The sequence below is a fragment of the Nicotiana tomentosiformis genome, chromosome 4 (genome assembly GCF_000390325.3).
Source record: "Nicotiana tomentosiformis chromosome 4, ASM39032v3, whole genome shotgun sequence".
NCBI lineage: Eukaryota > Viridiplantae > Streptophyta > Magnoliopsida > Solanales > Solanaceae > Nicotiana > Nicotiana tomentosiformis.
In genome coordinates this window covers 109,751,510-109,823,598 of record NC_090815.1, presented here as the reverse complement: position 1 = coordinate 109,823,598, position 72,089 = coordinate 109,751,510, and the positions used below count along the sequence as shown (strand labels likewise).

The 72,089-nt window shown below is 36.5% G+C and overlaps 4 protein-coding genes and 1 pseudogene across 8 annotated transcripts; 3 read left to right on the top strand and 2 right to left on the bottom strand.

The window, feature by feature from the left end:
* The first annotated feature begins 24,934 nt into the window (after positions 1-24,934).
* On the top strand, positions 24,935-26,314 carry LOC104120022 (senescence-specific cysteine protease SAG39-like). The gene is made up of 2 exons (XM_009631670.4): positions 24,935-25,445; positions 25,525-26,314. Exons 1-2 carry the CDS (start codon positions 25,007-25,009, stop codon positions 26,115-26,117), a joined length of 1,032 nt encoding a protein of 343 aa, XP_009629965.1. The 5' UTR covers positions 24,935-25,006; the 3' UTR covers positions 26,118-26,314.
* On the bottom strand, positions 26,298-28,499 carry LOC138909072 (phosphoglycerate mutase-like protein 1). The gene is made up of 4 exons (XM_070200155.1): positions 28,342-28,499; positions 27,732-27,851; positions 26,995-27,039; positions 26,298-26,918 (listed from the first exon to the last, which is right to left on the bottom strand). The coding sequence occupies exons 1-4, from the start codon at positions 28,356-28,358 to the stop codon at positions 26,807-26,809; spliced, it is 294 nt and encodes a 97-aa protein (XP_070056256.1). The 5' UTR covers positions 28,359-28,499; the 3' UTR covers positions 26,298-26,806.
* A 9,680-nt stretch (positions 28,500-38,179) lies between these two features.
* LOC104096392 (senescence-specific cysteine protease SAG39-like) lies at positions 38,180-39,441 on the top strand (annotated as a pseudogene).
* An 883-nt stretch (positions 39,442-40,324) lies between these two features.
* LOC104093475 (phosphoglycerate mutase-like protein 1) lies at positions 40,325-59,487 on the top strand. 5 transcript variants are annotated; one of them, XM_070200151.1, is made up of 10 exons: positions 40,325-40,401; positions 54,263-54,324; positions 54,474-54,581; positions 54,914-54,993; positions 55,590-55,752; positions 57,161-57,235; positions 57,355-57,443; positions 57,934-58,053; positions 58,746-58,790; positions 58,867-59,487. In XM_070200151.1, exons 2-10 carry the CDS (start codon positions 54,265-54,267, stop codon positions 58,976-58,978), a joined length of 852 nt encoding a protein of 283 aa, XP_070056252.1. In that variant the 5' UTR covers positions 40,325-40,401; positions 54,263-54,264; the 3' UTR covers positions 58,979-59,487. The 5 variants fall into 5 exon arrangements, with proteins under 5 accessions (XP_070056252.1, XP_070056253.1, XP_070056251.1 ...); XM_070200152.1 differs by lacking the exon at positions 40,325-40,401 and adding an exon at positions 52,732-52,871; XM_070200150.1 differs by lacking the exon at positions 40,325-40,401 and adding an exon at positions 52,823-53,012.
* LOC138909071 (senescence-specific cysteine protease SAG39-like) lies at positions 59,471-60,846 on the bottom strand. Its single transcript, XM_070200148.1, has 2 exons — positions 60,340-60,846; positions 59,471-60,260 (listed from the first exon to the last, which is right to left on the bottom strand). The coding sequence occupies exons 1-2, from the start codon at positions 60,776-60,778 to the stop codon at positions 59,668-59,670; spliced, it is 1,032 nt and encodes a 343-aa protein (XP_070056249.1). The 5' UTR covers positions 60,779-60,846; the 3' UTR covers positions 59,471-59,667.
* Positions 60,847-72,089: the final 11,243 nt, after the last annotated feature.

Here is a 72,089-nt window from a genome sequence, read left to right as displayed (position 1 = left end):
ATCCTAAGGCTGAAGCTCTCATTTAGGGACTAAGTATCCCAAAACACTCCGAAACTCAAAACCAATTATCCCGGCAAGTCACAATAGCAGAAATAGATATGGGAAAAGCAGTTATTAGGAGAACGGGGCTCAAATTCTCAAAACGACCGGCCGGGTCGTTAAATCCTCCCCCTCTTAAAACAATCGTTTGTCCTCGAACGAGTATAAAGACATACCTAAAACTGTGAAAAGATGAGGGTACTGGCTGCGCATATCCTGCTCGATAGTCACCTCCTCGACTGGCTGACCCCTCCGCTTGACCTTTATTGAAGTAATATTCTTTGACTTGAGCTTTCTGACCTGCCTGTCCAAAATGGCTATTGGATCCTCAACATAAGATAGATCTTTGTCCAACTGGAAATCCAATACATGAGTTGGATCACCGTGATACTTCTGGAGCATAGACACGTGGAATACCGGGTGAACTCCTGCTAGGCTGGGAGTCAAGGCCAGCTCATAAGCAACCTCCCCAACTCGCCGCAATATCTCAAATGGACCAATAAACCTCGGGTTTAGCTTGCCCTTATTCCCGAACCTCATGACGCCTTCATAGGCGATACCCGCAGCAAGATCCGCTCACCAACCATAAATGCCAAGTCACGAACCTTCCGGTCCGCATAACTCTTCTGCCTGGACTGGCTGTGCGAAGTCTCTCTTGAATCACCTTCACCGTATCCAGGGCATCCTGGACCAAATCTGTACCCAACAATCGGGCCTTGCCCGGCTCAAGCCATCCCACTGGGGAACGGCACCGCCTACCATACAAAGCCTCATACGGTGCCATCTGAATGCTGGATTGGTAACTGTTGTTTTAAGTGAACTCTGCAAGTGGAAAGTATTGGTACCATGACCCTCCGAACTCCATCACACAGGCACAGAGCATATCCCCAAGAATCTGAATTGTGCGCTCGGACTGCCCGTCCGTCTGAGGGTGAAAAGTTGTGCTCAACTCCACCCTAGTACCCAACTCCTACTGTACGGCTCTCCAAAACCGTGATGTGAACTGTGTACCTCTGTCTGAAATGATGGATACTGGAATACCATGAAGGCGGACATTCTCTCTGATATAAATCTCAGCCAACCTCTCAGAAGAATAAGTGGTCAACACTAGAATAAAATGAGCTGACTTGGTCAGCTGATCCACGATCACCCAAATAGCATCGAACCTTCTTAAAGTCAGTGGAAGTCCAACTACAAAGTCCATGGTGATCCGCTCCCACTTCCACTCTGGGATCTCTAACCTCTGAAGTAATCCACCTGGCCTCTGGTGCTCATATTTGACCTGCTGACAGTTGAGACACTTGTCCACAAACCCAACTATGTCATTCTTCATCCTCCTCCACCAGTAGTGTTGTCTCAAATCCTAGTACATCTTCGCGGCACCGGGATAAATGGAGTACCGCGAGCTGTGGGCCTCCTCGAGAATCAACTCCCGAAGCCCATCTACATTGGGCACACAGATCTGGCCATGCATCTTCATCACACCGTCATCACCAATAGTCACATCTCTGGCATCACCTCGCCGAAACCCTATCCTGAAGAACTAGAAGATAAGGATCATCATATTAGAGCTCCCTGATATAGTCATAAAGAGAAAACCGAGAAACCACACAAGCTAATACCCGGCCAGGCTCTGAAATATCCAATCTCACGAACTGACTGGCTAAGGCCTGAACATCCAAGGTTAAGGGCCTCTCAGTTGCCGGAAGATATGCCAAACTCCCCAAACTCTCTGGCCGGCGACTCAAGGCGTCATCCACTACATTGGCCTTCCCTGGGTGGTATAATATAGTGATATCGTAGTCTTTAAGTAGCTCCAACCACCTCCGTTAACGCAAATTAAGGTCCATCTTCCTGAACAAGTGCTGCAAACTCTGGTGATCAGTGTAAATCTCACAGGGAACACCGTACAAATAATGACGCCAGATCTTCAGGGCATGGACAATAGCCGCTAACTCGAGATCATGAACCGGATAATTCTTCTCATGTACCTTCAACTTCTAGACGCATAGGCAATCACCCTACCGTCCTGCATCAATACCGCTCCAAGGCCAATCCTCGAGGCCTCACAATAGACAGTGTAGGACCCCGAACCTGTAGGTAATACTAATACTGGGGTTGTAGTCAAAGCTGTCTTGAGCTTCTGAAAGCTCTCCTCACACTCCTCGATCCACCTAAACGGAGCACCCTTCTGGGTCAGCCTGGCCATAGGTGCTGCAATGGATGAAAATCCCCCCACAAAATGACGGTAATACCCTGCCAAACCAAGGAAACTACGGATCTCCGTGGATGATGACGGTCTGGGCCAACTCTGCACTGCCTCCACCTTCTTTGGATCTACCTTGATCCCATCACAAGACACTGTGTAGCCCAAGAATGCCACTGAATCAAGCCAGAATCCATACTTAGAAAATTTTGTATACAATTTCTTCTCCCTCAAAGTCTGAAGCACGATCCTCATGTGCTGCTCATGATCTTCCCGAGACCGGGAATATACCAGGATGTCGTCAATAAACATAATGATGAAGGAATAAAGATAAGGTCGGGATTCACTGTGCATCAAATGCATAAAGGCTGATGGGGCTTTGGTCAGCCCAAATGACATGACAAGAAACTCATAGTGACCATATCTGGTCCTGCAAGCAGTCTTCGGGATATCCGACTCCCGGATATTCAACGGATGATAACCTGAACGTAAGTCAATCTTGGAAAACACTCTGGCACCCTGTAACTGATTAAATAAGTCATCAATACGAGGCAATGGATACCTGTTCTTCACTGTGACTTTGTTCAACTGTCGGTAATCAATACACATCCACATAGAACCATCCTTCTTCTTCACAAATAAGACTGGAGTGCCCCAAGGTGACACACTTGGCCGAATGAAGCCTTTATCAAGCAATTCTTGTAACTGCTCTTTCAACTCCTTCAATTTAGGAGGAGCCATATGATATGGAGGAATAGAAATGGGCTGAGTGCCCGGCAACAAATCAATGCCAAAATCAATATCTCTATCGGGCGGCATGCCTGGAAGATCAGCTGGAAACACATATGGAAAGCCCCTCACTACTGAAACTGACTCAACTGTAGGGGTATCAATACTGACATCTCTCACATAAGCTAGATACGCGTCACACCCCTTTTCAACCATTCGTTGAGCTTTAAGAAAAGAAATAACTGTGCTGGGAGTATACTCTAAGGTACCTCTTCACTCTAATCGCGATAAACCTGGCATAGCCAGCGTCACGGTTTTAGCGTGACTATCAAGAATAGCATAATGGGGCGACAACCAGTCCATGCCCAAAATAATATCAAAGTCCACCATGCTGAGCAATAATAAATCGGCTATGGTCTCAAAACCACTCAAAGTAATCAAACACGACCGATACATGCGGTCCACAACAAGAGAATCTCCCACACGAGTAGATACATAAATAGGGGAACTCAAAGAATCCCGAGATGTCCCCAAATCTGGAGAAAAATAAGAAGACATATATGAATACATAGAGCCTGTGTCAAATAATACTGATGCATCCCTATGACAAACAAGGACGATACTTGTGATGACTAAATCTGAAGCAACGACCTCTGAACAGGCTGGAAGGGCATAGTACCTGGCGTGGCCTCCCCCTCTAGGACGACCTCGACCTCCCTGACCTCCACCTCGAGCTGGCTGAGGAGGTGGGGTGGAAGCTGGGGCTAGAAGAATGGCCGGAGGACCCGGTGGAGAACGTGGAGGCTGATAAGTCTGTGGAGGTGCACCCCTCCTGGATCTGGGGCAATCACTAACCATGTGACGATTGTCACCACACTCAAAACAACCCATCAAAGGATGCGGCGGCTGAGACTGACTCGGACCTGGCCTGCTTGACTGGCCGGTAATAGCACCTCGAGTAGGAGGATACTAGTGGTGCATAATAGGGCTCCTGAAGTCTAGGAGGAGCTGGAACATCGCTGGCTGCTGGAAGAGCTGAATGAACAGGGCGACTCATAAAACCCCTACCATAGCGTGTTGTTGGTGCATGAGCTCCTGAATAATGACCAGTCTCTCGAGACCTCTTGGCCTCTCTCTCCTCTCTGTCCCGGGAAAACATGCCCTCCACTCTCCTGGCAATGCTCACTGCCTGCTAATAAGTGATGTCCAACTCCAACTCCCTGGCCATACTGGTCCGAATACTGGGGTGGAGTCCCTCAATGAAGAGACGAACCCTCTCTCTGACTGTAGTAACCAGAGCCGGTGCATGGCGAGCTAACTCACTAAAACGGACTGCATACTCCGACACAGTCATAGCATCCTGACGCAGCTGCTCAAACTCTGCGCGCCAAGCATCCCTGAGGCTCTGAGGAACATACTCACACAAGAACATCTCTGAAAACTGAGTCCGAGTGAGTGAGGCTGCCTCGTCCGGACTACTCATCTCATAGGCACGCCGCCACTGATATGCCACTCCCCTCAGCTGGAAAGCGGTGAAAGAAACCCTACTCGTCTCCACAATGCCCATTGTGCGGAGAATACGATGACACTCCTCAAGAAAACCCAAAGCATCATCTGAAGCTAGCCCGATGAAAGTAGGTGGGTGGTACTTCTTATACCTCTCAAGTCTGAGTTGCTCTGCCTCAGAAGCAGCTACCCTGATCTCATGCTGAACTGGAGCCACTGGGGGCATAGGAATATACTCTGGGGCCTGATCAACCTGGACACTCTGCTCAGGAGTGCAGGCTGCGGGAGTCTGTACCTCTCCCCCGGCCTGAGATGTAGCGGGAGCAATCAAAAACAGTCCAGCCTAAGCCAGAGTGCTGAACATGCTCATGAACTGAGCTAAAGTCTCCTGGAGTGCTGGAGCAGCAATAGGGATCTCCGGTGCTGGCCCTCCAGCTAGAGCTGCTGGGGGCTCCTCTGACGCAACTCTCACAGGTGCTCGGGCTGTACCGCGTGGTGGTCCTCTACCCCGACCCCGGCCTCTGACGGCTCTGACAGGGGGATCAGGTTCCTGATCGTCAGTCCTCCGGGTACGGGTCCTTACCATCTGTGAGAAAGAATAGAATTTTAGAATTTTTGATGTCAATAACTCGCACGACAAGGAGATCAAAGAAATATGATTGTTCTTAACAGTTACATTGCCTCCCGAAGATAAGTACGGATGTCTCCGCACCGATCCTCAAGACTCTAATAAACCGGTTTGTGAATCACGACACCTATGAACCTAGAGCTTTGATACCAACTTGTCACGACCCAATTTCCCCCTCAGTGTGACGTCGTGACGGCACCTAGTCTCTACAACTAGGTAAGACTAACATTTTGCGGAGTAATAAAATAAAATATAGATTTAACCAACTATTCAAAAATTACACAACAAATCCCAAAACCCGGAACATCGTGAATCACAAACTGCAGAAGGAAAAATCTAGTGTCTCTATACATCAAAGTTTAACAAGGAAAAATACATAAGATAATGGACACAGGAAAGAGTAGAAGGGGACTCCGAGGTCTGCGAACGCGGCAGATATACCTTGAAATCTCCAAAACTGTCCCGGCTCACTGGTAGTGCGGCTGATAAGGTGCACCTGGATATGCACACGAAAAAAAAATATGTGCAGAGAGTAGCATGAGTACACCACAATGGTACCCAGTAAGTGTCAAGCCTAATCTCGGTCAAATAGTGATGAGGTCAGGTCAAGGCCCTACCGGAGTAAATATAATAACTTAAATAGTAAAAGATATAAATACAATTTACAGTAACACACTTAAAGAAATTCTCAAAAATTTAACAGTTAAGGGAGCCCTCGGCTCAGAACAAGGTAAACACAATGGGAAATCTCTCGGGATACCATCCCATAGTTCCGAATGAATATGCAGTACATGGGGATCTCCCAGAATACGTCCGTAGTCCCAAAGTAAATATGCAGTGCTGGGGGATCTCCCGAAATACGTCTGTAGTCCCAAAGTAAATATACAGTGCTGGGGATCTCCTGGAATACGTCTGTAGTCCCAAAATAAATATGCAACGCAAGATGAATGCCAGGTAAGGCATCGAATTATACAGTTCATACAGAACACAGATAAGGAAAGTAGGGACTTAACTAAGTATGGTGCACAGAATGTCAGATAGGCAGTTAAAACACGTAAGTATGCTTCTCTAGTCTAAGCTGAACAATTAAGCGAATTAGTGCAATTTAATAAGGGAAAGACGAATTTATGATTTAGAAAGGAAAAACGGGATTTTTGCAATAATAGCCCATGTACGTACTCGTCACCTCACGTACACGGCGCCCACACCTCAATTAATATCAAACATCCTAAGGGAAAAGTTTCCAATACAAAGTTAGGCAAGCCACTTACCTCGAACCAAGCTCAATCAATCGGTCACAATGCCTTTCCCATGAATATCCGGCTCCGAATATCCCAAATCTAGTCAAAAGCAATTACATATCATAAATACAACAATAATAGACTATTCTAATTAACGAAATCAACATTTTAACGAAAATTTCGAAATTAACTCAATAATTGCCCGTGGGACCCACGTCTCGGAATCGGGTAAAAATTACAAAATACGAACACTCATTCGCTCACGAGTCTAACCATATAAAATTTGCTCAAATCCGACCACAAATCCCTTTCAAAACTCGAAATCTTTGTTGAAGAAGTTCTTCCAAATCATTCCCAATTTCAACCCCAAAAATTCGAAATTAAAGAGAAAATTAATGATAGATTAGTGGGATATAACCATAAAGGAGTTAAAAATCGTTACCCAATCGATATATGAAAATCCCTCAAAATCTCGTCCAAATACGAGCTCCCTATCTCAAGTTTTTGGTAAAATGGCAAATACTCCCGTTTTTGGAAACTTTAACACTGCCCAGCGATTCCTTAATCGTGATCGCGAAAATAGCCTCGCGATCGCGAAGAACAACTTTGCTGCCCCAGAAATTACTCTACGCGATCGCGGATCACTCCACGCGATCGCGTATAAGGAAACCAGAACTCAGACACCAGAAAACTTCAGCAACCTCCTAAGTCCAAATATCGATCCGTTGGGCGTCTGAATCTCACCCGAGGCCCCCGGGACCTCGACCAAATATACCAACCAATCCTAAAATACCATACGAACTTAGTCGAGCTCTCAAATTACATCAAACAACGCTAAAATCACGAATCACCCTCCAATTCAAACTTAAAGAACTTAAAATTTTAAAATTCTACAACTGATGCCGAAACCTATCAAATCACGTCCGATTGATCTCATTACGGACCTACTCCAACTTCCAGAATTGAAAAACGACCTAGATATCAAAAATTCCACTACCATCCTAAAACTCCAAAAATTCGACTTTCGCCATTTCAAGCCTAAATGAGCTACGGACCTCCAAAACACAATCCAGACACGCCTCTAAACCCAAAATCACCTAACGGAGCTAACAGAACCGATAGAATTTTATTCTAGAGTTTTCTTCACACAGTTCCGACTATTGTCCAAATCCTAAGGCTTAAGCTCTCATTTAGGGACTAAGTGTCCAAAAATACTCCGAAACTCAAAACTAAACATCCCGGCAAGTCACAATAGCAGAAATAGATATGGAAAAAGCAGTTACTAGGGGATCGGGACTCAAATTCTTAAAATGACCGGTCGGGTCATTACACCTAGAGTGAAATGTAACTGTGTTAAATTATTGAAAACATACGAAGTTAAAGTTCATCTCTACAAGAAAGGGTTTATAAAAAAATATTATATATAATCATGCTAGTTTAGATGATGTTAACTTTCAGAATTCTTTTGGTGTTGAGGGTAGCCCCATAACGGAGCATAATGTTAAAAATTCTCGATACAATGAAATGATGAGGGATGCTTTTGGGATATTTTTTGGGGCTCAATCCGAACCAAATGATGGGGCTAAGTGTTTCTATGAATAGTTAGAGGACGCTAGTTGTTGCATCCTGTACTTTAATATTAGGATAAGTCATAGTATTCAATATGTGCTTGAAGGGATTAAGACTATTCATGAGATTATAGAGGATTTGTAACTATGTTATTATAAGACCCCGTAAGTTTAACAATATGGATACCGTTATATACATTGGATATGGTATTTTGAGTGGAACAGTTTTTGTAAAAAAAAAAAAAGGTTTGAAAAAATATGATTTTATATAGTTATTGAAATTACTACTTTCAAATATGCTTTAAATTATACATATAATATGACAAAGTTTATGAGATTTTCTTTATTATAAATATAGAAATTATTTTCTCACGAGAAAAGAAGGTTATCTTTCTACGATTTTAAGAATTAAGCGTACGAGAATTTTTACTCTTTATAAGAGACTAGAAAAATTATAAATTGAGAAAATATATGTATTTTTACATGGATATTTTAATGAAATAATAGTGTATGTATTTATTTTATGTGGTACCACATGACCATGATAGTAGGGTACATAAAGTGTGTTAAAAATGAGTAGTATTTTAAATAATTTGAGATAATTCTTAATTATGCAGATAATTAATTAATTAATAACTTTTGGGGAAGATTAGTTAGTTAATTATAAATTTTTAGATAAGTCTATAATAGTCATTAAATGACTCTTGCCTTAGACAAACTAATCAGTGGGCACTTGGACAACAATTCTAAGACAATTACACGTAAAGAAATGACATTATCCTAGTCATCTCTACTTATCTTCAAAAGATATCCAATTCATTTTTTGGCAAAGATTATATACAAATAGGCAAAACAAGGAATGAAGATTCATATATCTAATGATGAATGCTCAAATTGTCGTTGCTTATATTGCTGGAATTTGGACCTTGCTTCATACTCAAATTGATTAAGCACCACGGAAACTACAATATGTGCAAGACCAACTGATCACTCCTTGCCCGTGTAGATTTTGTCTCAAGAATATTATACGAATTTTTCCTACTCCAGGTATGTTAAGGCTCATCCTTCTTTCTTTTGGCATGATCCAAGAAACGATACGTAAACGTAATGTTATTCCATAAGTGGTTCTACTCTTAGTAGTTAAGAATGTCTATATTATTCATTCCTGTAAAGTGATATTTAAGCATGTCTAAGCATATTCCTATATCTCTATTGAGGTATTTGATAAAGATGTTAATGTTTATAATATAGTGATACACGTATCTTCATGCATATTCATTTACCACTGTACTACGGCCGGTCGGATAGTTACAACCGGTTGGGCAGTTATGTATCATTATTTACCACCGGTTGGGCAGACATGCATATTCATTTACCATCGAGCTACGGTCGGTCGGATAGTCATGCATTTACCACCAAGCTACGGTCGGTTGGGAAGATACATATTTACCATCGAGCTACGGTCGGTCGGCCAGTCATGCATTTACCACCGTGCTACGGCCGGTCGGACAGTTACCACTGATCAGTTAGGAAGTCATGCATCATAAGATATGAATAATAGTCTCAAAGAGAAGCATTGAATGTATATGAGTATAATAAGTATGAATATACGTTGGCACTTCAGAGATTCAGGTTGATTCTTATATGTTTTTAATTAATGTTGACTTATTATTATGTTTCAGTTCTGCCTTACATACTCAGTACATTATTTATACTGACGTCCTTTTGTTGGGGATGCTGCATTCATGCCTTCAGGTATAGATAAACAGTTTGACGAGCCCTCATAGTAGACGAAATTGGCACTTAGCGAAGGATCGGTAAGACTCCACCTCATTCGGAGTGCGTCCGAGTCTATAAGTCATCGTATCAGAATTTTGGTACAGAATTGTGGGTAGGCCGGTACCCTGTCCCATTTGATGTCAAATAATCTTAGAGGCTTTGTAGACAGAGGTTCATTTTGTATAGTATGTCAGAGACCTTGACGGCTTATATGTATTTATGTTTTAAGAAAAATGGTCCAGTGATACAGTGTTGCCACTTGTAGTTATACATTATGAGTTGTGGCCATGTTGGCCCATGATAGTTACAGAAGAAAAACAAATGAGTTACACAGTAGTTCGCTCAGGCCAGCACGACACCGGGTTCCAGCCACGCCTCCCCAGGTTTGGGGCGTGACACTAGTCATCCATTGCATGAAGGCTCGGTGCATTCCAACATTGATGTGAGCTCTTGGGGAAGATCAGCCTGTTATCCCTAGATTAACCTTTATCCGTTGAGTGACGGCCCTTCCACTCGGTACTGTCGGATCACTAAGGCTGACTTTCGTCCCTGCTCGACGGGTGGGTCTTGCAGTCAAGCTCCCTTCTGCCTTTGCACTCGAGGGCCAATCTATGTTCGGCCCGACGAAACCTTTGCACGCCTCTGTTACTTTTTGGGAGGCCTACTCCCCATATTAACTGTCTACCTGAGACTGTTCCTTGGCCCGTAGGTCCTGACACAAGGTTAGAATTCTAGCCCTTCCAGAGTGGTATCTCACTGATGGCTAGGGCCCCTCCGGAAGGAGGCATTCTTCGCCTTCTACCTAAGCTGCGTAGGAAAGTTGTCTGTTGCGGTTAGATTGCTAAGTATTAAATCCGATAGTTCCATTTCCCAAGCAGGCATGGATTCTTGCTAATGAATCATGAATTTAGGTGAAGTACAAGTGCATTTATGAAGAACCGAACTGATTTTGAGGAGCCACCGGCCTGCTTGTGTTCAGAAGAAATTTGGAACAAAGTAAGTGATCTACCTAAAGTAGTAGAGTCTCCACCATCTAAGATATTTGTTTATGGTGTCACACATAACTGGACTAAACAGAGCATATTTGGGGAGTTACCTTATTGGAAGCATAATCTTTTTCGGCATAATCTAGACGTCATGCATATCGAGAAGAATTTTTTTGACAACTTGTTTAACACTGTTATTGATGTTACTAACAAGACCAAGGATAACTTGAAGGCTAGGATGTACTTAAAGGAATATTGTAGGTAAAATGAGTTGTATCTGACATATAAGATTCAGAAGCCCAAAGCCAGTTACACGTTCACCTTGGATGAGAGAAGAGAGATTTGTAGTTGGGTTAACAATTTGAGGATGCTTGATGGGTACGCATCAAATTTATCCAGGTGTGTTGACATAAAATAAGGAAAGTCGGTGTCAATGAAAAGCCACGATTGTTATATTTTCATGGAAACCTTGATACCTAATGTATTCAATGCATTGTCTGATCGAATATGAAAATCGATTACAGAGATAAGTTACTTTTTCAAGAATTTTTGTTTTTGCACATTGAGGGTGGAGAACTTAATTTATATGGAGAGTAACGTTATCTTAACTTTAAACAAGCTGGCAAAATTTTTCCTTCTTGGTTTTTTTGACGTAATGGAATATCTTTCAATTCACCTTGCACAAGAGGCACAACTTGGAGGGCCAGTTCAATGTAGATGGATATATCCCTCCGAGAGGTAATTCCATTTAATCATTTACCTTTTGTATTTGTTTTAAATATTGTTTCGTCTAAAAATCACATTATGCAGGACTATTGGCAAATGTAAAAAGACCATAAAAAATAGATCAAGAATTGAGGGTTCGATATACGAGGCATATATGGTTAAAGAAATATCTTATTTTTGTCTATATTATTTTGAACATGATGTGCCATATTTGAGAAATGAACCGAATTGGCATGACGATGGAGGCAAAATCGATCCTTTGGCACCACCCTTTTTCATTTTTAATCAATCAGGTAAAGGAGGTCCAAAAAATAGTCCAAAGCGAAGGTGTCTGAGATGGAGCTAAAGTCAACTACAACACATGTATTGTTGAATTTCCCTAAGGTCCAACCTTATTATAGGTTAGTATATATTTGCATATATTACGGACTTTTATATTAGATCTACCACTGATTTAACTAATAAAAGTTATAATGGCAGTTACTTTGTGGGTACATATGGGCAAGATGTTATTTATCCCAAGTTTTCAGAGTAGTTTAAAGAATTTGTAAGTACTACTTATTATTTAACATGATTTTTATTATATGTAAATAAATTATATGTATTTTTAAAATTCAAAATTATATTTAATTCTATATATAGGTTCATGTTCCAGCTAATGACATTAATGACCTATTTTTACGTGATATAGCTTGGGGAGCTGACCCTAGAGTCAGAATGATGTCTAAATACTTGGTCAATGGGTACAAGTTTCATATAGAAGAATGGTCTAAGGGAAAGAAAACCAATAATAGTGGGGTGTGGGTGAAAGGTGATGGAGATGTTGATTATTATGGAGTGCTTCAAGAGATTATGGAACTGGAGTATACTGTAGGTTGGTCGAAGAAAAAGTTAGTACTCTTTCGATGTAAGTGGTATGATCCAACACCGAATAGAGGTACAAAGGTGCACGTTGATCCACGTCCAATCAGCACTCAATAGTGAGTAGAAATAGTACCCAACAAGAGTCGGGGTCGATTTTTACTGGAAGTTTAATATGTGTGTTAAGGGTATACATTTGGCGAAAGCAAATGGAACAACTAGATTGCACTTCCAAACAAGGGTTTTGATTTCTAATTCTAACTTTACTCTAACAATTATAAGCTAAGTGAGGAAACTAGAAAGCTAAATATTATTTTTGGTGTTTTTCCAAATAGTTAAAACGCTTGGGATGTGGCCTTAACCTAAGTGTTCGCATAATAGGTTAAATATGTTAATACTTATTTTATTGATCAGGATGTATTATAGCTCTCAAATCTGAGTGACCCACTCAATACCTCTCGGTCATAGGGTGGTTTTGCCCAATTTGGCTTTCTCAAGCCCAAATGGGTGTCAAGCTAAATAGTTGATATGAGCACAAGTCGGGTTCTCACTATCTCTAGCTTAAATCCTTTAATTAGGCTAATCAAACTCTTAATTAGCCTAATTTCTTGTTAGCCAAGTTGTCCTAAACTAGGTCTCTCTTTCTCAAGCAAAGACAAAGTCAAATAGGCATGAATTAATATTTGCAATAATTAATTCTAAAATTAAAGCATAAATTAGGCTAAATAATCAACACTCAATCATAAACAAGCATTAAATTAAATACCCATAAGGTTTACACAATAGGGTTGGATCACAACCCTAGTAAGAATCTAGCTACTCATAGTAAGAAATAAAGAAAACAAAGAAGAAACACTAATTAAACTCATAATCTAAGATTAAAATGATAAAATATGATGTTTAAATCCTAAAATAGTCACAAACTTCCTAAAATAGCAAAATACAATTTATCCGCACATTAGCTAAAACTCTGCTGGGATTCTTCACTTTTTTTGCGGCCGCAGAAGGAATTCTACGGTCCGCACTTTCTTTTGCGAACACAGAAATACCTCTGCGGACCGCACATCTTATGTTATGCGCCCCTTCTTGCCTTGTGAGTCAGAACACTCATTTTTTAGTCGGATTTCATCATGGGAGCCCAAACTTCCAACACTCCTTCAATTTGCACACTTTTATTAGTTTTGAGAACATAAATCAATACTTTCGGACTAAAACAAAAGTAAACAGAAGCTACTAAGTGGTCAAAATCCACACTAATCAACTCCCCCAAACTTAAGTCTTTGCTTGTTCTCAAGTAAATAAATTAGTTTTCACCTCCTCAGAGTTAAAGGTCATTTCAGCGAGTCAATGGTGGGTCATTCATACATTAGTTGGGACCAACAATTACCCACACTACTCATGCATTATCAACAAGGTGACAAGTCAAATATTCATGCACATATATTTCTAATGTGACATTTGAGCTTCAAGAATTGACTTTACTCATCAAGGACTCTTGTTCTATCATGTAGGTCACGGTGGACTCCAAACTCTTCCTCCTCTACTTTCCATTTACCAAGCTCACTTAAGAAATTAGCACTCAATCTTAAGATTCAGGAAATGTTCACTCATCTCTTATAAGAGAATGTCACAAGTACGGCTTCAAGGACCAAAGGCTTGCCCCTCATGTAGATCACCACTAATGTAAGCTTACTCGATTTGAAATCAAGTAGGATTCCTTTCGGGTTGTACTGAAGGCTTTTAGATTAGGGTAGTATACCATATGAGTAATTGGTTACACCTTTCCTTAAGAACTCCACATTTTTATTTTTCGGCTTACAATTATCAATTCTTAGAGGCATTTTTTTTCATTGATGGCTAGAGAGACTTGATATCACTCCTTCTTGTTCACTTCATTATTTTTCTACCTTTTTGATTTCATGTGTTAGGGGTCATTACCTCTTGTTGAATCCATCAACCCTTTCACTTATTCATTTTTTTGTATTTTTCTTTTTGTTCTTTTCTTTCTTGCCTTCTTTTTTCATAGAGATCATTTCTTTTCTCCTTTTTTGTGCCTTGATACATTTTTCAAATTCCTCATCTCTACCCAAAACTTATGCTTTAAGCCACTTATTTCATAAGAGCGTTAAGGAAAGTCCGGGTTCCAAGAGAGGGTCACGACAAAACGGGTAAAGGCTTATAACATGGTTATCAAATGAGAAAGGGTAGAGGCTCAAAGGGGGTTAACCAGGGATAACGACATTGGTTGGTAATAGAAAACTCAAACGGGCCAAAGAAAGCCTACAATCACTTCTCAAACCAAGTAAAACTTAGGATTTCGCCTTGAAATACATTCAAAGCAAGTTCTAGACCATTCACATGGATACTTGGACTAACAACAATTTATCTCACCCCTCACGCAACTAGATTGGAAAAGAAGATAAGGGAAATATAGACTTTATGATTCCTTTATCATTGCACAAAAGGTGAAACAAATGTATTATGCTCCTTATCCTTTGAGCAAGAATAAGTGTGCATGGCGGGTAATTTTGAAAACACTGCCCATGGGTAGAGTGGAAGTCGAAGATGCATTAGATGTGGCATACCAGAATGACATTTCAAGTGTTGAAATAATAGTGGATAATGAACTAACAGATGAATTGCATTATAATGAAGGAATATATGAAGAATTTGATCCTTCTGTCCTTGTACCAAATGAGGACGAAGATAGAGGTGTTGAACATGAAACAAGTGATGAGGAAGAATTACTAGATGAAAGTGAAATAGGCAATGATGAAGACTTAGATGATTACTATGAAGATAGCGATGAGGATTGACTTGTAATTCTTTTTTATGTTGTTCTTCCTTCAAGCATTTAATATATTTGAAGAATTGTTGTATGTTTTTATGACATGTTGGGGTTTTTATGTTATTCCTTTAATTATCTATTATGTTGCAAAATTATTTTATATTTTTATAAATTGTTAGGTTGTTTATTTATTTCTTTAGTCGTTTAATTTGTAGAATAATTATTTTATATTTACTATCACTTGTTGTACTTGTTGTTTTGTATTTTATTATTATTATATTATAAATTTGGCATCTAAGGGGAAGGAAAAGGTGAAATATAAGAAGAAAAAATAATCTTTTCCAACTACCTTAACCATGCCAAATATGAGTCATCCTCTTCCTCATCTTCCTCAATCGACTTTATTGCCATCTACCATGTTCACTATCCCCCCTCCATTTAATAATTCGGTTTAGTATTATTCTATGCCTGCCAAAGTAAGTCAAAGTAACACTATTTTTAATTTTATACCCACACCTTCTATACCATCTTCTTCACCGGAATTTCATGGTAGTCAGCATGGTGGCTCACCAACTGTTGTACCCCCGAGCTTTCATGGTAGTCAGCATTGTGGCTCACCAGCTGCTGCACCCCCGAGCTTTCATGGTAGTCAGCATAGTGGCTCACCAGCTGCTGCATTCCCGAGCTTTCATGGTAGTCAGCATGGTGGCTCACCAATTATTGCATCCCCGAGCTTTCATGGTAGTCAGCATGATGGTTCGTCTTTTGTTGCTCCATCATCTTTCACTCCATCATCATCATCCACTCCTAGCATAACTAGGTTGGATATTGGGTGGCTCTCGCCCAGTTACATCTAGTGATACTTCTACACCTTCTAGTAGAAACAGGCAGAATCTTGGAGGGGATGTACAATATGATAGTTATAATCGGTTGATAATCGTCCCCTACGAGGATGGGTAAGTAATTCTTATACTATTTTTAATATTTTGAATGTACTTTTAGATATGTTAAAATTAACGAATATTTATTTATAATTAAAAATTGTGGAATCAATTTAGGGTAAAAATTAATTAAATTTATTTAATGATTATCGTCTTCATCTAATGTTACTTTTTTATATTGCAGATAAAGTATACATGGCATCCTCAATATCAAAATGAAGTAAATGTTATTTTCGAGAAGAAGGTTGTTAAGCGGATTAAAGATACTTTGTTCGCCGCTTGCAATGCTGGTAAAATGGCGGAGTGGTTAAGAGAATATGTTTGGAATAAACTTCTTGCGAAATGGAATACCGATGAATGGAAGAAGAAGAGTGAACAAGCAAAGGCAAATCACACCTCCAGTAAAGGTGGCTCGTTGCACACAGGAGGTTCGATTAGTTTTGCGGCCCATAAACTAAGATTGGTAATTACTTGTAAAAAATTTCTTAGTTTTTAAATATCGAATTTTACGATTGTAATGTCTAACTCATATTTTTTATTATGAAGGAAAAGGAAAGAGGGCGATATATGAGTCATGCTGAGATTTTCGAGGAGACGCATAAGAAAAAGAAGAAGGACAGTACAAGAAAACACTGGGTGGAGACGCGTGCGTCGGACACATATGTAAAATACTAACTTCATAATTATTTATGGTTTATTAATATTAGTTTGTTTACATAATAGTTATGTTTTTATTTCCGGAAGATTATCATAAAAGGGTGGAAGAATGGCAACAAACACAACCTCATTCAACTCAACCAACACCTGATGATATGGCTTCATTGTGGACAGATGCAACGAGTGGAGTAAACAAAGGCAGAGTCTACGGACTTGGAGTACGCCGACCTACAGGTCATCCAAAACCACTCTTAGTTGATTCTTCTTCTTCGCAAAATTCAGAACAGATTGAGGATATGAGAAAAGAAATTTATGATTTGAAGCAACAATTGGACTCACAATTCGGAACATTTGTTAAGATGTAGAAATTCATGAGAAAATATGGGCATGATTTATCTTATGATGAGGATGAACAAACTGAATCTATTTATTTGGTAGCAGAAAATATATACTCCCTCTATCCCATTTTAACTGTCACTTTAGTTCAAAAAAGCTATTCCAAAATAATTATCACTTTAGGAATTCAAGATTAAATTTGTTAATTATTTTCAACTATACCCTTAATATTAAAGAAGTAGTAGTTCTTTTTATACTACTCAATTCTCACAATATATTTAATAGGGATAACTTAGTAAAGTATGTTATAAAACAACAAAGAAAAGAAGAATACTCTAAAGAAAGAGAGTATCCCTCTATTTATAGGAAAAAAGTGACTTAGCCACCAAGTAGCAAACCATAAAATCTCTTTTATATATAGACATTCACCTTAAATATAATTTTATTTATAACAAAGTATACCTTATAGAGTATTTATTATTTTTCTTAATGGGTGCGAAAAAGACCGTTTAAATGGGACGAAGGAAGTAATAAATGTTACTGATATTATTAGAGCCAAAGAGTTTTAATGAAAATTTTGATTGTTAATGGTAAATAATAATGTCTAAAAGGTTTAGTTGGATCAAGTTAAAATATGAGGTTTAAAGTGGTAGGAGTATATAACGATAAAGTATTGTTGCAGCTGTGAAGTCAAGCTTGTTTCCTTTTTAAGGTTAGTAGTCCAGCTATGTTTCTATAAATGATCACTTAAAAAAGGATATAGTGATCTTCCTTTCAATTTTATTTATTTATTTTCGTAAGAGTCGGGAGAAAAGTTAATTATTGGTATATCTGCTAGTAGTATCAAAGTATTCCAATAATTAATAGCACAATAATTCTGCATGGCCCCAATGCAAAAGTAAATACTGTTAAGGTTGTTGCTGGGTTATTTCCTAATTAAGCCAGAGTCAACTTTTGAAACCTGCTATTGAAATTAATAAATTAAACTAAATAAAACAGGAAGAATTTTAACTAATCGACGTTAAAAGCGATAGATATGATTCAGTTTTGTGACTGAAATTTAGGTGTAAATATAAGTCTTGGGAATTTTCAGGCATCTCTATAGCTTCCAAGGTGCATTGGCGTCCTTATATTTTGCATTGGCACAGGGGCGGATCTACGTGTAAGGGACGGGGTGGTACGCCACCCGCAAGTTTTGGTCGAAACTATGCAATAGTATGTATACATGCATGTATATATAGAAGGAATGTATACAAATACTTTCGGTGGCACTTTTAATAACAAAAAGGCTCAAGGTGCCATTGGCAAGAAATTCCCACTTTCACCCAAAAGGTGAGTGTTCGAATCTAGCTTTTGTTTCACTTTTAAAAGCTTTTGTTTGGTGTATTCAAGACAATTACAAAAGGATCCTTTATTTCTTCTTTCTCTTTACTTAATAGCTCTTTTTTGTTTATTAATAGGTCCCATTGACTTTTTCTTTGATCTTATTGCCAATAGAAATCTCCATTGTTGCACTTTCCTAACTCCTCCATTATTTATCAATAGATAAAGAAAAATTAATTGATTTCTCCAAGACCACAACTCTGAAAATCTATTGGCAGAAACTAAAAAAAGAATCCTTGAATAAGTTATTGTTTTAATCAATGATGAAAGTTTATTTTTTTGTTAGATTGCTCTAAAGTAGTACAATTGTATATAATATCGAGTGAGTTAATTTATATGAAAAATATAAATTGAAAAATATTCGTAAACTTACTTAATATTTAGAGTACTTATTAGTATAAGTTTTTGCCTTAAATATCTAAATATAAAGTGATACCGAGTATTTTTTCTTATACAAAATGCATAATCCAATTGAACTTTTATGCTTTTTTTCCAAGTTATCATAATTATTACGTAATATTTTTGCTCGGTCGATTTGTTTATATTAACCCCAAAGACGAATAGACCAAACCGAAACTCAAATAGACCAAACCGATTAAATTTATACCCTATTAGATAATGTAAATTATAATATGACTACGTTCAAAATTTTTGATACCCGGAGCTTCTAAATCCTGGATCCGCCTCTACATTGGCATACTGAAATATTTATTTTAAAATTTTCATGCATATAGAATTTAACTCTGATAACCATTAATTTTTACATTCCTATATACTATTTGAAACTTTATTACCCTCCCTACTCAAGTTTCAATTTAATTACATACTATATACAATTTACAAATTATATACACTTTAGGAATTAAATGAGTATCTCTTTATATTAGAAATCAATTATTCCTCGTCCTTATTCTCTCTCCCTCATGCTCTCTCTCTCTCTCTCTCTCTCTCTCTCTCTCTCTCTCTCTCTCTCTCTCTCTCTCTCTCTCATATATATATATATATATATATATATATATATATATATATATATATATATATATATATATATATAAATCCCTAATTTCAATAATGTAGAGCAAAGGGAAAGAAAGCAGCAATTCCATAATTATTGAAATTTCAATAATGTAGAGCTGAAGGTGTTGCACAATTGGTGTTCAAATTCCAGTAATGTTGCACAAATGGTATTCAAATTGAAATTGTCAATCAATAAATTTTGAAGGTGTTTGACTCTCCGTCATTGACAGCCATTAAAAAGTTTTGAAGCTTTGAATTCGAATTTGGGTTTTCAAAAACCATTATTTATTTGGATTGGGTGTTGTTGTAAACAATTGAGAATATTGTTTGGAGTTTATATCTCAATTTTGATGGTGTTTTGGTGAAGATTAGACTTGATTTTGGGTGAATTTCATATTGAAACTCGAAGAAGAAGAAGAAGAAGAAGAAGAAGAAGAAGAAGAAGAAGAAGAAGACATGACATACATTATACTTACGAAATTGTAGTAAGTTGTAGTAAAATTGTAGGTAAATTGTATTTTGTTGTTTATATTTTTTTTATTTAAATATTGTATGAAAGTTGAACAATATTGTATAAAAATTATATTTAAGTTGTATGATATTGTATTTGTATATAACTATGTAGAAATAATGTATGAAAGTTGTAGATAAGTTGTATAATATATAATTAGTTGTATGAAATTTGTTTTTACTATGTATAAATCAGATACAAAATATACAAAAGACATATTGTATAAAAATTATATTTAAGTTGTATGATATTATATTTGTATTTAACTATGTAGAAATAATGTATGAAAGTTTTAGATAAGTTGTATAATATATAATTCATTGTATGAAATTTATTTTTACTATGTATAAATCAGATACAAAATATACAAAAGACATATTGTATAAAAATTGTATTTAAGTTGTATGATATTGTAGTTGTATTTAACTATGTAGAAATAATGTATGAAAGTTGTAGATAAGTTGTATAATATATAATTCGTTGTATGAAATTTACTTTTACTATGTATAAATCAGATACAAAATATACAAAAGACATATTGTATAAAAATTGTATTTAAGTTGTATGATATTGTAGTTGTATTTAACTATGTAGAAATAATGTATGAAAGTTGTAGATAAGTTGTAGATAAGTTGTAGATTAGTTATAAAAATATCGTGTAGATTTGATTTCAATTTGTCTACTTGAATACCATATTGAATTGTGTGGCTGATAATTTTAGTAATTATTTAATTATACAGGATTAACACCACGAGAAAAGGTTGTATTGCACGATTGCCTTGAGACAATAGACGAGACTCTCGACGAACTCCACATGGCCATAGACGACCTCGAGCTATATCCCAATAAAAAATTGCTCGGAGAACACGCAGATGACCTAAAAACTCTAATAAGTTCCGCAATTACTAACCAAGAGACTTGCCTTGACAGTTTTTCTCATGAGGACGCCGATAAAAAGGTTCGCAAAGCTTTGCTGAAAGGTCAAAAGGACGTAGAAAAAATATGATGTAATCCATTGAAGATGATTACATGGAGTCAGGACGCCACATCCGGTTTAGGTTCCTCCAACTTTAATTGATTACAGTATATTAAGGCGGAAGAAAAATAAGGAAAGAGGAGAGGAGAAAAAAAAGGAAAATGGTGTAACCAAATTCCTTAATTGAAGGCACTAATAATGGATTTGAAGCTTTTTAAGGTGGAATGTATATATTTCATAGATAAAACTTATTTAGGTCGGATAATTAACGAAAAATGAATATCTTTTATAATAAAGTTTCAAATAGTGTAAAAAAACGAAAAAAATCCCTTTATTGTTAAGTTCCAATAAAGTCCGTCTCAATTCTATCTTGTAAAAGAGGGCCCAAAACACGAAAAAGGGACTCTGTTAATGGTTCAGGCTCTTTTGTCGTCAAAAGTCCATTAAATTTTATTATGGCCCATAGCATGAGAAATTAAAGAAGAATTAAACTCTGAAATGAGAAATCTACGTTTGCTGTTGGGTTATTTTTGGACTTTCTTATTAGATACATTTGGTCTGTGGAAATGATCATTTCTACTTAGTTAGAAACAAAACGTAAGCAGTGTTATTTTTGCATATTTTGTTGGATTTTCCTGAAACAATAGAATAGAGAAGAGATATATCATTAGTGAAAAAGTTGTTCTTACGTAGCTTAATGGGAAAACTGCTATGATTGCCTTCTTTTTTGTTTGTCCCTTCTCTTAGAAACATTAAAGGCCAAAACAGAAGTAATTTAATTTGCAAATAGGACAGCATAATGATCAATTACTCTCTTTATTTCACTCAAATCTCCCTCAGAGGTGAGTTGTGTGGTATTCATCCAATCATGCATTGCATGTCTTTATTCATTACTTTTATCACATATTACAACATTCATCTTTAGAAATGAGTCTGCATTCTCAATGCTTATCACAAGTCACATTCTCTTCAATGAATGTATCATAATCGGCGGCGTGCTTTATTATTTTACATACCAATTTGATGGTAAACATTGCCTTCACATTTTGAAGAACTATTATTATTATTATTGTGAAGGAAATGTTTACCTCTTGAGTTAAACTATTCATAATGTCATTTGGATATAATTCTCAACAATAGACTTTCGTTTACTCAAATCAGCTAAGTAATTAGTGTCAAACAGATATATGAAAATACAAAATAATATTAAAAATTCACATGTGGTCTTTGCTGCAATAAGCTCACTTCAAGATGAAAGTGATATGACTAGAACATTAAAGAAAAATAATGTATCAAATAGAATAATATAGTACTACTAGTTACCATACACTTTTATGGAAACTAAGTATTATACTCTCTAGAAAAACAAATAGATATATCAGAACCTTTAATTGAAAAAATCATTGATAATATTTTTAACATTAATGAAAAAGTCAATACTGGAATGACTCTACCATCTTGTTGCCTCCCACATCAGTTATAAAATAGGAGCAGTTATGTATTTTAAGTCACAAGAAACTAAACCCTTTTTTTTATTTAATGGAGTGTACTAAGAATAGCGTATACAAATAATAAAAAATTGGGTTGCAGAGATACAAACTCACTCAATTTTTTAATATACGAGAATTAAAAGTTTTGATCGGCCAATGCTAATTCAAAATATTTTTTCATTTGGATCTTATATTTATTTATCAATAACGTATGCTAGTTGTGCTATTAAGATTACCCGAGAGAAACTTACCTCACATTACCTTTTTAAAAGTCAGAATGGTGCATGATGGTCAAGCATATATTTTATAGGAAAACGTTTAGTTAAGGGAAACTTTACATAAGATTCTTGCTTCTTCTTTTTTAACTAAGGAACCAAAGTTCCTCAAATGACTTTACAAAAACTGTAGTAGCTCCCCAATTTCTTGTACTTCTTTTGGTCTTTGGTTTAGTACGTAACTCTTGGCTGCATCATTATATACTTCTGATTCTTATAATAAGATCTATATAACCAGGATACGAGATGAAAAAGATCAGACCAAACTTACAACAATTATTAGAAACTCGTTCATTGAAATAGATATTGATAATAAAACAAAATAAAATAAGTAAAACATGGAGTAGTAATTAGTTTACATTTAAGTATTTTCCTTTATAAAGTAAAACACTTAAGAATATGAATGGATTTGTAAGAAGAAAATACTTAGCATTGGAAACTTTCATAACAAATAAAGAACCTATGAGAAAAATGAATAAGAAAATGAATTAATTAAAATGGATTAGAAAACATATCTTAGCATTAGCATTATATGCCTTATCACAGTGTACTGGTCTCCTCAACCTTATTGTTACTTTAGTTATGTTTGATACCATTCTTTGAAATTGCTAAATAAGAAAAGCTTATCTCTTCAAGATGAATATTAGGCACGGCAGGAACATGCCTTATATGATATAGGACAATTTTGTAGATGTAAGTAACTCAATTGATTAGGGTATCGTGCTGATAACGTGTTATAAAATAAAAGTAACTTAGTAAAACATGAACAAGACATGTTGTTATGAAATAAAAGCAATTTAGTAAAACATGAACAAGAAATGGAGATAGAGAGAAGGAAGAGATTTTCTTCTTCAATTGTGTGTATTTTCTTATTTATTACAAGGCCTTTATATAGGCATGAAAAGTGAAGAAAAATATGTTATTGAATATGTCATTAAGCAGAGAAATATGTTATTGAATATGTCATTAAGCATTTGAGAAGATCATGAAGGAATAGTAGACACCCACCATAATTTGATTTTTCTTATAACCTGTAGGAGTATATAACGATAAAGCATTGTTGCAGTTGTGAAGTCAAGCTTTCCTTTTTAAGGTTAGTAGTCCAGGCTATGTTTCCATAAATGATCACTTAAAAAAGGACAAAGTGATCTTCCTTTCAACTTTATTTATTTATTTTCGTAAGAGTGGGGAGAAAAGTTAATTATTGGTATATCTGCTAGTAGTATCAAAGTATTCCAATAATTAATAGCACAATAATTCTGCATGGCCCCAATGCAAAAGTAAATACTGTTAAGGTTGTTGCTGGGTTATTTCCTAATTAAGCCAGAGTCAACTTTTGAAACCTGCTATTGAAATTAATAAATTAAACTAAATAAAACAGGAAGAATTTTAACTAATCGACGTTAAAAGGATAGATATGATTCAGTTTTGTTAGTGAAATTTAGGTGTAGTGTAAATATAAGTCTTGGGAATTTTCAGGCATCTATAGCTTCCAAGGTGCATTGGCGTCCTTATATTTTGCATTGGCATACTGAAATATTTATTTTAAAATTTTCATGCATATAGAATCTAACTCTGACAACCATTTTATTGTTAAGTTCCAATAAAGTTCGTCTCAATTCTATCTTGTAAAAGAGGGCCCAAAACACGAAAAGGGGACTCTGTTAATGGTTCAGGCTCTTTTGTCGTCAAAAGTCCATTAAATTTTATTATGGCCCAAAGCATGAGAAATTAAAGAAGAATTAAACTCTGAAATGAGAAATCTACATTTGCGGTTGGGTTATTTTTGGACTTTCTTATTAGATACATGTGGTCTGTGGAAATGATCATTTCTACTTAGTTAGAAACAAAACGTAAGCAGAGTGTTATTTTTGCATATTTTGTTGGATTTTCCTGAAACAATAGAATAGAGAAGAGATATATCATTAGTGAAAAAGTTGTTCTTTCGTAGCTTAATGGGAAAACTGCTATGATTGCCTTCTTTTTTCTTATCTTTTTTGTTTCTCCCTTCTCTTAGAAACATTAAAGGCCAAAACAGAAGTAATTTAATTTGCAAATAGGACAGCATAATGATCAATTACTCTATCGCTTAGTGCCTAAAGTTCCAAAACTAAGGTAAAGAAAGTTATCAGAAAGTTTTATTGGATTATATCATTTGCGAACAGTGGAGCAACGTTTACGGAGTCTGATCTTCATTGTCACAATCATTGTTAACTTGCCGGGATTTCAATTCAAAATTAGAACTTGTGTTACCATAACAGAACCACGAGGTGATCAGTACTATAAATTCATTGCTCCCTTAAGTAATATTTCATCCCCAACAAAGATATTAGAATCAAAAGAAATATATCAGGTAGTGAAAAATGGCCAGATTGACATTCAATTGGAATCTTGCTTTTGCAGCTCTACTAGTGTTGGTAAGTTTTGCTTCTCAAGCCACATCTCGCGACTTGTATGAAGCTGCCTCGATGGTCCAGAAACACGAGCAGTGGATGAGTCACTTTGGGCGGGTGTACAAAGATGATGTAGAGAAGGCTAAAAGATTCAAAATATTTCAGCACAATGTTGAGTACATTGAATTTGTTAACAAAGCTGGGACTCGACCTTACAAGTTAGGCATTAATGAATTTGCTGATTTGAGCAATGAAGAATTCAGAGACACTCGCAATGGATACAAAATGACTTCTCATCAACAGTTGTCAAAAACCACATCATTCAAGTATGCAAATGTGACTGCTCCAGCTACTATGGATTGGAGAACGAAAGGGGCTGTTACTGGAATTAAGGACCAAGGACAATGCGGTAAGCTAAAACAAAAGTTCATAACATCCTTTAAATGAATGTGCATTAATAATATCTTATAACATAATAATGTACGTAGGATGTTGTTGGGCATTTTCTGCTGTTGCTGCTACAGAAGGAATAAACAAGATCAAGACAGGTAAGTTGATCTCTTTATCGGAGCAAGAATTGGTGGACTGTGACACAAGTTCGGATATGGGATGTGAAGGAGGTCTTATGGATGATGCTTTTAAGTTCATAATCAAGAACAATGGGCTTACTACTGAATCCAATTACCCATATGAGGGAACTAATGCTACTTGCAAAACCGGCAAAGAGTCTAACCATGCAGCCAAGATCACAGGTTACGAAGATGTTCCAGCCAACAGCGAATCCGCTTTGCTAAAAGCAGTTGCCAACCAACCAATATCCGTGGCCATTGATGCTAGCGGTTCAGATTTCCAATTCTATTCGACCGGTGTTTTCACTGGAGAATGTGGAACTGAGTTAGACCATGGTGTTACTGCAATTGGTTATGGAAAAACTAGTGATGGTACTCAATATTGGTTAGTGAAGAATTCATGGGGAACAAGTTGGGGTGAGAATGGATACATAAGAATGCAAAGAGACGTTGATGCTGAGGAAGGACTTTGTGGAATTGCTATGCAAGCATCTTATCCAACTGCTAATTAAATGCCTGAGAAGTTTAGGGGGCATTTGCTGTTGTAAAGATTAATGATGTGCACCCTTATCATATAATTTATGTGTGTGTATCTAGAGTCTATGTATTTTACCGACTCGCAGTTTGTATATTGCAAGTGTTGAACAAAAGCTTGTATATATGTAAAAATATTTGTAATACGAGTAATGAAATTCTGTGTTCCAAAAGACTGAATGGTGCAATGCTTGACTTAGTTTAATGTTCAAATAAGATACAGCTGACTAAATAATCAAGGTCTAGGTTTACTTTCTTCTTTCTCATTGCTGAACAAAGAAAAAAAAGTTAACATAAAAAACAAGATAAAGCCACCACAAGCTTGTCAACTAACCAAAGTCTCAACTAAACCAAGCTATTTTTAATGTGGTCATCGTACTGAAGTACGGTGAAGCAGATCTCTTCTTGCCGTCCTTAGATAACTATGGCCAGTTAGAATAGGTGCAAATTTATTTGCAAATGGTTTTGGGCGGTCATGTTAAAAAGACCGACAAAATACTTGTTGATACTTGTAAACTGAGTTTGGCTCGGTCGACTTTCTTCAAGAATAATAAATTCTGAGTCGGCCAAAAAGTGCCAGCTCCAAATGAGATAATAATTCAATATTACTTGAAAGAATCGTAAAAGCAACCCAAACACCACCACTTTTGATTGCCGCTGCTTTAGATCAGTTTGAAAATCCATCTGGATGATTAATACATGTAACGTCACTTGGGACATCTACTCCACTTGGAATTTTTCCTGGATAATCAGTTGTTGAAGAATCTGACCCTATCATGCTGCAGAGTGGCAAAGTCAGTCAGCAATCCAAAAATATGGAGATAGATTGGTTCAATAGTTTTCAGAAACACAAACCTTCTGTCAACAATAACCATGGACCGAAGTTCACAGTTCTTGAATCTGCAAATTACATACGAGGACATCAAAAGATCAAAAGGTTTCCACCTTGAGTGTAATTCGTACAATGAAAATGCTGAAACAGTGTTCTGCATCTCAAACTGAAGAGGTCAACTGCAAGATAAATTTTAGATATCCTACCAAGCTGAAACAACAAACCTTCATGAAAAGAAATACACCTTTCAGCTATTTTACCAAGCCGAAAAAAACAGTTGACACTTATTTTAGGGAAATTCAAAACAAACAAAGAAATATATGAATGTTTTCTGCCAACTTCTCCCAAGACAACGTGGCAGGAGAGGGATAAGTGGACAGGGGGCATGATACTGATTAGTATTAAGCTACAGGCAGGAAATGAATGAGCAGCATGAATATTAAGACAAACCCGCATAGTCCGTAAGATAACATTGATAAGCTACCACATTCAATGACTTATTAAATGTCCCTGTGAGACAGAGATATCATATTTAGTAGAAAGATTGCCTTTTTACATCTGGACGCATAAGGCAGATCAGAGATCTAAAACTGCAGTCAAGTTCACTATTTTCCAATTTTTGTCGTCTTTAGGCAGTTGTAGTCTAGAGTTCGATCAGGCAATCTATGATGTAAAAGCTTATTTGTTGGTAATCCAACAAGTTAGAATGTGATCAAACCAATTTCCAGCATATCAGTTCACCAATGAGTTGAGAACTTACGGTCTACATATCTCATTCTTCACATCTGGATGGCAATCATTACCAAATGCACTGAGTGTATGTATCAAGAATCCACTATGTGTAACAATTGCAATCTCTTTCTCCTTACGTGTCCACAACCTGTATCAGCATCACCATAAATTAGAAAGGGGAAAACTATGATGGCAACAAGACGCTGGAATCTGCATCTGGAACCTTGACCAGCAACACTTCCAATAAATCAATTTTCCGAAAGCCTTATTGGAGAGAAAATTACTATCATCTTATTCAAGAGAAATTGTTTAACAAAATGAAATGCTCCCAGCTTAAATATATGACATCAAGAAGCCAAAGAAAGGAAAAAGCAGAGAAGCATGTGACCAAGAAATTCAAAAAAGCAAGCTTTGACCAGCATCGATAGCTGGTTTCAGAAAACCTTTAAACTCCATACTAACCTAGGCATAACATTACTGAATGTTAACAGCATTAGTGAAACTACTCTCAGGTAGTTGAATTACTGAACTATGCTTTTTCTTGTTCATTCAGAGTTGTCATAAAACTCAAATGTGGACACAAACATCTGAAGATCATTAAAATCAATTTTTGTATTTTCTGACAAACAAGCACTTACCAGTTCAAGAACTCCATTCCTCTAGCAGCAAGGTGTTCATTTGGCTCTCTGATATCAGGCTCCCAGAGAACATCATCATCACATTCAATCTGGGAAAATCAACATGAACCTTTTTCAACGAGAAAACGCTAAAAGTAGTTAGGATAAATCATATTAGAGCATAAGTTAACCACCAGCTACTTTACTGCTTTGACCCATTCTTTAGCTAGTAGTTAGGATTTTGTTAGTCCTTTATTTTCTCAAATAAATCTCCTTATTCAAGGAGTTTGTTTAGCAAGTAGTTGAGTCCTCCTCTTCCAGAGGAGTTAGTTTAGGGAATTGGTTTTTTTACTCTTGTATTTAAAGGTTTCTTTGATTCAATAAAGTAATTAGCTTTTTGTGTTTCTCTTGTTCTTATATGGTATCAAGAGCCTCAACAAACTCTAACGAGTAAGATCCTATCTTTTTTCTCTCCCACCCACTCACCCTCCACAAATGGCCAACACTACTGGAGTTGTTAATGCTAATAACAATAGTGGTGTGATGGTCGTCCAATTTAATCTTGCGTCACAATTGCCAATAAAATTACAAGGCAACCACAACTTTGCAACTTGGAAGGCGCAATTTTCCATGCTTATGCACGGTCATGATCTTTATGGTCATCTACATGGGTCTACCCCTCCTCCATCTCGCACTGTCACAAGTGGCACAGTCCTTACTGCCAATCCTGCATTTGCTCTTTGGTTTCGTCAAGACCAACTCATTCAAAATGCACTTATGGCATCCGTTGATCCAACAATTGCCACTACTGTTGCAGCTGCTGATTCAGCACAAAAAGCCTGGGATGCATTGCACACTACATATGCTAACAAGTCCCAAACCAGAATTTTCAGTCTTCGCGATCGACTTGCGCGACTCACAAAAGACTCCCAACCAGTCACTGAATATTTGCAAAATATTCGATCCATGGCTGATGAACCTGTACTGTTGATGCCCCTGTCACAAACTTTGAACTCATTGTTAAGATCCTGAATGGTCTTGGACCAGAGTTTCGTGAGATTTCTGCTGCAATTCGTGCTCGTGACTCCACTATTACGTATGAAGAACTCTATGAGAAGCTTCTTGATCATGAACTTTTCCTTAGACGTGAAGAGTCAAAGAAAGCTCCTAGCCAGATTACTGATGTTGCTGCTACATTCAACAAATCTAGAAACTCGAACAATCGCAACAATCGCAGCTCCAACAATAACAATGGCAGCAACCAATAATGGCGATACAACAATCGCTTTAATTCACAAAATCAAGGGCGATCTTCGAACACCAACAACTCTTATGATGGTGTTTGCTGCCAGTTGTGCAACAAACCAGGTCATGTTACAAGTGTATGCAGATCCAGATCTTACAATCATTTCGAGGCCAAGGCCAACTATGTTTCAGGAATGCACGCATCAGCAAATCCCTGGATTCTCGACTCTGGAGCATCTCACCACATAACTGATAATTCTCACAACTTGCAGGAATACAATGGCATGGAGCAAGTCTCCATGGGTGATGGTAACAAAATATCAATAACTCACACTGGTTTAACTCAATTAAATGCATCAAAAAATACTTTTAAACTTTCTAACATTCTTTGTGCTCCTAGCATTAAAAGCAACTTACTCTCCGTTTCTAAATTTTGTCAAGATAACCTAACCTCTATTGAATTCTTTCTGTTTCACTTTTCTATGAAGGACCTGGAAACGCGGATTCCGTTGGTGTACGGTCGGAGTAGAGACGGTCTCTATGAGTGGCCAACCTCACCTTCTATATCTTCTCCTAAAGCACATTTGGCCTCCACCAACACATCCATCATCACCTGGCATCGTCGATTGGGTCATCCGCATGCAAGAGTTTTAAATTTTGTTTTGAATAAATTCTCGCTACCTTGCTTGCGAGACAAATTTTTAGTTTGTAATTCTTGTTCATCGAATAAGGCTCATCGTCATCCTTTTCAGAATCTTACATTATCAAGTTCCAAACCGTTTCAAACAATATTTAGTGATTTATGGGGTCCTTCTCCGATTTTATCGATTGACAAAAAAATATACTACTGTATTTTTGTTGATCAATACACCAAATATACTTAGCTATATACATTAAAAAGTAAAAGTGAGGTTAAAGATCTTTTCAAAAATTATCAAGCATTAATGGAACGATGTTTCAATACAAAAATTCTTTCTATCTATACAGATGGTGGTGGCAAATATAAAAGTCTTGATCTATACCTACGTTCTCAAGGTATTGAATATCTTTTATCTCCCCCGTACATTCCCCCCCCCCCCCAAAGAGTCGCTCTTGCCGAAAGACGTAACAGACATATTATTGAAACGGCAAGAACTTTACTTCATGAAGCTTCGCTTCCATCGACTTTTTGGTCTTTTGCTTGTCAACATGCAGTTTATCTTATAAATCGCCTGCCAACCTCGCTTTTACAAAATAAATCACCTTTTCAAATATTGTTTGGTAACGATTCAGATTATAATTCTTTAAAAAATTTCGAGTGTCTCTGTTATCCCTGGCTCAAATCCTATTCAAAAAATAAATTAGAGCCACGATCAACACCTTGTGTTTATTTAGGTTATTCTTTAAACTATTATTGTCATCAATGTTTTGATCCGAAATCTTCCAAAATATATTTATCTCGAGATGTAAAATTTTTTGAAAATAATTTTCCTTTTCAGAATATCTTTTCAAATATTTTCTTAAATTCTAAAACTCTTGCGTGAGAAAACCTAACTGAAACTAACCCAACAAAATCTCCTATTTTTTCTCCTCCCATAATTAGTGAATTACCCAACCCTATACTTATCCCAAATACAGAAACTAGCGCTCACAAAGACACTGCATCCTCTGCCTGTTCTCCAACAGAATCTGCAACTACAGGTACGTCTTCAACTTCTCCTCCTACAAATTCTGTTGTTCCTCCTGATCTTAATGATACCCAATCTTATCCCCCATTGCCATCCCCAACAGTTATCCCAAGAAATTCAAATGTCTCCTCTCCTCCACAATCACTACGTACATTATCATCACTCCCTTCCTCAACACCTATATATTCTCAACAACCATTCACCTAACTCTCACATCCTCAACCACCATCTTTTCCAATTGTATACAGTCGCAGAACGACCAAAATGACAACTACTGGCCAAACCACTGTTGCTCGTACCACTGCCTCAACTCCGCAACCCACACAACCTTCTCTCCCTCTTTCAAATCGTGTTGTGACTCGTTCACAAAACAACATTCACAAATCGAAAACGATCCTTGACTTCATGGCTCACTTATCCCCCACCATCACCCCTACTAGTTTTAAATAAGTTAACAAACACCCAGAGTGGCAGAGAGCAATGAAAAGTGAATTTGATGCATTATTGAATAATCAGGCATGGGAATTGGTACCATATGACCCAACAAAAATTATTGTTTCGTGCAAATGGTTATACAGGTTGAAGAGAAAAGCTGATGGGACAATCGATCGCTACAAGGCTTGTCTTGTTGCAAAGGGGTTTACACAATGCCCTGGAATTGACTTTCATGCTACTTTTGGTCCGGTTATCAAACCGACTACTGTGCGCTTGGTGCTTTCAATTGCTATCCAGCAGAATTGGCCCATACATCAGCTTGATGTCAATAACGCGTTCTTGCAGGGTCACCTAGAAGAAGAAGTCTACATGGTCCAACCTCCAGGTTTTGAAGACGAGCAGTTCCCCTCACATATATGTAGCCTAAAGAAAGCTATATACGGACTCAAGAAATCTCCTCGGGCCTGGTACAATGAACTTAAGACGTTCCTTATTTATTTGGGATTTGTCAAGTCCGAATCTGATGCATCGCTTTTCATTCGCAAAGTGTCGAACATCGTGTTGTATGTGCTGGTTTATGTCAACGATATCATTATCACCGGAAGCCATAGCTCATATGTAAATCAGGCTATACGTTGTATTGCTGATCGTTTTTCCATTAAGGATCTCGGAAACCTTAACTTTTTTCTCGGAGTTGAGGTGGTCCGTGTTGCAGATGGAATTACTCTATCACAATCCAATTACATCAGTGAAATCCTCTTTGAAGAAAATATGAAAGACTACAATTCCGCAAAAACTCCAATGAGTTCCAGTGAAGTGATTCAACAAAATGATGGAGCGGAACCAACTGATGCCACTCGCTACAGGAGAGTTCTTGGAAAACTACAGTACTTGTCGTTCACTCATCCAGACATAAGTTTCTCTGTGAACAAATTGTCTCAATTTATGCACTCCCCATCTGAAGTACACTGGAAAGCACTCAAACGAGTACTCAGCTATCTTCAAGGAACAATTTAGTTTGGTCTTCGCATTCAAAGAGATAATGATTTCAAGCTACACATGTATTCTGATGCGGATTGGGCTGGAGATGCGAGTGATCGAGCCTCCACTACTGGTTACATGCTGTTTTTTGGCCAAAATCCTGTGAGCTGGTCATCCAAGAACCATAGAATAGTTGCTCGCTCATCAACCGAAGCAGAGTATCAATAGTTGCAAGTGCACTTGCTGAAACAAATTGGGTAACGAATTTGCTAAATGAACTACATGTTTCACTTTCACAAGCACCAACCATTTACTGTGACAATGTTGGTGCAACTTATTTGTGCGAAAATCCAGTTTTCCATAGCCGCATGAAACACATTGCAGTGGACTTTCACTTTGTGTGATGACCCAAAAAGGTCATCTTATATTTTAGAACTCGATTCTATGCTCTTAAGACTTAAAAATCTCATTTTTACCCTCCTCGATTTGCGTGCGCAGTTCGGGTATTGGTCCAGAAGGCGTATATGTTAAAAACTGATAAAAATAAGAATTTTTGCCTAAAAACCTCAATTAAGTGACTTCGGTCAACATTTTTGGTAAACGGGTTCGTATCCATATTTTGACGGTCCCGGTGGGTCCGTATCGAAATATGGGACCTGGGCGTTATTCCCGAAATCGAATTCGGAGGTCCCAAACTCGAGTTATGAATTTTTGATGAAAATTAAAAGTCTGAAAGTTTAATGGTTTTTAAGAATTGGTTGATGTTTGGCCTTGTTGATACCGGGTCGGTATTTTGGTTTCGGAGCCCGGTATAGATCCAATATAATATTTATAACTTATCTGTAAAATTTGGTGAGAAACGGAGTCGGTTTGACATGATTCGGACGTTTGGTTGTGAAAATAGGAATTTTAAAATATTCTTGAGAATTTCATTTGATTTGGTGCTAAATTCGTAGTTCTAGGTGTTATTTTGGCAATTTGATTACGCGAGCAAGTTCGTATGATATTTTTAGACTTGTGTGCATGTTTGGTTTGGAGCCCCGAGGGCTTAGGTGAGTTTCGGATAGGCTACGGGATGTTTTCAACTTGGAAAATCTGATATTTTTGCTGCAGCAGCTATTCTGGTATGTTCTTCTTTGCGTTTGCGAAGGTACTCTCGCGAACGCGAAGGGTAAGCTGGTCAGGGTGAGTTTTTACTCTTCGCGAACGTGAAGGCTTGGTCGCGAACGCGAAACGATGGGGGCTTTACCCTTCGCGAACGCGACTAGCTCATCGCAAACGCATAGTGTTAGGGACCTGGGGGAGGGGTCAGTCTTTCCTTCATCGCGAATGCGAGCAAGGTCTCACGAACGCGAAGGCCAGGGGGGAGTAGCCTTCGCGAACGCGTAATCTTGACAACTCTGCTCTTCGCGAATGCGACAGTGTCCTCGCGAACGCGATGAACACTGTCGCCAAGTGCATAAACAGTCCCAAAAATGGGACTTAAGCCATTTTTTCAACTTTTCAAAAACCAAACGGGCTAGAGACGATTTTCAAGAGAGATTTTCTTTCCTAAAGTGTTGGTAAGTGATTCTAAACCACTTTCTTTCAATTACCCATTACATTTCATGAATTTTCAACTAAAAATCTAGAGTTTTCATGGTAGAATTGGGGATTTTGGGTAGAAACTAGGGATTTGGAAAAATGGGGATTTAGACCTCAAATTGAGGTCGGATTCCAAGACCAATTATATATCCGGGCTCGGTGGTGAATGGGTAAATAGATTTTGGTCCGAACCTCGGGTTTTGACCAAGCGGGCCCGGGATCGATTTTTGGCTTTTTGGAAAAAAGTATGGGAAATCTAAATTTATGCAATTTAATTGATTCCTTTAGCAATATTTGATATTATTGAGTCATTTTTGAATAGATACGAGTGGTTTGGAGGTGGATTCTAGAGGAAAAGCCGTGATTGAGTATTGAGTGGCTTTCGGAGAGAGGTAAGTGTCGTAGTTAACCCTGACTTAAGGAAATTAGGAACCTCAGACTATTTGCTAGGTGAAATTCATGTGAGTGGCGTATATGTGAGGTGACGAGTACTTATGTGCCGCCAATTTACATGTTTTCTTTGTTTCTCTCGTTTGCTCATATTGTCTCTTTTTTCCATGCCTAATTGTTACGTGTTTAGACTAGTGTTGTTAAGTTGATTGTTCTTATCATGTTTATGGATATCCTGGTGATAATTAAATATTGACTCCGAAGTTAAGATTGATATTGTGGAACCAAATGTTGAAGTAAGACTTGTATTTGTTATTCTATCTCCATGTTGTTAATTATTTATTGTATTATGGTAAGGGAGAGTGTTAATGCACGAAGGGTGATGTTGTGCCATATTGTGAGTGTTAATGTACGAAGGGTGATGCCGTGCCGTATTGTGAGTGTTAATGCACGAAGGGTGATGTCGTGCCATGATATGAGAGTTAATGCACGAAGGATGATGCCGTATCATTTCTATTGATTTTATGGTGAGGTTTAGAGTAAAAGCACGAAGGGTGATACCATGCAATTTGTTTTCCTTTACTGTATTCGTTGTTCATGTTGATTCATAGTACATTGGTTGTTTCAGTCATTATTTTGGTGTAGTTCTTTATCTCGTATTTTCCTCAGCATGTTTCCCCCTCCCGATATTTCTTGTCTAGTTTTTCATTGCTGTTATTTGTATATACACTGTTAAATTATACAGATTGATTTGTAGGTGCCTTGTCTTAGTCTCGTCACTACTTCGTCGAGGTTAGGCTCGACACTTACCAGTACATGGGGTCGGTTGTACTGATACTGTACTCTGCACTTTCTGTGCAGATTTTGGTACCGGCTCGGGTTGATCGAGATTTTTTTTTGCTGTTGGACCGTTATCCGGAGACTCAAGGTAGATATATCGGCGTTCACAGACCTTGAAGTCCCCGTCTATCTTTTCTGTTTTACTATTTTTCTCATTCAAACAGTTGTATTTCTCCCATATTATTATTTGTAATAAATTTTAGAATGCTCGTGAATTGTGACTCCAGATCCGAATAGTAGTAATTGATGCAGTTTCTATATTATTCCGTACTCGCTATATTTCATCCTAGCTTATTTGATGTTATTTACTGAATGAAAAAATAATTGGTTTAATGATTCTCTAATGTTGGCTTGCCTAGCAAGTGAAATGTTAGGCGTCATCACGGTCCCGACGGTGAAAACTCAGGGTCGTGACACTTTGTTCGAAACCAAATCCAACAGAATCAAGTTCGCATTGTTCATATTCATACTGCAGATCAGCTCGCGGATACTCTCACCAAAGCACTACCAAAGCCAGCCTTTGACACACACTTATTCAAGTTAGGCATAGTTACACACTACCTAACTTGAGGGGGGCGTATTAGAGCATAAGTTAACTACCAGCTACTTTACTACTTTGACCCATTCTTTAGCTAGTAGTTAGGATTTTGTCAGTCCTTTATTTTCTCAAATAGATCTCCTTATTCAAGGAGTTTGTTTAGCAAGTAGTTAAGTCCTCTTCCGAGGAGTTAGTTTAGGGAATTGATTTTTTTACTCTTGTATTTAAAGATTGTTTTGGTTCAATAAAGTAATTAGCTTTCTGTGTTTCTCTTGTTCTTATAAATCATACAAAAAATTAAAGTCAGCATGAGGATATTTTGAGAAGCATAAGTACTTGCGAAGGAAAAATCAATTGCAGGAAATAGAGGCTTGTATTCGCTAATGTTTCTCCTCTTATCACACCAATGAACTCCCTGCATTTGGCAACACATAAGAGCAAATGAACTTCTAGTATAAGCATTGAAAAAGTGAGAGTTTCTGCAGTTCCTTTATAATAACCACCCGTTGTCCCAGTATCACCGAGTCTTACCTTTTTGGTCCACCCAAAAGAGTTGACCTCTTCCTTAAAATGGAAATATTTTCCCCTTTCAACAATTCACAATTATATATATATTATTACTTTTAAATCAGTCTAAACTTTATTTGACATCTTGCCAACAAACAATTACACTACAATTACTTTTCAAACCATTATTTAAAAGACTTCTCCACCTAATAATATTACATTCTATTCACACTAAATGAAATAGAGGTAGTAAGACTAAGTGGAGCATAAGAGAAATACGCAACTTAATCAGAAGCCCACATAAAGGGATTTATGCAGGCTATAACCAAAGTTCTACGAGTATATACCAGAAAAAGAAAAAAAAAAAGGATCACAAATGTTCGTGTGAGTGAAGGAAAAGAAGAGGATAAGTTGTCAATCAATGAAACCAAGTCTATCAAGCTCTTTACAAGCACTTATACCCAAATAAGGCAGCACCAAAACAATTCATTGCCATAGTCTTTTGTCATATTAACCACTCCGCATATTATATGCTCAATATGCCATGTAGTTTTAGTGTCAATATTAGTTTTTAGTAACAATTAGCAATACATAATAGAGGACTCTCACGTCAAGTGATAGCTTAAATGCTTCAAATTGTTTTAATTTATTTTACATAACTGATATGCATTATTACAGATGAACTAACAATATGACAGAACATAACTTTTTTGCCAAAATCCACTGCACGAGCACAATTTTTATCAACACTTGGTGAATCTTGTTTATAAGAAAGTGTTTTCTAAACAATTTGGTACTTCTAGTCTCTAGACATATCAGATTATTGCCAAGACCAAAGAACAGCATGAAAACAGTCATTCCTCATCCCAAACTCCTCTACGGCTCTACGTCACAAAAAACTAACATGTTAAAGAAAGAAAATAGAAGCAAAGGAGTTATGCTTTTCCTTCCAACAAATGGTACTCTAGTTTGCAATCTCTAAGCACCAAAAGAAATATTTCCAGATCTTGCAAGAAAAAAGAAAGAATGATATCCATGATCAGAAACATTGTATGCAAAGAGAGAGAGAGAGAGTGTGTGAGAGACTAAAAATATCTTGACAAGGAGAAGAAAAGAACACCAACTTAAATCAACATCAGAGGAGGAAATAATCGTGGAAGGGAGGTAACTTTTAGGAGGAAAACACTCGGGAAATAATAAAATTCAGTCATCTGCATGAAACAATAGATAGAGAAACAAATATAACGACACGAGAAAAGGATAAAGAAGACTGACACATTAAAGTCAGGTAACTTTTAGGATGACATTACCAAGTGTTCACGACAACCCTCCACCGCAATGAAGGGAGGGCAATTTAGACTTGAAATTGCTGGATGGTTACTGTTTCCTGCATCTGACACCATGAGCGGGGGAACGTCTAGTCCTACAATGCAAGACCACCAAAGTTGAAGGTTAAAACAAAACAACCTGCTACCGTCTTCACTCAAAAATTTAAAGGAAACTCATCTCATAGAATAGTGCTGGGATGCGCATGCATAAAAGAATTGTACTTCTCATGTAAGCCAGAAAATTCTGGCATAAAAGAACTTGTGTAACCATAACAGAACGACGACTCAAGTAGTATAAATTCGTTGCTCCCTCTATGTAATAATTCATCCACAACATTCAAATACAAAGATTAATAGAATCAATAGAAAGATATCAGGTTGTCAAAACTAAAATGGTCAGCTTGACATTCTATTGGAAGGTTGCTTTTGCAGCTCTATTAGTGTTGGAAATGTTTGTTTCTCAAGCCACATCTCGAGACTTGTATGAAGCTGCCTCGATGGTCCAGAAACACGAGCAATGGATGAGTCGCTTTGGACGGGTTTGCAGAGATGATGTAGAGAAGGCTAAAAGATTCAAATTATTCAAGGATAATGTTGAGTATATTGAATCTGTTAACAAGGCTGGGACTCGACGTTACAAGTTAGGCATTAATGAGTTTGCTGATTTGAGCAATGAAGAATTCAAAGCCAGTCGCAATGGATACAAAATGTCTTCTCATCAACAATTGTCGAAATCCACATCTTTTAAGTATGAAAACGTGACTGCTCCAGCTACTATGGATTGGAGAACGAAAGGCGCTGTTACTGGAATTAAGGACCAAGGACAATGCGGTGAGCTAAAACAAACTAAACATTTTGTTGCTGTTGCTGCTACAGAAGGAATAAACAAGATCAAGACGGGTAAGTTAATCTCTTTATCGGAGCAAGAACTCGTGGATTGTGACACAAGGTCAGATATGGGATGTGAAGGAGGTCTTATGGATGATGCTTTTAAATTCATAATCAAGAACCATGGGCTTACTACTGAATCCAATTACCCATATGAGGGAACTGATGCTACTTGCAAAACCGGCAAAGAGTCTAACCATGCAGCCAAGATCACAGGTTACGAAGATGTTCCAGCCAACGGCGAATCCGCTTTGCTAAAAGCAGTTGCCAACCAACCAATATCCGTGGCCATTGATGCTAGCGGTTCAGATTTCCAATTCTATTCGACCGGTGTTTTCACTGGAGAATGTGGAACTGAGTTAGACCATGGTGTCACTGCAGTTGGTTATGGAAAAATTAGTGATGGAACTAAATATTGGTTAGTGAAGAATTCATGGGAACAAGTTGGGGTGAGAATGGATACATAAGAATGCAAAGAGACGTTGATGCTGAGGAAGGACTTTGTGGAATTGCTATGCAAGCTTCTTATCCAACTGCTAATTAAATGCCTGAGAATTTTAGGGGGCATTTGCTGTTGATTATTCTGTAAAGATTAATGATGTACACCCTTATCATATAATTTATGTGTGTGTATCTAGAGTCTATTTAAGTTATAGATTCGCAGTTTGTACATTTTAAGTGCTCAAAAATGCTTGTATGTAAAAGATTGATAATCGAAGTAATGGAACTCTGTTTAATAGTTGCCTTTTAAAATTCTCTATTAGGCTCTTCCTTGCAAGTTATTTTCTTTCGCCTGAAATGGTAGAACATTTATTTTAAAGTATTATTCAAATATATAGCTTACAACAATAATAACAATAAATACAATTTGAGGTAGAGTGTACTCAAATTTTATTCCTAATTTATTAAGATAAATATGTTGTTTCCAATAGATATGTAAAATGAAAACAAAAGGCAACAATAGAGGAAATGCTTGGATCCACTTAAAAATGCCCAAATATTGTGAGAATAACACACTGCTAGCGGCGTAAAAACTTACCCTTGGTGTGTGATTATTGATTCACAAGCAAAAGCACGATAACAATTTTTTTCTGAAAATTTATGTCTTTAATTTAAAATAACCTTTCATTTCTTTTGATTTTCGGGCGTAGTTATCTGGAAAAAAAAGTGAAAATATTGGCGATGGTTTCAATAATAAAGTTTCAATAATTTTTTAATTTTCTAAAATTAAATATTTTCTCTTTTAAAATAGAGTGATGAGTTTCAAAGTACGACAACACCAAGAAAGTAGAGCCTTATAAAATGTGGTATAGTAATACAACAGGTCCTTTTTCAAAAAATGTGCAATTTTAGCTAGAAAATTCTACTAGTATATATATAAGCTTGTAAGAATTTTAAGAATTTGTAAAATGGATATGTAAAATTCAATTTACATGTGTTTTATGTTAACTGACATAATAAAAGGTTTGGAAGAACATTTTAGATATGCAACTTATAAATTTCATTAAGAATTAAACTTATAAAATCGTTGTATTGTATTAGATAAATGCGACTTATACATCGCTTTAATTGAATGCTACTTTTAACAGCATTTAGCTCGACTTGTGTGAATCATATTTCAGATGCCAACGTCACATCTACTCGATCTCTTTCCGTTTATGTTTCCATTTCCTCTTCGGTAAAATCACTCTCTTTCTACGTCTTATGCACAGTTAAAAATCTGTTATTGATATGCTGTGAATTTGATATGCTCGTGAGCAAATGATACTCTCTCATTTTTGTTAATTTTTCATAGTCGTGCTATGCTGTAAAATATTTGTTTTTTTTATTGAATTCTCCATTTTTTTCGTTTTGGTTAATCTTTCATAATAATGCGATGTTGTTCTGATTATTGCGCTTGAATTCTTAATGTTCTTTCTTCTCGGTTGAATTTTATATAATGAAATGAGCAAGGGCGGCTCCATAAAATTAGTGGCCTAAAGCCAAATTTTAATAAGAGGTCTTATACTTTTTTTATTAGTACGTATGCACACATATATACAAAAAAATTAATCTTGCCATTTTTTTCATACTTGTTGTTATATAGTATATATTCTTAAATGACATAAAGTCTTTAATTTCACATAGTAATATTATTATTTATATTATAAAATGATAATGTCACGACCCCAAATTCCCTCTGTAGAATGTCGTGATGGCACCTAGTCTCTAAGACTAGGTAACCCTGTCAATGCGGAATAATAATAGAAATATGAAATAAATAAATCTGCAATTCACTTAATTACAACTCCCAAAATCCGGTAGAAATAAGTCACAAGCTTCTAAGAATTTATCCTCAATGTCTCTATATATATCAAGGTCTAAAAACAATAAGGAAGCAACATGATAATGATAGAAGTGGACTCCGGAGTCTGTGGACGCTGGAAGATATACCTCGAAGTCTCCGTACACCGGTAACTCAATGATGTCTGGGCTGGTAATATATACTTGGATCTGTACAAAAAAATGTGCGGAAGCATAGTATGAGTACACCACAGCGATACCCACTAAGTGACAAGCCTAACTTCAGTAGAGTAGTGACGAGGCCAGGTCAAGCCCTACTAGAAAAATAAATAATGGCATGGTAAAATGTTTAATAATATAATAAGATAAAATGACAATGAAAATTAGTCAAGTAGTATGTCACCATTTAATTACACCAAATAATGGTAATTAATACCTCGCGAAAACAAAATAGAATTCTATTCAACTTTATGAAAAATCACAACAATAATCAAAGGCAACTGCGGCCATAAATCAATATCAACAAGGGCACTCCCGAGGTACCACCTCGTAGTCCCAAATCATAAATAAATTCACAATATCTCATTTTTCTTATACCACCGCGGGTGCCTTCACAATTTATTTTAAAGAAAATATTTTTTTTCCGAAATAGTATCCCGCGTTTTAGCCACCCTTATCACACCGCATGACTTCTAGTAGTCTCCCCTACTAGCCACGCGTATCAAGTCACCCTTATCTCAGCGCATGCATTTCAATACCCAGAATATAACAAGGTAAAATTATTTAATTAATATGCAATAGTGATCTACATAATTTAAAGACATAATTATTCACATTTAGCCCGTGTACACACTCGCCACCTCGTATACATGGCTTTCAACACATTTTAATTTATCACTTCAATACCAATCCTAGGGAAAAAAATTTTCACATAAGGTTAGACAAGTCGCTTACCTCGACTTGCTCCAATTTAACCAAGTAGTATGCCTTTTTCTCGATTTTTCAACTCCGATCGACTCGAATATAGTCATAATTAATTCGACACAGTCAACAAAAATTATAAAATCAATTCCATAAGAAAATACTATATTTTTCAATTAAAATCCGAGATTAACTCAAAAATTATTTGTGGGGCCCACGTCTCGGAATCCGGTGAAAGTTACGAAATATGAACGTTCATTCAACGGTGAGTCTAACCATACCAAAATGACTAAATTTCGATAATAATTCAACCCTCAAATCCTCAAATCTATCCAAGAGGGCTTTCAAATATTTCCAACTTAAATCACCAATTAATTGTTAAAAACAGTGATGGATTTGGGTAATCTAACCAAGATTGAGTTAAATACACTTATCCCGATGTTTTCTCTGAAAATATCCAAAAAATTGCCTCAATCCGAGTTTCAAATCGTTAAAAATGGAAAATGCTTAAACATTCTGCCCAGTGATTTCTTCTACGCGATCGCGAATCAACTCACGCGATCGCGAAGCACAAGTTTTTATTGCCCAAAAATAACTCTACACGATCGCGAAAACTTCCACGCGATCGCAAAGCACAGTCTCCGCAAGCCTACGTGATCGCGAACCTTCTCACGCGATCGCGAAGCATTAAGTTTGCGGCCCAGCTTCTGCTTCGTTTCCTCTTCGCGAACGCGGTCTTAGCCACGCGTTCGCATAACACAGCTTGCCAAACCTACGCGATCGCGGACTCGCCCACGCGATCGCATAGCACAAAATTTCAGCTGCCCAATTAACCCTGCGCGATCGCATACCTTCTCACGCGATCGCGTAGAAGAAAACCAGAACCTGCACAAACCAGAACTTCAACTATCAAGCCAAGTACAAAAATGATCCATTAAGCATCCGAAACTCACCCGAGCCCCTCAGGAGCTCAACCAAATATATCAACAAGTCCTAATACATCATACAAACTTAGTCGAGTTCTCAAATCATATCCAACAATACTAAAAACATGAATCACTGATAGATTCAAGCCTAATGAACTTTGAAACTTTCAATTTCTACAAACGACGCCGGAATATATCAAATTAAGTCCGATTGACCTCAAATTTGGCATGCAAGTCATAAATGACATAACGGAGCTATAAAAAGTTTCAAAATTGGATTCCGACCCCGATATCAAAAAGTCAACTCCCCGGTCAAACTTCCAAACTTAAATTTCTATTTTAACCATTTCAAGCCTAATTTGATTACGAACTTTCAAATAAAATTCCGAACAGGCTCCTAAGTCCAAAATCATCATACGAAACTATTGAAATCATCAAAATTCTATTCTGGGGTCGTTTTCTCTAAATATTGACCGAAGTCAAACTTAGCATTTTAAGGCCAACTTAAGGAACCCGTGTTCCGGTTTCAACCCGAACACTTCCAAATCCCGAACCAACAATCCCCGCAAGTCATAATTTTATAAAAGCACATATGGAGAGTTTTATTTAGGGGAACGGGGTTCTAAAAGTCAAAATGACGGTTTGGGTTATTATATTCTCTGTCTCTTAAACAAACATTCATCATCGAACGGGTTTAGAATTATACTTGGAGTGGTGAAAAGATGAGGATAACAGTTACGCATATCATGCTCGGTCTCCCAAATCGCCTCCTCGACCGGATGAACCCTTCATTAAACTTTCACGGAAGCAATGTTCTTTGACCTCAGCTTTCGAACCTACCTATCTAAAATAGCCACTGGTTCCTCAACATAAGATAGATCCTTGTCCAACTGAACCGAACTGAAGTCTAACACATGAAACAGATCGTCGTGATATTTTCGAAGCATAGAAACATGAAATACCGGATGAACTACAGAGAGACTATGTGGTAGTGCAAGTTTGTAAGCCACATCTCCAACTCTCTGTAGAATCTCAAAAGGCCCAATATACCTAAGGCTCAATTGCCCTTCTTCCCGAATCTCATCACACCCTTCATAGGCGAAACCCGGAGCAGGACCCGCTCACCAACCATGAATGCAACATCACGAGCCTTCCGATCCGCATAACTCTTCTGTCTAGATTGGGCTATACGAAATCGATCCTGAATCAATTTAACCTTTTCCAAGGCATCCTGAACTAAGTCTGTACCCAATAGCCTAGCCTCGCCCGGTTCGAACCAAACCACTGGAGACCAGCACCGCCTACCATTCAAGGCCTCATACGGAGCCATCTGAATGCTCGACCGGTAGCTATTGTTGTAAGCAAACTCCGCAAGTGGTAAGAACTGATCCCAAGCACCCTAAAATCTATCACACACGCACGAAGCATATCCTCTAATATCTGAATAGTGTGTTCGGACTGCCCATCTGTCTGAGGGTGAAATATTGTACTCAACTCCACACGAGTACCCAACTCTCGTTGTACAACCCTCCAAAACCGTGATGTAAACTATGTACCCCGGTCAGAGATGATAGATACCGGTACGCCGTGAAGTCTGACAATCTCACAAATATAGATTCGAGCCAACTGCTCGGAAGAGTAGGTAGTCATCACAGGAATGAGATGAGCTGACTTGGTCAGCCTCTCCACAATCACCCAAACTGCATCAAACTTCCACTGAGTCCGTGGAAGTCCAACAACGAAATTCATAGTGATTCACTTCCATTTCCACTCCGAAATTTCTATCTTCTGAAGCAATCCACCTGGTCGTTGATGCTCATATTTTACCTGCTGACAATTGAGACACCGAGTTGCATACTCCACTATGTCTTTCTTCATCCGCCTCCACCAATAGTGTTGTCTCAGGTATTGATACATCTTTGTAGCACCTGGATGAATGGAGTACCACGAATTGTGAGCCTCTTGAAGAATCAACTCACGTAAACCATTTACATTAGGCACACATAGCCTGCCCTGCATCCATAATACACTGTCATCTCCAATAGTGACTTCCTTGGCATCACTGTGCTGAACTGTATCCTTAAGGACAAGCATATGGGGGTCATCGTACTGATGCTATCTGATACGATCATAAAGAAAAGACTGAGAAATCACACAAGCCAAAACTCGACTCGGCTCGGAAATATCCAACCTGACAAACTAGTTGGCCAAGGCCTGAACATCCAAGGCTAAAGGCTTCTCTGCTACCGGTAAATATGCTAAGCTGCCCAAACTCTCTGCCTTACGACTCAAGGCATCGGCCACTACATTGGCCTTCCCGGGATGATAGAGAATGGTGATATCATAATCCTTAAGCAACTCCAACCATCTCCGCTGTCGTAAATTAAGATCCTTCTGTTTAAACAGATATTGTAGACTCCAGTGATCGGTGTAGACCTCACAATGGACATCGTACAAATAATGCCGCCAAATCTTCAAGGCATGAACAATAGTTGCTAACTCAAGGTCATGGACTGGATAATTCTTCTCATGTACCTTTAACTGTCTGGGCGCGTAGGCAATCACCCTACTGTTTTGCATCAACACTGCACCGAGATCAATACGCGACGCATCACAATACACAGTATAAGACCCTGAACCTGTAGGTAACACCAATACCGGGGATGTAGTCAAAGCTGTCTTGAGCTTTTGGAAGCTCTCCTCACATTCCTCGGTCCACCTGAACGAAGCACCATTCTGGGTCAATTTGGTCATAGATGCAGCAATAGAAGAGAAACCCTCTACAAATCAGTGATAATACCCTGCCAAACCAAGGAAACTCCGGATCTCTGTAGCTGAGGACGGTCTGGGCCAACTATGCATTGCCTCAATCTTCTTCGGATCTACCTTGATCCCCTCGCACGAAACTATATGACCCAAAAATCCCACTAAATCAAGCCAGAATTCACACTTTGAAAATTTTGCATATAACTTGTTTTCTCTCAAAGTCTGAAGCACAGTCCTCAGGTGCTGTTCATGATCTTCCCGACTCCGGGAATACACCAGAATGTCGTCAATAAACACAATGATGAAAAATCAAGATAGTGCTGAAATACACTATTCATTAAGTGCATAAATGATGTTGGGGCATTGGTTAGCCCGAATGACATTACAAGGAACTTATAATGACCATACCGAGTCCTAAAAGCAGTCTTCGGGATATTTGACTCTCGAATATTCAACTAATGATAGCCTGAGCGCAAGTCAATTTTAGAGAATACCCTGGCACCCTGAAGCTGATCAAATAGGTTATCAATACGTGGCAATAGATACATGTTCTTCACTGTAACCTTGTTCAGCTGGCGTTAATCAATACACATCCGCATAGAACCATCCTTCTTCTTTACAAATAAGACAGGAGCACCGCAAGGTGATACACTAGGTTGAATGAAGCCCTTTATCCAGCAATTCATGTAACTGTTCTTTTAATCTTTTAACTTTTCTGGGGCCATACGATATGGTGGAATAGAAATGGGCTGAGTGCCCGATAACAAATCAATGCCAAAGTCAATATCCCTACCGGGTGGCATACCCGGAAGATCTGCTGGAAATACATCAGACAAATCCCTTACTATAGGAACTGACTCCACAGTAGGAGTATTAATACTAATATCTCTCACATGGGCCAGATACACATCACACCCCTTATCAACCATTCGTTGAGCTTTAAGAAATGAAACAACCTTGCTAGGAACATGATCCGAGGTACCTCTCCACTCTAGCCGTGGTAGACTTGGCACATCCAATATCACCGTCTTGGCGTAACAATCAAGAATAACGTGATAGGGCGACAACCAGTCCATACCCAAAATAATATCGAAATCCACCATACTAAGCAATAATAAATCAGCTCTGGTCTCAAAACCACTGATAACAATTAAACACGACCGATACACGCGGTCCACAATAATAGATTCACCCACAGGTGTAGATACATAAACAGAAGAACTCAAGGAATCACGTGATACACCCAAATACGGGGCAAAATAAGATGACACATAAGAATAAGTGGAGCCTGGATCAAATAAGACTGATGCATCTCTATGACAGACCAGAATAATACCCGTGATAACAGAATCGGATGCAACGGCCTCTGTCTTAGCAGGAAGGGCATAATATCTGGCATGGCCTCCCCCTCTAGGGTGACCTCTACCTGTCCGGCCTCTACCTCTAGCTGGTTATGCAGGTGGAATGGCAACTGGTGCAGTAATCATGGCATGAGAAACTTGAGGGCCCTGTGGAATAGGTGGGGCCTGAGAAGTCTGTGGAGGTGCACCCCTCCTAAATCTGGGGCAATCTCTCATGATATGATGAGTGTCACCATACTCAAAATAAGCCCTCGGAGGACGTGGCTGCGGGGACTGGCTCGGGCCTGATCGACTAGACTGCCCGATGAAAGCATACAGTAGACACTGGCGGTGTATAATATGGAACCTGCGGTCTGGGAGTAGGCGGAATACCACTGGAAGCTGTTGCTGAATGAATAGGACGGCTCACATAACCTCTACCATGATGGGCTACAACTGGGGCACGTGAATTATTATATGTGCCAGAATCTCGGGGTCTCTTAGGTTCCCTCTCTTCCCTCTCCCGGGTCCGCATACCTTCCAATCTCCTAGCAATTGACACTACCTGTTGGTATGCGATGTCCATCTCTAGCTCTCGGGCCATACTGAATTTGATACTAGAGTGGAGACCCTCAATAAATCTGCGAACCCGCTCTCGAACAGTAGCAACTAAGACTGGTGCATGCCTAGCCAACTCACTAAATCGGACCGCATACTCTGACACGGTCATAGAACCCTGGCGTAGCTGCTCAAACTCTGCGTGCCATGCATCTCTAAGACTCTGAGGAACATACTCCCTTAAGAACATATCTCAAATTTGAGTCCAAGTGAGTGAAGATGCCTCAGCAGGACTATCCAACTCATATGCCCGCCACCACTAGTAGGTTGCTCCTCTAAACTGGAATGCTGTGAAAGAAACCCCACTGGAATCCACAATACCCATAGTATGAAAGATACAGTGACATTTCTCTAGAAAACCCTGAGCATCCTCTGAAGCTAAACCGCTGAAAGTGGGAGCGTGGTACTTCTTATACCTCTCGAGCCTGAGCTGCTCCCCCTCTGAAACTGCTGTCCTAGTCTCAGGCCGAACTGGGACAACTGGCTGCACTGGTATAACCTCTGGGGCATGGTCAACTTGGGCCTGTGGCTCTGGAGTACGGGCGGCAGGAGTCTGTGCTCCTCCCCCAGCCTGAGATGTGGCAGGAGCAAGTGGAATTAACCTTGCCTGAGCTAGAGTACCAAACATGCTCAAAAACTGGGCAAGAGTCTCCTGAAGTGCATGAGTAGTAACAGGCGTCTCAGGTGCTTGCTCTCCAACTGGAGCTACTGGTGGCTCTGGTGCAACAGCTCGTGCAGGTGCTCTGGCTGCACCGCGTGGTCTTCCTCGGCCTCTGCCCCGACCTCGGCCTCTTGCGGCTCCAACAGGAGGCGCGAGTGTCTGATTATCGGATCCAGTTGTGCGTGTCCTCACCATGTGTGAGAGAATAGAAAGATAATGATTTAGAACTTTGAATTCAATAATTGCGCACGATAAGGAATCAAAGAAGTGAATATTTTCCTAACAGTTCCATAGCCTCCTGAAGATAAGTACAGACGTCTCCGTACCCATCCGCAAGACTCTACTAAACCTGCTTGTGACTCATAACACCTATGAACCTAGAGCTCTGATACCAACTTGTCACGACCCCAAATTCCCTCCGTAGGAAGTCGTGATGACACCTAGTCTCTAAGATTAGGTAAGCCTGTCAATGCGGAATAATAATAGAAATATGAAATAAATAAATCTGCAATTCACTTAATTACAACTCCCAAAACCCGGTAGAAATAAATCACAAGCTTCTAAGAATTTATCCTCAATGTCTCTATATATATCAAGGTCTAAAGAAAATAAGGAAGCAACATGATAGTGATAGAAGAGGACTCCGGAGTCTACGGACGCTAGCAGATATACCTCGAAGTCTCCGTACACCGATAACTCACTGATGTCTGGGCTGGTTATATGTACCTGAATCTGCACAAAAAGATGTGCAAAAGCGTAGTATGAGTATACCACAGCGGTACCCAATTAGTGCCCAGCCTAACCTCGGTAGAGTAGTGACGATGTCAAGTCAGACCCTACTGGAAAAATAAATAATGGCATGGTAAAATATTTAACAATATAATAAGATAAAATGACAATGGAAATGAGTCAAGTAGTATGTCACCATTTAATTACACCAAACAATGGCAATTAATACTTTGCGGAAACAAAACAAATTTTTTTTCAACTTTAAGAAAAATCACAACAATAATCAAAGACAACTGCAGCCATAAATCAATATCAACAAGGGCACTCCCGACCTACCGCCTCGTAATCCCAAATCATAAATAAATTCACAATATCTCATTTTCTTATACCACCGCGGGTGCCTTCACAATTTATTTTAAATAAAATATTTTTTCTGAAATAGCATCCCGCGTTTTAGCCACCCTTATCACACCGCATGACTTCTAGTAGTCTCTCCTACTAGCCACGCGTATCAAGCCACCCTTATCTCATCGCATGCGTTTCAATACCCAGATCTTACCACAACATGCGTATCGATATCACAATATATCACAATTTGCACCTCAAGTGCCCACTATTTCAATTTGCCAAAATAAATCAACAACAATATTTTTCCATAATAAAGAGCTCACGGCTCATGCCAAAATAATCCAACAATAATATTTTTCCACAATAAAGAGTTCGCTCCATCACAATGAGCACGAAAATCTCACAAAATATTCGAGAATAAATAACTTAACAAAATAATATTTCAAAATTTTAATACGTTGCTTTAATACAAAATTTAAAAATGTCAAATAATTAATATTAAAAATATTTAATTTAAAGAAAATTACTCTTCAAATAATGCACAGAATAAAAGAAACTAAGTTTCAACTAAACAGGTAAAATAATTACGAGAAAAAGGTCAAGCAAATTTTAAGTATAAACATTTAAATCAAAGATGAAGAATATAACAAGGTAAAATTATTTAATTAATATGCAACTGTGATCTACACAATTTAAAGACATAATCTTTCACATTTAGCCCGTGTACACACTCGTCACCTCGTGTACACGACTTTCAATACATTTTAATTTATCACTTCAATATCAATCCTAGGGGATATTTCCCCCACACAAGGTTAGACAAGTCACTTACCTCGACTTGCTCCAATTTAATCAAGTAGTATGCCTTTTCCTCGATTTTCTGACTCCGATCGACTCGAATATAGTCATAATTAATTCGACACCGTCAACAAAAAATATAGAATTAATTCAATAAGAAAATACTATATTTTTCAATAAAAAACCGAAATTAACTCAAAAATTGCCCGTGGGGCCCACGTCTCGGAATCCGGTAAAAGTTACGAAATATGAACGCCCATTTAACCACGAGTCTAACCATACCAAAATGACTAAATTCTGAAAACAATTCGACCCTCAAATCCTCAAATTTATCCGAGAGGGTTTTCAAAATTTTTCAACTTAAATCACCAATTAATTGTTAAAAACAGTGATAGATTCGGGTAATCTAACCAAGATTGAGTTAAGAACACTTACCCCGATATTTTCTCTAAAAATCTCCCAAAAATTACCTCAATCCGAACTCCAAATCGTTAAAAATGGAAAATGGGACGATTCAGAACTTAAACATTCTGCCCAGTGATTTCTTCTACGCGATCGCGAAGCATAAGTTTTTATTGTCCAAAAATAACTCTACGCGATCGCGGAAAATTCCACGCGATCGCGAAGCACAGTCTCCGCAAGCCTACGCGATCGCGAGCCTTCTCACGCGATCGCGAAGCATTAAGCGCGTGGCCCAGCTTCTGTATCGTTTCCTCTTCGCGAACGCGATCTTAGCCACGCGTTCGCGTAGCACAGCTTGCCAAACCTACGCGATCGCATACTCTCCCACGCAATCGCATATCACAAAATTTCAGCTGCCCAATTAACCCTACGCGATCGCATACCTTCTCACGCGATCGCGTAGAAGGAAACCAGAACCTGCAGAAACCAGAACTTCAGCTATCAAGCCAAGTCCAAAAATGATCCGTTAAGCATTCAAAACTCACCCGAGCCCCTCGGGACCTCAACCAAATATACCAACAAGTCCTAATACATCATACGAACTTAGTCGAGTCCTCAAATCACATCCAACAACACTAAAAACACGAATCACTCATAGATTCAAGCCTTATGAATTTTGAAACATTTAATTTGTACAAACGATGCCGGAACATATCAAATCAAGTCTGATTGACCTCAATTTTTGCATGCAATTCACAAATCACATAATAGAGTTATGAAAAGTTTCAGAACTGGATTTGGACCCCGTTATCAAAAGTCAACTCCCCGATCAAACTTTCAAACTTAAATTTCTATTTTAGCCATTTCAAACCTAATTTAACTACGGACTTCTAAATAAAATTTCGGACACGCTCCTAAGTCCAAAATTACCATACGGAGCTGTTGGAATTATCAAAATTCTATTCGGGGTTATTTTCTCAAAATATTGACCGAAGTCAAACTTAGCAATTTAAGGCCAACTTAAGGAATCAAGTGTTCCGACTTCAACCCGAACACTTCCAAATTCCGAACCAACCATCCCCGCAAGTCATAATTTTATAAAAGCACACACGAGAAGTTTTATTTAGGGGAATGGGGTTCTAAAAATTAAAATGACCGGTTGGGTCATTACAAATAATTTAAATAAATGAGACATTAGACATGTATTTGCAATATGTTATATTTGATATTGTTGTAAAAAATGTATTTATTAATATGAAGATTTAAGTAGTTTAATTCATAGTTTTAAAAATATTTTTATTGTTAAAGAGTAGACACCTTTCTTTCTTTTTTACAAATTATTTTGTACTTTTTTAATTTTTTCTACAAATATTAATTTGTCTAATTTGAAATAAAATTATAAAATCCATTATTAAAAATTTTGTGGAACCTAAATCAAGACTTTACTAGTCTCCTACTAGAGCTACTTGTCCACCCCTGGCATTCTCAATCAAATTTATAGAGTCTCACTTTAGATAAAGCAATAATGACAAAAACAGTAATGGCAGTGAGTCAGTTACCAAATGTGAAGAAGCTGGTTGAACAGTACGTTCATGGTGGGGCAGTAGTCTGCAAATAATTATTGATCGTTAATGAGAGGCGGCTCAAAAGAACTGGTGGCCTAAAATCAAATTATATTAAAAAGGCCCTGAAACTTCTTTTATAAAATCCATAAAATATTGAGACACAAAAAAAAACTGCATGACTTTGATCTACTGGTGAGAGCGTAACTCATGATGTATGAGTTAGGCGCACGTCATTCATATGGTATTGAATTTTTCCCTTAAGTGAAAATGGTAAAGGGTGCGCCCATTATCCATCGTGTTTTGAACCTTGCGACATTTGTCTCGGAGATTTCTTAGTTAAAAAAGATGAGACATAAAAGAACTTGGTTCCTGGTGTGTGGATCAATCAAATGTGACAAAAAGAAATAGTTAATTTGAAGAATTTGAGTTGAAATTAGAAAGTAAAATAGAATCATGAAAAAAGACTATACATAAAAAAAATAAAATAAAATTGATGAGAAGGTAAATATATTATTTAATTTAGTGTCTATCTAGTTAACTCACCCAATCTTAAGTCTACCAAATGTTACAAATTATTAAAGTTTGAAATATTTTATTAATAATTATATAAATATAAATTATGGAGTATATATTATATAATAATATAGCACTGCATCTTATTTTTGGGGCCTTAAATATTTGGGGCCCAAGCCGAGAGAGCTTGCCTTACCTAGAGCCGTCCATGGAAATGAGACGTTGATGTTTTTCTTAGAACCTTCTCGAGATCGAATCTGAGAACTGCAGTATTTCTGGTCACGAACTCTTCTTATAACTCAGATTTATATTTTGTTTACTACTATTAAAGCCTAAAAGTATTATCCTAAGTTAGGTTTTTTTTTTCTGGTCATCTTATGTACATCGAGTGCGATACATGGACCAGTTATTGTCAAAAGGTAGTAATTAGTATAGGAAAAAAAGAGAGCAAAGCAAATCCAATTTGTACCAGTTTGGTATGAATGTTTTCTTATAATTAATTTTTGAAATCCTAGCTTTCTGGACTTTTGGCTTCTTAACAGTAAAGCTAATTTGATTCTACATGTCTTTTACCTTTGACTATCCTACTGGTTGAATATGATTGAATTGATGACCTTGTTTCTGGTCTGCGTCAATCTTGATCATCGTTACTTAACGTGCTTCATTTAGTAGCTTCTTTATCTTTTAGTGTTACTGCTTGTTGCCACGGCCTTTTTCTTGCGATCTATGGAAACAATCTCTCTACCTTCCCAGTATAGGGTTGTTGTTGTTTATCTTTTAGTGATTAAATGCAGTTTCAGTATTTGGTGCAGTGTAAAAGCAACTTATTAGGCCTTTAGGTGAGGAAAGAAAAACTAGAATTTGATTTTTTAGGGTGGAAATTCTGCTACTTGATCATGATTTTGGTAGATGAAAAAGATCCCGTTCCCAAATGGTTTGGCACTTCCGTTGTCATTCATAAATATATGAATATATTTAGAACAAAAAGCCTCTTAATGGCTCATATGTCTTAACTACGCGGACAAGTAAACATTAGAAATTATAGCAGCTACTTTGCATGAATGTCTTATATTCATATGTTGCAAATCAATTTCATGGCTTAAGTTGTTTATGGTTGGTTCCAGGAACCAGGCCTGACCATCTTATCTCAACTCAAGAAAATAAATGTATGAATGGTGTTCTGTATGTTTGCCGATGTTTCATATTGGCAAAAGAGTGTAGAAAAAAGTATTAAGTTGCTACCCTTAATAACTCCCACTACCCTTTTACTAGCAGGACTGATGGTTACTATTTCAGTATCATGTTTAAAATTTGTATAGTTTCCTTTCGGTTCCTTATGATGTGTTCTTTTGCTTTGAATTAATAGAATGCCTATCATGCTTTTCTAATTCTTACTTTCACATATATCACTCTGAAATCTTGTCGTTTTCCTGGGGAAGTGTTGATCCCTCCTTTTGTCTTCTTTTCTCTCTGCCTTTTGTATGACATAGATGTTAATTCACGGAGGAATATCACACTTTTCTGTGCTCTTCTCTTGGGATATTAAGTCATTCATATTTATTAATCTGAACATGTAGATGATGTTCTCTTGGTAGTTTTTTTTAAATCACTCTGTCTCAGTGTATGCTTTTCCAATAATAGTAAGAGTCCATCATGGTTGCAAATGCAGATATGGATGTCTCTGGAGGTCAAAGCCTGTATCCTTTACACCGCTGCAAAACTATACACCTGGTTTGTCATCGGTCTAGCCTCTCTTATCTAATTGTGCAAATTTTCCATAAAGATACTCAAAGAATAATTCTGATCCTTCCTAGTTAAGATTCTTATTTTTTTACTTGCTTTCTGATAAGTGTTTGGACTATATTGACTTTAACATGTAGGTGAGGCATGCTCAGGGGATTCACAATGTGGAAGGAGAAATGAACCACAGTGCATACCTATCTCCGCACCTTTTTGATGCACACCTTACTCCTCTTGGCTGGGAGCAGGTGATAAATAGTTAAACATGGCTGCATTTCTGTCACCTATTTGCTTAGACATGGCCGCAGTGCATACCTATCTAGTAGTAGGTTTTTTTTAGGTGATGATCGTCTTTCTCTCCAATGACATGGTGGACGTCAAGAGTGTTGAAGTCTTTCCCACTGTCCTTTTCCTTGTTTTTGAATCTTTAGCTTAGAAGAGTTATCCATAATAGAGTCCGACCACAACAACCGAATTGATCATCTTCATGATAAGGATAATAACTGTCACTTGAACTTGTTTTCTGCCATTATGGAACTTAGGTTTGTGGTTTAGAAAATCTCATTTGGTATTGTTTCAGGTAGATAATCTTCGGAAACATGTCCACGCATCTGGACTTTCTAAGAAGGTGGAACTAGTTATCACTTCTCCTTTATTGAGGTACACACTGTGTTTTATATCTTAGTGTCGATAAGCTGTGACATCTTTATTTTTCTTCTCATTTGATATGAAAGTTTCATCTCTTTTTTTTTTGGAACATGTGCACAATATTATGCTTTTTTCTGGTTATTACGTTGCTGTTGTTATCTTTCTGGATTCCTTTGCTGTTATTGCTACACTGTCACGTTTTCATCTTATTGTGCCGAGGGTCTATCGGAAATAGCCTCTCTACTCCCCTGGAGTAGGGGTAAGGTCTGCGTACATACTACCCTCCCCAGACCCCACTTGTGGGATTTCACTGGGTCATTGTTGTTGTTGTGCACAATATTATGCTTTTGAGGTGGCGCTATGATGGATGTTTAAAGCAGCGTTGGATTTCTTAAATAATCATTCTTTTGTTATACTTAACATAATGGATGGCATATGTCTTGAGCCTCGTGAAACCAGAATTTTCTGGCTTACACAAGAAGTACAATTCTTTTATGCATGCGCATTCCAGCACTATTCTATGAGATCAGTTTCCCTTAAATTTTTGAGTGAAGACGGTAGCAGGTTGTTTTGTTTTAACCTTCAACTTTGGTGGTCTTGCATTGTAGGACTATGCAAACTGCAGTTGGAGTATTTGGTGGAGAAGGTTGCCCAGATGGAATAGACGTTCCCCTGCTCATGGTGGCAGATGCAGGAAACAGTAACCATCCAGCAATTTCAAGTCTATATTGCCCTCCCTTCATTGCGGTGGAGGGTTGTCGTGAACACTTGGTAATGTCATCCTAAAAGTTACGTGACTTTAATGTGTAGTCTTCTTTATCCTTTTCTCGTGTCGTTATATTTGTTTCTCTATCTATTGTTTCATGCAGTTGACTGAATTTTATTATTTCACGAGTGTTTTCCTCCTAAAAGTTACCTCCCTTACACGATTATTTCCTCCTCTGATGTTGATTTAAGTTGGTGTTCTTTTCTCCTTCTTGTGAAGATATTTTTGGTCCCTCACACACGCTCTCTCTCTCTCTCTCTCTCTCTCTCTCTTTTTGCATACAATGTTTCTGATCATGGATAGAATTCTTTCTTTTTTCTTGCAAGATCTGGAAATATTTCTTTTGGTGCTTAGAGATTGCAAACTAGAGTACCATTTGTTGGAAGGAAAAGCATAACTCCTTTGCTTCTATTTTCTTTAACAAGTCAGTTTTTTGTGACGTAGAGGAGTTTGGGATGAGGAATGACTGTTTTCATGCTGTTCTTTGGTCTTGGCAATAATCTGATATGTCTAGAGACTAGAAGTACCAAATTGTTTAGAAAACACTTTCTTATAAACAAGATTCACCAAGTGTTGATAAAAATTGTGCTCGTGCAGTGGATTTTGGCAAAAAAGTTATGTTCTGTCATATTGTTAGTTCATCTGTAATAATGCATATCAGTTATGTGAAATTAATTAAAACAACTTGAAGCTTTTAAGCTATCACTTGACGTGAGAGTCCTCTGTTATGTATTGCTAATTGTTACTAAAAACTAATATTGACACTAAAACTACATGGCATATTGAGCATATAATATGCGGAGTGGTTAATATGACAAAAGACTATGGCAATGAATTGTTTTGGTGCTGCCTTATTTGGGTATAAGTGCTTGTAAAGAGCTTGATAGACTTGGTTTCATTGATTGACAACTTATCCTCTTCTTTTCCTTCACTCACATGAACATTTGTGATCCTTTTTTTTCTGGTATATACTCGTAGAACTTTGGTTATAACCTGCATAAATCCCTTTATGTGGGCTTCTGATTAAGTTGAACAACTAGGTGGCGTATTTCTCTTATGCTCCACTTAGTCTTACTACCTCTATTTCATTTAGTGTGGATAGAATGTAATATTATTAGGTGGAGGTCTTTTAAATAATGGTTTGAAAAGTAATTGTAGTGTAATGGTTTGTTGGTAAAATGTCAAATAAAGTTTAGAATGATCTAAAAGTAATAATATATATATAATTGTGAATTGTTGAAAGGGGAAAATATTTCCATTTTAAGGAAGAGGTCAACTCTTTTGGGGTGGACCAACAAGGTAAGACTCGGTGATACTGGGACAAGGGGAGGTTATTATAAAGGAACTGCAGAAACTCACTTTTTCAATGCTCATACTAGAAGTTCATTTGTTCTTATGTGTTGCCAAATGCAGGGAGTTCATTGGTGTGATAAGAGGAGAAGCATTAGCGAATACAAGCCTCTATTTCCTGCAATTGATTTTTCCATGGCAAGTACTTATGCTTCTCAAAATATCCTCATGCTGACTTTAATTTTTTGTATGATTTGCTCGCTGCAACATACTTTTAGAGTTTTCTCGTTGAAAAAGGTTCATGTTGATTTTCCCAGATTGAATGTGATGATGATGTTCTCTGGGAGCCTGATATCAGAGAGCCAAATGAACACCTTGCTGCTAGAGGAATGGAGTTCTTGAACTGGTAAGTGCTTGTTTGTCAGAAAATACAAAAATTGATTTTAATGATCTTCAAATGTTTGTGTCCACATTTGAGTTTTATGACAACTCTGAATGAACAAGAAAAAGCATAGTTCAGTAATTCAACTACCTGAGAGTAGTTTCACTAATGCTGTTAACATTCAGTAATGTTATGCCTAGGTTAGTATGGAGTTTAAAGGTTTTCTGAAACCAGCTATCGATGCTGGTCAAAGCTTGCTTTTTTGAATTTCTTGGTCACATGCTTCTCTGCTTTTTCCTTTCTTTGGCTTCTTGATGTCATATATTTAAGCTGGGAGCATTTCATTTTGTTAAACAATTTCTCTTGAATAAGATGATAGTAATTTTCTCTCCAATAAGGCTTTCGGAAAATTGATTTATTGGAAGTGTTGCTGGTCAAGGTTCCAGATGCAGATTCCAGCGTCTTGTTGCCATCATAGTTTTCCCCTTTCTAATTTATGGTGATGCTGATACAGGTTGTGGACACGTAAGGAGAAAGAGATTGCAATTGTTACACATAGTGGATTCTTGATACATACACTCAGTGCATTTGGTAATGATTGCCATCCAGATGTGAAGAATGAGATATGTAGACCGTAAGTTCTCAACTCATTGGTGAACTGATATGCTGGAAATTGGTTTGATCACATTCTAACTTGTTGGATTACCAACAAATAAGCTTTTACATCATAGATTGCCTGATCGAACTCTAGACTACAACTGCCTAAAGACGACAAAAATTGGAAAATAGTGAACTTGACTGCAGTTTTAGATCTCTGATCTGCCTTATGCGTCCAGATGTAAAAAGGCAATCTTTCTACTAAATATGATATCTCTGTCTCACAGGGACATTTAATAAGTCATTGAATGTGGTAGCTTATCAATGTTATCTTACGGACTATGCGGGTTTGTCTTAATATTCATGCTGCTCATTCATTTCCTGCCTGTAGCTTAATACTAATCAGTATCATGCCCCCTGTCCACTTATCCCTCTCCTGCCACGTTGTCTTGGGAGAAGTTGGCAGAAAACATTCATATATTTCTTTGTTTGTTTTGAATTTCCCTAAAATAAGTGTCAACTGTTTTTTTCGGCTTGGTAAAATAGCTGAAAGGTGTATTTCTTTTCATGAAGGTTTGTTGTTTCAGCTTGGTAGGATATCTAAAATTTATCTTGCAGTTGACCTCTTCAGTTTGAGATGCAGAACACTGTTTCAGCATTTTCATTGTACGAATTACACTCAAGGTGGAAACCTTTTGATCTTTTGATGTCCTCGTATGTAATTTGCAGATTCAAGAACTGTGAACTTCGGTCCATGGTTATTGTTGACAGAAGGTTTGTGTTTCTGAAAACTATTGAACCAATCTATCTCCATATTTTTGGATTGCTGACTGACTTTGCCACTCTGCAGCATGATAGGGTCAGATTCTTCAACAACTGATTATCCAGGAAAAATTCCAAGTGGAGTAGATGTCCCAAGTGACGTTACATGTATTAATCATCCAGATGGATTTTCAAACTGATCTAAAGCAGCGGCAATCAAAAGTGGTGGTGTTTGGGTTGCTTTTACGATTCTTTCAAGTAATATTGAATTATTATCTCATTTGGAGCTGGCACTTTTTGGCCGACTCAGAATTTATTATTCTTGAAGAAAGTCGACCGAGCCAAACTCAGTTTACAAGTATCAACAAGTATTTTGTCGGTCTTTTTAACATGACCGCCCAAAACCATTTGCAAATAAATTTGCACCTATTCTAACTGGCCATAGTTATCTAAGGACGGCAAGAAGAGATCTGCTTCACCGTACTTCAGTACGATGACCACATTAAAAATAGCTTGGTTTAGTTGAGACTTTGGTTAGTTGACAAGCTTGTGGTGGCTTTATCTTGTTTTTTATGTTAACTTTTTTTTCTTTGTTCAGCAATGAGAAAGAAGAAAGTAAACCTAGACCTTGATTATTTAGTCAGCTGTATCTTATTTGAACATTAAACTAAGTCAAGCATTGCACCATTCAGTCTTTTGGAACACAGAATTTCATTACTCGTATTACAAATATTTTTACATATATACAAGCTTTTGTTCAACACTTGCAATATACAAACTGCGAGTCGGTAAAATACATAGACTCTAGATACACACACATAAATTATATGATAAGGGTGCACATCATTAATCTTTACAACAGCAAATGCCCCCTAAACTTCTCAGGCATTTAATTAGCAGTTGGATAAGATGCTTGCATAGCAATTCCACAAAGTCCTTCCTCAGCATCAACGTCTCTTTGCATTCTTATGTATCCATTCTCACCCCAACTTGTTCCCCATGAATTCTTCACTAACCAATATTGAGTACCATCACTAGTTTTTCCATAACCAATTGCAGTAACACCATGGTCTAACTCAGTTCCACATTCTCCAGTGAAAACACCGGTCGAATAGAATTGGAAATCTGAACCGCTAGCATCAATGGCCACGGATATTGGTTGGTTGGCAACTGCTTTTAGCAAAGCGGATTCGCTGTTGGCTGGAACATCTTCGTAACCTGTGATCTTGGCTGCATGGTTAGACTCTTTGCCGGTTTTGCAAGTAGCATTAGTTCCCTCATATGGGTAATTGGATTCAGTAGTAAGCCCATTGTTCTTGATTATGAACTTAAAAGCATCATCCATAAGACCTCCTTCACATCCCATATCCGAACTTGTGTCACAGTCCACCAATTCTTGCTCCGATAAAGAGATCAACTTACCTGTCTTGATCTTGTTTATTCCTTCTGTAGCAGCAACAGCAGAAAATGCCCAACAACATCCTACGTACATTATTATGTTATAAGATATTATTAATGCACATTCATTTAAAGGATGTTATGAACTTTTGTTTTAGCTTACCGCATTGTCCTTGGTCCTTAATTCCAGTAACAGCCCCTTTCGTTCTCCAATCCATAGTAGCTGGAGCAGTCACATTTGCATACTTGAATGATGTGGTTTTTGACAACTGTTGATGAGAAGTCATTTTGTATCCATTGCGAGTGTCTCTGAATTCTTCATTGCTCAAATCAGCAAATTCATTAATGCCTAACTTGTAAGGTCGAGTCCCAGCTTTGTTAACAAATTCAATGTACTCAACATTGTGCTGAAATATTTTGAATCTTTTAGCCTTCTCTACATCATCTTTGTACACCCGCCCAAAGTGACTCATCCACTGCTCGTGTTTCTGGACCATCGAGGCAGCTTCATACAAGTCGCGAGATGTGGCTTGAGAAGCAAAACTTACCAACACTAGTAGAGCTGCAAAAGCAAGATTCCAATTGAATGTCAATCTGGCCATTTTTCACTACCTGATATATTTCTTTTGATTCTAATATCTTTGTTGGGGATGAAATATTACTTAAGGGAGCAATGAATTTATAGTACTGATCACCTCGTGGTTCTGTTATGGTAACACAAGTTCTAATTTTGAATTGAAATCCCGGCAAGTTAACAATGATTGTGACAATGAAGATCAGACTCCGTAAACGTTGCTCCACTGTTCGCAAATGATATAATCCAATAAAACTTTCTGATAACTTTCTTTACCTTAGTTTTGGAACTTTAGGCACTAAGCGATAGAGTAATTGATCATTATGCTGTCCTATTTGCAAATTAAATTACTTCTGTTTTGGCCTTTAATGTTTCTAAGAGAAGGGAGAAACAAAAAAGATAAGAAAAAAGAAGGCAATCATAGCAGTTTTCCCATTAAGCTACGTAAGAACAACTTTTTCACTAATGATATATCTCTTCTCTATTCTATTGTTTCAGGAAAATCCAACAAAATATGCAAAAATAACACTCTGCTTACGTTTTGTTTCTAACTAAGTAGAAATGATCATTTCCACAGACCACATGTATCTAATAAGAAAGTCCAAAAATAACCCAACCGCAAATGTAGATTTCTCATTTCAGAGTTTAATTCTTCTTTAATTTCTCATGCTTTGGGCCATAATAAAATTTAATGGACTTTTGACGACAAAAGAGCCTGAACCATTAACAGAGTCCCTTTTTCGTGTTTTGGGCCCTCTTTTACAAGATAGAATTGAGACGGACTTTATTGGAACTTAACAATAAAGGGATTTTTTTTCGTTTTTTACACTATTTGAAACTTTATTATAAAAGATATTCATTTTTCGTTAATTATCCGACCTAAATAAGTTTTATCTACGAAATATATACATTCCACCTTAAAAAGCTTCAAATCCATTATTAGTGCCTTCAATCAAGGAATTTGGTTACACCATTTTCCTTTTTTTTCTCCTCTCCTCTTTCTTTATTTTTCTTCCGCCTTAATATACTGTAATCAATTAAAGTTGGAGGAACCTAAACCGGATGTGGCGTCCTGACTCCATGTAATCATCTTCAATGGATTACATCACATTTTTTCTACGTCCTTTTGACCTTTCAGCAAAGCTTTGCGAACCTTTTTATCGGCGTCCTCGTGAGAAAAACCGTCAAGGCAAGTCTCTTGGTTAGTAATTGCGGAACTTATTAGAGTTTTTAGGTCATCTGCGTGTTCTCCGAGCAATTTTTTATTGGGATATAGCTCGAGGTCGTCTATGGCCATGTGGAGTTCGTCGAGAGTCTCGTCTATTGTCTCAAGGCAATCGTGCAATACAACCTTTTCTCGTGGTGTTAATCCTGTATAATTAAATAATTACTAAAATTATCAGCCACACAATTCAATATGGTATTCAAGTAGACAAATTGAAATCAAATCTACACGATATTTTTATAACTAATCTACAACTTATCTACAACTTTCATACATTATTTCTACATAGTTAAATACAACTACAATATCATACAACTTAAATACAATTTTTATACAATATGTCTTTTGTATATTTTGTATCTGATTTATACATAGTAAAAGTAAATTTCATACAACGAATTATATATTATACAACTTATCTACAACTTTCATACATTATTTCTACATGGTTAAATACAACTATAATATCATACAACTTAAATACAATTTTTATACAATATGTCTTTTGTATATTTTGTATCTGATTTATACATAGTAAAAATAAATTTCATACAATGAATTATATATTATACAACTTATCTAAAACTTTCATACATTATTTCTACATAGTTAAATACAAATACAATATCATACAACTTAAATATAATTTTTATACAATATGTCTTTTGTATATTTTGTATCTGATTTATACATAGTAAAAACAAATTTCATACAACTAATTATATATTATATAACTTATCTACAACTTTCATACATTATTTCTACATAGTTATATACAAATACAATATCATACAACTTAAATATAATTTTTATACAATATTGTTCAACTTTCATACAATATTTAAATAAAAAAAATATAAACAACAAAATACAATTTACCTACAATTTTACTATAACTTACTTCAATTTCGTAAGTATAATGTATGTCATGTCTTCTTCTTCTTCTTCTTCTTCTTCGAGTTTCAATATGAAATTCACCCAAAATCAAGTCTAATCTTCACCAAAACACCATCAAAATTGAGATATAAACTCCAAACAATATTCTCAATTGTTTACAACAACACCCAATCCAAACAAATAATGGTTTTTGAAAACCCAAATTCGAATTCAAAGCTTCAAAACTTTTTAATGGCTGTCAATGACGGAGAGTCAAACACCTTCAAAATTTATTGATTGACAATTTCAATTTGAATACCATTTGTGCAACATTACTGGAATTTGAATACCAATTGTGCAACACCTTCAGCTCTACATTATTGGAATTTCAATAATTATGGAATTGCTGCTTTCTTTCCCTTTGCTCTACATTATTGAAATTAGGGATTGATATATATATATATATATATATATATATATATATATATATATATATATATATATATATATATATATATATATATATAGAGAGAGAGAGAGAGAGAGAGAGAGAGAGAGAGAGAGAGAGCGCATGAGGGAGAGAGAATAAGGACGAGGAATAATTGATTTCTAATATAAAGAGATACTCATTTAATTCCTAAAGTGTATATAATTTGTAAATTGTATATAGTATGTAATTAAATTGAAACTTGAGTAGGGAGGGTAATAAAGTTTCAAATAGTATATAGGAATGTAAAAATTAATGGTTATCAGAGTTAGATTCTATATGCATGAAAATTTTAAAATAAATATTTCAGTATGCCAATATAGAGGCGGATCCAGGATTTAGAAGCTCCGGGTATCAAAAATTTTGAACGTAGTCATATTATAATTTACATTATCTAATAGGGTATAAATTTAATCGGTTTGGTCTATTTGAGTTTCGGTTTGGTCTAATCGTCTTTGGGGTTAATATAAACAAATCGACCGAGCAAAAATATTACGTAATAATTATGATAACTTGAAAAAAAAGTATAAAAGTTCAATTGGATTATGCATTTTGTATAAGAAAAAATACTCGGTATCACTTTAAATTTAGATATTTAAGGCAAAAACTTATACTAATAAGTACTCTAAATATTAAGTAAGTTTACGAATATTTTTCAATTTATATTTTTCATAAAAATTAACTCACTCGATATTATATACAATTGTACTACTTTAGAGCAATCTAACAAAAAAATAAACTTTCATCATTGATTAAAACAATAACTTATTCAAGGATTCTTTTTTTAGTTTCTGCCAATAGATTTTCAGAGTTGTGGTCTTGGAGAAATCAATTAATTTTTCTTTATCTATTGATAAATAATGGAGGAGTTAGGAAAGTGCAACAATGGAGATTTCTATTGGCAATAAAATAAAAAAAAAAGTCAATGAGACCTATTAATAAACAAAAAAGAGCAATTAAGTAAAGAGAAAGAAGAAATAAAGGATCCTTTTGTAATTGTCTTGAATACACCAAACAAAAGCTTTTAAAAAAAAGAGCTAGGCTAGATTCCAACACTCACCTTTTGGGTGAAAGTGGGAATTTCTTGCCAATGGCACCTTGAGCCTTTTTGTTATTAAAAATGCCACCGAAAGTATTTGTATACATTCCTTCTATATATACATGCATGTATACATACTATTGCATAGTTTCGATCAAAACTTGCGGGTGGCGTACCACCCCGTCTCTTACACGTAGATCCGCCCCTGTGCCAATGCAAAATATAAGGATGCCAATGCACCTTGGAAGCTATAGAGATGCCTGAAAATTCCCAAGACTTATATTTACACCTAAATTTCAGTCACAAAACTGAATCATATCTATCGCTTTTAACGTCGATTAGTTAAAATTCTTCCTGTTTTATTTAGTTTAATTTATTAATTTCAATAGCAGGTTTCAAAAGTTGACTCTGGCTTAATTAGGAAATAACCCAGCAACAACCTTAACAGTATTTACTTTTGCATTGGGGCCATGCAGAATTATTGTGCTATTAATTATTGGAATACTTTGATACTACTAGCAGATATACCAATAATTAACTTTTCTCCCGACTCTTACGAAAATAAATAAATAAAATTGAAAGGAAGATCACTATATCCTTTTTTAAGTGATCATTTATAGAAACATAGCTGGACTACTAACCTTAAAAAGGAAACAAGCTTGACTTCACAGCTGCAACAATACTTTATCGTTATATACTCCTACCACTTTAAACCTCATATTTTAACTTGATCCAACTAAACCTTTTAGACATTATTATTTACCATTAACAATCAAAATTTTCATTAAAACTCTTTGGCTCTAATAATATCAGTAACATTTATTACTTCCTTCGTCCCATTTTAACGGTCCTTTTCGCACCCATTAAGAAAAATAATAAATACTCTATAAGGTATACTTTGTTATAAATAAAATTATATTTAAGGTGAATGTCTATATATAAAAGAGATTTTAGGGTTTGCTACTTGGTGACTAAGTCACTTTTTTCCTATAAATAGAGGGATACTCTCTTTCTTTACAGTATTCTTCTTTTCTTTGTTGTTTTATAACATACTTTACTAAGTTATCCCTATTAAATATATTGTGAGAATTGAGTAGTATAAAAAGAACTACTACTTCTTTAATATTAAGGGTATAGTTGAAAATAATTAACAAATTTAATCTTGAATTCCTAAAGTGATAATTATTTTGGAATAGCTTTTTTGAACTAAAGTGACAGTTAAAATGGGATAGAGGGAGTATATATTTTCTGCTACCAAATAAATAGATTCAGTTTGTTCATCCTCATCATAAGATAAATCATGCCCATATTTTCTCATGAATTTCTACATCTTAACAAATATTCCGAATTGTGAGTCCAATTGTTGCTTCAAATCATAAATTTCTTTTCTCATATCCTCAATCTGTTCTGAATTTTGCGAAGAAGAAGAATCAACTAAGAGTGGTTTTGGATGACCTGTAGGTCGGCGTACTCCAAGTCCGTAGACTCTGCCTTTGTTTACTCCACTCGTTGCATCTGTCCACAATGAAGCCATATCATCAGGTGTTGGTTGAGTTGAATGAGGTTGTGTTTGTTGCCATTCTTCCACCCTTTTATGATAATCTTCCGAAAATAAAAACATAACTATTATGTAAACAAACTAATATTAATAAACCGTAAATAATTATGAAGTTAGTATTTTACATATGTGTCCGACGCACGCGTCTCCACCCAGTATTTTCTTGTACCGTCCTTCTTCTTTTTCTTATGCGTCTCCTCGAAAATCTCAGCATGACTCATATATCGCCCTCTTTCCTTTTCCTTCATAACAAAAAATATGAGTTAGACATTACAATCGTAAAATTCGATATTTAAAAACTAAGAAATTTTTTACAAGTAATTACCAATCTTAGTTTATGGGCCGCAAAACTAATCGAACCTCCTGTGTGCAACGAGCCACCTTTACTGGAGGCGTGATTTGCCTTTGCTTGTTCACTCTTCTTCTTCCATTCATCGGTATTCCATTTCGCAAGAAGTTTATTCCAAACATATTCTCTTAACCACTCCGCCATTTTACCAGCATTGCAAGCGGCGAACAAAGTATCTTTAATCCGCTTAACAACCTTCTTCTCGAAAATAACATTTACTTCATTTTGATATTGAGGATGCCATGTATACTTTATCTGCAATATAAAAAAGTAACATTAGATGAAGACGATAATCATTAAATAAATTTAATCAATTTTTACCCTAAATTGATTCCACAATTTTTAATTATAAATAAATATTCGTTAATTTTAACATATCTAAAAGTACATTCAAAATATTAAAAATAGTATAAGAATTACTTACCCATCCTCGTAGGGGACGATTATCAACCGATTATAACTATCATATTGTACATCCCCTCCAAGATTCTGCCTGTTTCTACTAGAAGGTGTAGAAGTACCACTAGATGTAACTGGGCGAGAGCCACCCAATATCCAACCTAGTTATGCTAGGAGTGGATGATGATGATGGAGTGAAAGATGATGGAGCAACAAAAGACGAACCATCATGCTGACTACCATGAAAGCTCGGGGATGCAATAATTGGTGAGCCACTATGCTGACTACCATGAAAGCTCGGGAATGCAGCAGCTGGTGAGCCACTATGCTGACTACCATGAAAGCTCGGGGGTGCAGCAGCTGGTGAGCCACAATGCTGACTACCATGAAAGCTCGGGGGTACAACAGTTGGTGAGCCACCATGCTGACTACCATGAAATTCCGGTGAAGAAGATGGTATAGAAGGTGTGGGTATAAAATTAAAAATAGTGTTACTTTGACTTACTTTGGCAGGCATAGAATAATACTAAACCGAATTATTAAATGGAGGGGGGATAGTGAACATGGTAGATGGCAATAAAGTCGATTGAGGAGGATGAGGAAGAGAATGACTCATATTTGGCATGGTTAAGGTAGTTGGAAAAGATTATTTTTTCTTCTTATATTTCACCTTTTCCTTCCCCTTAGATGCCAAATTTATAATATAATAATAATAAAATACAAAACAACAAGTACAACAAGTGATAGTAAATATAAAATAATTATTCTACAAATTAAACGACTAAAGAAATAAATAAACAACCTAACAATTTATAAAAATATAAAATAATTTTGCAACATGATAGATAATTAAAGGAATAACATAAAAACCCCGACATGTCATAAAAACATACAACAATTCTTCAAATATATTAAATGCTTGAAGGAAGAACAACATAAAAAAGAATTACAAGTCAATCCTCATCGCTATCTTCATAGTAATCATCTAAGTCTTCATCATTGCCTATTTCACTTTCATCTAGTAATTCTTTCTCATCATTTGTTTCATGTTCAACACCTCTATCTTCGTCCTCATTTGGTACAAGGACAGAAGGATCAAATTCTTTATATATTCCTTCATTATAATGCAATTCATCTGTTAGTTCATTATCCACTATTATTTCAACACTTGAAATGTCATTCTGGTATGCCACATCTAATGCATCTTCGACTTCCACTCTACCCATGGGCAGTGTTTTCAAAATTACCCGCCATGCACACTTATTCTTGCTCAAAGGATAAGGAGCATAATACATTTGTTTCACCTTTTGTGCAATGATAAAGGAATCATAAAGTCTATATTTCCCTTATCTTCTTTTCCAATCTAGTTGCGTGAGGGGTGAGATAAATTGTTGTTAGTCCAAGTATCCATGTGAATGGTCTAGAACTTGCTTTGAATGTATTTCAAGGCGAAATTCTAAGTTTTACTTGGTTTGAGAAGTGATTGTAGGCTTTTTTTGGCCCGTTTGAGTTTTCTATTACCAACCAATGTCGTTATCCCTGGTTAACCCCCTTTGAGCCTCTACCCTTTCTCATTTGATAACCATGTTATAAGCCTTTACCCGTTTTGTCGTGACCCTCTCTTGGAACCCGGACTTTCCTTAACGCTCTTATGAAATAAGTGGCTTAAAGCATAAGTTTTGGGTAGAGATGAGGAATTTGAAAAATGTATCAAGGCACAAAAAAGGAGAAAAGAAATGATCTCTATGAAAAAAGAAGGCAAGAAAGAAAAGAACAAAAAGAAAAATACAAAAAAATGAATAAGTGAAAGGGTTGATGGATTCAACAAGAGGTAATGACCCCTAACACATGAAATCAAAAAGGTAGAAAAATAATGAAGTGAACAAGAAGGAGTGATATCAAGTCTCTCTAGCCATCAATGAAAAAAAATGCCTCTAAGAATTGATAATTGTAAGCCGAGAAATAAAAATGTGGAGTTCTTAAGGAAAGGTGTAACCAATTACTCATATGGTATACTACCCTAATCTAAAAGCCTTCAGTACAACCCGAAAGGAATCCTACTTGATTTCAAATCGAGTAAGCTTACATTAGTGGTGATCTACATGAGGGGCAAGCCTTTGGTCCTTGAAGCCGTACTTGTGACATTCTCTTATAAGAGATGAGTGAACATTTCCTGAATCTTAAGATTGAGTGCTAATTTCTTAAGTGAGCTTGGTAAATGGAAAGTAGAGGAGGAAGAGTTTGGAGTCCACCGTGACCTACATGATAGAACAAGAGTCCTTGATGAGTAAAGTCAATTCTTGAAGCTCAAATGTCACATTAGAAATATATGTGCATGAATATTTGACTTGTCACCTTGTTGATAATGCATGAGTAGTGTGGGTAATTGTTGGTCCCAACTAATATATGAATGACCCACCATTGACTCTTTTTCACTAATGATATATCTCTTCTCTATTCTATTGTTTCAGGAAAATCCAACAAAATATGCAAAAATAACACTCTGCTTACGTTTTGTTTCTAACTAAGTAGAAATGATCATTTCCACAGACCACATGTATCTAATAAGAAAGTCCAAAAATAACCCAACCGCAAATGTAGATTTCTCATTTCAGAGTTTAATTCTTCTTTAATTTCTCATGCTTTGGGCCATAATAAAATTTAATGGACTTTTGACGACAAAAGAGCCTGAACCATTAACAGAGTCCCTTTTTCGTGTTTTGGGCCCTCTTTTACAAGATAGAATTGAGACGAACTTTATTGGAACTTAACAAAAAAGGAATTTTTTTCGTTTTTATACACTATTTAAAACTTTATTATAAAAGATATTCACTTTTCGTTAATTACCCGACCTAAATAAGTTTTATCTACGAAATATATATATTCCACCTTAAAAAACTTCAAATCTATTATTAGTGCCTTCAATCAAGGGATTTAGTTACACCCTTTTCCTTTTTTTTCTCCTCTTCTCTTTCCTTATTTTTCTTCCGCCTTAATATTCTGTAATCAATTAAAGTTGGAGAAACCTAAACTGGATGTGGCGTCCTGACTCCATGTAATCATCTTCAATGGATTACTGCACATTTTTCTACGTCCTTTTGACTTTTCAGCAAAGCTTTGCGAACCTTTTTATCGGCGTCCTCGTGAGAAAAACCGTCAAGGCAAGTCTCTTGGTTAGTAATTGCGGAACTTATTAGAGTTTTTAGGTCATCTGCCTGTTCTCCGAGCAATTTTTTATTGGGATATAGCTCGAGGTCGTCTATGGCCACGTGGAGTTCGTCGAGAGTCTCGTCTATTATCTCAAGGCAATCGTGCAACACAACCTTTTCTCGTGGTGTTAATCCTGTATAATTAAATAATTACTAAAATTATCAGCCACACAATTCAATATGGTATTCAAGTAGACAATTGAAATCAAACCTACACGATATTTTTACAATTAATCTACAACTTTCATATATTATTTCTACATAGTTAAATACAACTATAATATCATACAATTTAAATACAATTTTTATACAAATTTTATACAATATGTCTTTTGTATATTTTGTATCTGATTTATACATAGTAAAAATAATTTCATACAATGAATTATATATTATACAACTTATCTACAACTTTCATACATTATTTCTACATAGTTAAATACAACTACAATATCATACAACTTAAATATAATTTTTATACAATATGTCTTTTGTATATTTTGTATCTGATTTATACATAGTAAAAATAAATTTCATACAACTAATTATATATTATACAACTTATCTACAACTTTCATACATTATTTCTACATAGTTATATACAAATACAATATCATATAACTTAAATACAATTTTTATACAATATTGTTCAACTTTCATACAATATTTAAAAAAAAAAAAAGAATACAATTTACCTACAATTTTACTACAACTTACTACAATTTCGTAAGTATAATGTATATCATGTCTTCTTCTTCTTCTTCTTCTTCTTCTTCTTCTTCTTCTTCTTCTTCTTCTTCGACCAGTTTCAATATGAAATTCAGCCAAAATCAAGTCTAATCTTCACCAAAACACCATCAAAATTGAGATATAAACTCCAAACAATATTCTCAATTGTTTGCAACAACACCCAATCCAAACAAATAATAGTTTTTGAAAACCCAAATCCGAATTCAAAGCTTCAAAGCTTTTTAATGGATGAAAATGACGGAGAGTCAAACACCTTCAAAATTTATTGATTGACAATTTCAATTTGAACACCATTGTGCAACATTACTGAAATTTGAACACCAATTGTGCAACACCTTCAGCTCTACATTACTGGAATTTCAATAATCATGGAATTGCTGCTTTCTTTCCCTTTGCTCTACATTATTGAAATTAGGGATTGATATATATATATATATATATATATATATATATATATATATATATATATATATATATATATATATATATATATAGAGAGAGAGAGAGAGAGAGAGAGAGAGAGAGAGAGAGAGAGAGAGAGAGAGAGAGAGCAGGAGGGAGAGAGCGCAGGAGGGAGAGAGAATAAGGACGAGGAATAATTGATTTCTAATATAAAGAGATACTCATTTAATTCCTAAAGTGTATATAATTTGTAAATTGTATATAGTATGTAATTAAATTGAAACTTGAGTAGGGAGGGTAATAAAGTTTTAAATAGTGTATAGGAATGTAAAAATTAATGGTTATCAGAGTTAGATTCTATATGCATGAAAATTTTAAAATAAATATTTCAGTATGCCAATGCAGAGGCGGATCCAGGATTTAGAAGCTCCGGGTGCCAAAAATTTTGAACATAGTTATATTATAATTTACATTATCTAATAGGGTATAAATTTAATCGGTTTGGTCTATTTGAGTTTCGGTTCGGGTTATTCGTCTTTGGGGTTAATATAAACAAATCGACCGAGCAAAAATATTACGTAATAATTATGATAACTTGAAAAAAAAAGCATAAATATTCAATTGGATTATGCATTTTGTACAAGAAAAAATACTCGTTATCACTTTATATTTAGATACTTAAGGCAAAAACTTATACTAATAAGTACTCTAAATATTAAGTAAGTTTACGAATATTTTTCAATTTATATTTTTCATAAAAATTAACTCACTCGATATTATATACAATTATACTACTTTAGAGCAATCTAACAAAAAAATAAACTTTCATCATTGATTAAAACAATAACTTATTCAATGATTCTTTTTTTAGTTTTTGCCAATAGATTTTCAGAGTTGTGGTCTTGAAGAAATCAATTAATTTTTCTTTATCTATTGATAAATAACAGAGGAGTTAGGAAAGTGCAACAATGGAGATTTCTATTGGCAAAAAGATCAAAAAAAAAGTCAATGGGACCTATTAATAAACAAAAAAGAGCAATTAAGT

Excerpts from the sequence above, each read along its gene's own strand:
- LOC104120022 (XM_009631670.4), top strand. The coding sequence starts at position 25,007 with ATGGCCAGATTGACATTCAATTGGAATCTTGCTTTTGCAGCTCTACTA. Across the intron at positions 25,446-25,524 it reads TAAGGACCAAGGACAATGCG|GATGTTGTTGGGCATTTTCT; the intron begins GTAAGCTAAAAC and ends TAATGTACGTAG.
- LOC138909072 (XM_070200155.1), bottom strand. Across the intron at positions 27,040-27,731 it reads AAGAATGAGATATGTAGACC|ATTCAAGAACTGTGAACTTC; the intron begins GTAAGTTCTCAA and ends TGTAATTTGCAG. Across the intron at positions 26,919-26,994 it reads ATGGTTATTGTTGACAGAAG|CATGATAGGGTCAGATTCTT; the intron begins GTTTGTGTTTCT and ends GCCACTCTGCAG.
- LOC104093475 (XM_070200150.1), top strand. The coding sequence starts at position 52,991 with ATGGACCAGTTATTGTCAAAAG. Across the intron at positions 55,753-57,160 it reads AGGGTTGTCGTGAACACTTG|GGAGTTCATTGGTGTGATAA; the intron begins GTAATGTCATCC and ends TGCCAAATGCAG. Across the intron at positions 58,791-58,866 it reads ATGGTTATTGTTGACAGAAG|CATGATAGGGTCAGATTCTT; the intron begins GTTTGTGTTTCT and ends GCCACTCTGCAG.
- LOC138909071 (XM_070200148.1), bottom strand. The coding sequence starts at position 60,778 with ATGGCCAGATTGACATTCAATTGGAATCTTGCTTTTGCAGCTCTACTA. Across the intron at positions 60,261-60,339 it reads TAAGGACCAAGGACAATGCG|GATGTTGTTGGGCATTTTCT; the intron begins GTAAGCTAAAAC and ends TAATGTACGTAG.